General features: G+C 35.8%; 2 protein-coding genes, 1 long non-coding RNA gene and 2 pseudogenes across 8 annotated transcripts in view; 2 read left to right on the forward strand and 3 right to left on the reverse strand.

Moving 5' to 3' along the window:
- Positions 1-19551: 19551 nt before the first annotated feature.
- Positions 19552-33957, reverse strand: LOC147286307 (uncharacterized). The gene is made up of 8 exons (XR_015122083.1): positions 33771-33957; positions 33639-33656; positions 33469-33545; positions 33288-33368; positions 28318-32928; positions 26928-27055; positions 25937-26211; positions 19552-19948 (listed from the first exon to the last, which is right to left on the reverse strand). It is a non-coding gene; the product is annotated as an uncharacterized LOC147286307 (long non-coding RNA).
- LOC147286308 (cell division control protein 48 homolog B pseudogene) lies at positions 22478-23186 on the forward strand (annotated as a pseudogene). The gene is made up of 2 exons (XR_015121660.1): positions 22478-22928; positions 22998-23186. The product of XR_015121660.1 is annotated as a cell division control protein 48 homolog B pseudogene (transcript).
- Positions 33958-37517: 3560 nt separating the features above from the next.
- Positions 37518-40753, forward strand: LOC147286309 (receptor-like protein 7). Its single transcript, XM_086241183.1, has one exon. The coding sequence runs from the start codon at positions 37571-37573 to the stop codon at positions 40541-40543; it is 2973 nt and encodes a 990-aa protein (XP_086097309.1). The 5' UTR covers positions 37518-37570; the 3' UTR covers positions 40544-40753.
- Positions 40754-62676: 21923 nt separating this feature from the next.
- LOC147286310 (sugar transport protein 1 pseudogene) lies at positions 62677-63816 on the reverse strand (annotated as a pseudogene).
- A 4661-nt stretch (positions 63817-68477) lies between these two features.
- The window catches only part of LOC147286311 (uncharacterized), a 5062-nt gene continuing 1450 nt past the window's right edge, over positions 68478-72089 (reverse strand). For 2 of the 5 annotated variants that reach the window (XM_086242745.1, XM_086242742.1), the window contains 2 exons: positions 71840-72089; positions 68478-69042 (listed from right to left, as the gene is read on the reverse strand). The exon at positions 71840-72089 is cut by the window's right edge. In XM_086242745.1, the coding sequence (XP_086098871.1) occupies positions 68964-69042; positions 71840-72089 (329 nt within the window). In that variant the 3' untranslated portion in view covers positions 68478-68963. Of the gene's footprint in view, positions 71125-71839 lie in introns of those variants that run through there. The other 3 variants (XM_086242744.1, XM_086242743.1, XM_086242746.1) reach the window with 3 other exon arrangements.

Below are 72089 nucleotides of genomic sequence, written 5' to 3' on the forward strand. Positions count from 1 at the left end.
ACAATAAACCTATTATGCACTTGGATTACTAAGGGGCTGTTTGTCGTTTTACAAAATAATAAACACACATAATTCACGTTTGGTGAGTTCATTTGTGAAAACACAGAATACAATATTTGGGGAATGGATTCAAAATTGTGTGTTAAATTTGAAAACATTATAAAGACGTTCTCATTGTTTTCAGGAAACGCGGGAAACAAAATTAAAACACGAAAAATCCCTTGCTCTATTTTTTCTTGCCTCTCACTCTCTTCTTCGAGTTCTATTGTTCTATTCTTCGAGTTCTACTATTTAGATATCCAAAATTCGAGATAGATTCCAAATAGGAACCATGATGAAACTTATTTTACAAAACCGGACATTTAAGGAAAGAGTGCAAAAATTCATACATGGGACATTCAAATCCTAACAACCCGACCTTGACAGATTGAATACATGGATCATAAATTATGAAACCATAGGACTTGTTATGAGCACATCATTTTCAATACTTCAACCATGACAAAGTAAGCAATTAGAAGGGAAGTCACATCGATCTACCACTTAATATCAAATTTTCTCCATACTCGAGTAGGGATGGCAAAAAAGAACTAAGGATACAACACACCCATAACCAGAGCAATTAATTAATAAGTTGACGCAACACAAGAAAATATATGAATGCTTCAATCAGAATATAAAACATAAGCCAATTATGTAAGACTTATTGCTGTCTTAAACCATAAAGTGTTGGTCTTCTAATCACATTAGGAATAAAGGGCTGCAGTGTTTGATTAGGAACTTAAACCAGCTAGAGTTTTGGTCTTTGTATGCCATAAATTTTCGGCTGCAATACCAAATATCATAAGGATTCCCATGCATTTGCTTGTGGACTTAGGATTGATTAACTATTAGTATTGCACAAGGACACGCAAGTTTTCCTTGATGGGAATAACTCTTGCTGTGAAGCATATAAATAGAGGTCCCTCTCCAAACGATCAATGCATTCTCAAAAGTAATATTCACCCCATCTAGAATCAGAGACTAAGGGATCGGATTGTGAGAGAAGAGCTTTGTTCTCTATCTTTCATGTTCTTGGTTTTCCTACTACTGCTGCAATTGTTTTCTTGTTCTACTGCATATTTGTGTTTTCTCGGGTTAAGTAAGATGGCAGAGCAAGGTTAGTGTTTATGTGCATATGACTATTAAAGTATTACATGTGGTATCAGAGCCTAAGTTGTATGTTCTTAAACCTAATTAAAGTTGATTTTGTATACTGCCTGCTAGCATGTATAATTAATTATACACTACTTGCTTCTGTATGTCGACAGTGTGTATGTAGTATATGCCTTTTGACTGATTTTATACTATACATATCGATATTACAATTTTTTGCAAAAATAAGAATTTAAAAGGTTATGTATATTGCTTACATGAGTTTTATAAGACTATTTAGTCAATCTCTGTATATTGATACTGCTACATATGTGTATATATCTATTTGATTGCATAAAAGCTGTCTGTTAAGTATGTTCTTGGTATCAAGATTTGACTAGACCATACTTGAAGGTTATAAAACCTAATTACTTGCATGTCGATTAAGTATATATGCTGCCAGCCTGCAAGAATGTTTAATTAAAGATAAAGACCACTTCCATATGAATATCAATATTACAAGTATTCTGCTAAACATGAATTTTATATATGTATGCTGCCTACATATTGGAAATCGTTCATACCTGTATATACATACATACTGTTTGCCTTAATATATATATGCTTGATTAAACATATATTGGCACTACCTTAACTAGAATATCGATATTGCCTTGCTCAAGTTATATAAATACATATAGTGCTTATTTGTTTGATTGAATATATATATATATATATATAGTTATATAGTTATATAGTTATACTGTTATCAATTTTATCTGAACATGCTATATATATATATATGTTCTTTAAAACTCAAATCAATTTTATTACAAGTTTTCTGTTGCATAAATGATATATATGACTGCTTATTTAAGTTCTTGTATAATTGATTAAAGAGTGTGCTCTTGGTATAAAGATCTGACTAGACCACACTCGAAGGTTTAGATCAAGGTCTGTAGAATTTGTTGAATAAATCAAGTGAGCCACAGCAACTTGATTGACTCAAGAATTTTTGCAGATTAATTAAGGCATTGATCCAAATTTGCATCATAGATGAAAATAAGATGAACAACTCTATGTCCACAGATGTGAGTGGTTCATCTTAAATTCATTTATGATGGAATAGTACGGAACATGGACTGCATAAATTAGTAAGAGGTTGCCTTCTGTCCACAGATGTAGGGAACTTCTTTATTCAAGGAATTTATGCAAATTCATGTTCTGGTTCTACAAAACATGTATAATTCTCAGCCCACAGGTGTGAATTAATAATGTTAAAATTCAAGTTATATTCTGGGGATTGTGTTTTTATGAATGATTCTTTAAATTTTTTCGGTTAACACTTCAGTGAACTGTAATACCATCGATACGCTAACTGGTAGCAATTTTAAGTGGAACGAGGTTTGCATCTGTTTTTCGTATGAAAAATTGACAAGGAAAAGCACTTAGGCATCAAACATACATATTGATTAACTTGAAATCTTGATTTGGAAGAGAAGTCTCATTAATTGCTTATGTATGTAAATATGTGTTTTTACTTGATGTACGTGTTGACCTTTGGATAAAAGTTTGGATACATCAACTCAAAGTTTTGGTTATTAGGCTGAATTGTGGTGTCTTCGGTGACCCAATTAATTTTTGTTTGATCTTCTATTGTTTGGAGTTCCATGCAAGGCTAGATTTAATACATCTATCAGGTTTTGCTTAGTGTTTCTTCAATCGAATTCTAATGCATGTAAGACTCATGAATAATATTTGTATAGATCTGTATGCATTGAATGTGGTTGATATATGAATATGAATTGATTTATTTCTTTGAATACATTTATTGGTGTTGACTGAATGTCTGGGCGTAGTTGCCTATTGTTTGGATATGCATGAATTAAGCAATCTAGACCATACACCCTTTCGGTCTATTTTGATTACGAGTGCATATGAGATTCAAACTTGGTATAATGAACTTAATTTTGGTCTAGTTAATTTATGTTAATATACTCTAATGCATATGGGTGCCGTTTTTTAATATATGTGATTTTGAAGTAAGCATTAATGCTAATATGTGGATTTAGATATTCATTGAAGTTGATGTAGATTTTGAATTTTGACTATAAATTAGAATATTGTTTTTGATTAATTTGGGCAATGGAGCACTACTATGGCATGTTTGTTTAAAAAAAAAAAAGAGGAAATTGCTTGATGTAATTATATGTCTATTGCTTTGTATATGAATGTGTTTAGCCTTAACTGATTCAGTACGTGCATGAGCATGACATATACATATAATTAAAGCACTTGTGGTCCCTTATGTGCATTCATTATATATGATTCAGTTTGTAGATGGCTTATATTCATATGAAGAAGTATCATTTTTGTATTTGATCAAGATCGTTTATATGTGTAGAAAGTTTTATATGCACCCACTACTACAATGAAGTTAATAGACAACGGTAAAAAACCGTTGTCTATTCCTCCAAAATTTCGTCGTCTAGGCGTGTGACATCTATAGTCTATTCAGACAACGGTTTTTAACTGTTGTCTGAGTTAGTACATACAACAGTTATAATTTAAAACTGTTGTATAAAGTCCATCAAAAACCTTGATTTTCATCCAAACAGTTGTCTCGCAATAGAATACACAACGTTTATAGATATAAAACTATTATAGTAGCTAATGTCTAACAATAGTTATATACTATAAACGTTGTCCCATGTATCTTTAAACATCATTTTTTTTAAAAACCGTTACATAATTCAGGTTAAATTTAGTAGGAATGTTGTTAGTAGAGGCACTCAACAACAGTCTTGGCTAAAAAATGTTGTTAGTAAAGCATATACATATCTGTTGGTAATCTAAAACCGTTGTGTAATTCATATGCCAACAACAGATTTAACTAAAACATGTTGTTTTAATCACATATACACATCCGTTTATAACCTAAAACCGTTGTGTTATTTCATTATCCACAACTTGTTTTCCTCTTAAACCGTTGTCTAGGTTTGACCAACACAATGGTTATTCAACTAAAATCGTTGTCTAGGTTTGACTAACACAATAGTTTTAAATTGACAAGTGTTGTTTGTTTGATTCAAAATTTAACAGCTCTGCTTGCATCCAATTGAAATTAAATCTCACTAAATCCCTGCTTGCATCCAATTAAATCCACAACTATGGACAGCTCAAAAAGATCCATGAATTCATTAAATTGGAATTGGAGTTTACAAAGTCATAGCAAACTCATTCACACATCCCTTGCTAATATTAACACCCTAAAAATTAATTGAAAGTAGCTTGATAGCTATACATATAAAAAAAGTACTTGTACAATTACACAAACTATAATGTCACTCAAACACTACAAGGAAACTAAAGATAGAAAAAGACAAAGTAAGAAATGATAGATTATTGGTTGCCTGACTTGTTCTTCTTTCCTGCTCATCTTGCATCATAAAATGACTCCATTTTGAAGTGTCCTTGGCAATTCCAAACTAGCACTTCCTCTCCTCCTCATCTGCAATTCAAAATACATACAAGCATGTCTATCATTAATCAAGTTTCTTCCAGATCTTCTATAGCTATATTCAGCATGAAAACCAGATTTTAAACTCAATAAAAGCCATGGCATGGTCTAAGCTAAGTAATCGTGCAAAGTCAGCCATATACATACCAAAATAACTGAATTTGCAAGATTAGTCGATAAATTGCCCCTAGCATATATGTACCAAAAATAATATATGTCTACACAACCTAGTTAGCTTATCACTAGCAGCAAGGCAAATAAGCCACACATCGAGCTATTGAATACAAAGCTTATTTTGCAACCCTTGTACTTCCTCTCCTCCTCATCTACAATTCAAAATACATACAACTTAATTACAATCTAATGGAAGTCAATGTACTTAATCTAAGCTGCAACTTAATTTGCGTACCAAATGAGTAACTCAAGGATAAAAAGATCCTAATAAACTTTAGATGGACCTTAGGGAATGTTTACAAAGATGCAAATTGCTCAACTGATCGAATATGAGAGTTTTTAAAAAATGAAAAGATTAATGAATTGCTGACTGCCAGCAAATAGATTAATCAGAAAATTTCAGATGCAAAGGCAATTAAAACCGTAGAGCGATAAGATAATATTCTATACTATTTATGTTTTGAAGTGTCTGACCTAGAAGAAAGATCACAGATTCTTCTTTGGCCAGCTTGAAGTGTCTGACCTACAAAAACAAATGAGCTTCTTTTTCAGGGAGGCATTATCAAAGAATACTCATTAAGCTCAGGATATTAGTCAAATGGGTCTGAAGATTTAGACTTGAAATATATTAGTCAAGTGATATTAATGAATAGAAAGTGATAGTGATAGCCACAACTTCAGAAAAAAAAAAAAAAAGGCCATCTATAAGCATTTGGTACTTTTATGTTCAGATTACCTCAACTTCTTTTTTCTTGTCTTATTATAAAAGCAAGAATATTTGAGAGAGGTTAAGAAATAGTATCATGTTCCAGCAAAGAAGGCTAAAGGAATCATGAGCTCCTACCCATTAATAACCATGCTGCAAAATTTAATTCATTCAAACAGTGAAGATATTTCTACATTGGAACCACAAAGTACTTTGTTTCTTCCCACATTGGAAGACAGATGAAGAAAACAAACAAGTTCCTCAAGGATGACAGAGTTTTGACACTCTACTCATGAAGCAAAAGCCACTTCAACACAAAAGACATACAACCAAAGCACATTTAAGAAATTAATAATAAAAATAAATAATAAGTTTTTACAATTAAAGCATCCAATAAGGAAGTTATATGCTAATGTCTACTCCCAAGACACTACATACCACAAAATTGCAACGAAGAGTCCTACTTCCCCATTTTTAACCAAACATGAGAAAGTTCATAAACATTAGCATTAATGACATGCAATACATGTGCCCATGCAGCTTTTGAGAATAAGAAGCTTACAGAATGACACTTTTTATATAGAGCTAATGAGGAAAGCATATAATTGGCAGGAGAAGAAGAAATAACTCATGAAAAATGTTTGCAAGGGTACTTAAGGACTTAATTTCTTTTTTATTCTTCATGAGACTTAACTGCAAGATGTATTGCAACTCCAACTTACCCCACTTTGACCTCAGCTAAGCTTAAGGGCAAACACGTACTGGCAAAAACATTCAAAGACCAAGGAGGGATGCAGTTATTTAGATTCAAGCCATGTCATAGCACACATCTGAATATGTACAATAACAGTTTGGATTAGATGAGTTTTGTTTATGCCCTTATTATATATGTAATTAAAAAATGTCTAGAAAATCATTTTCATCTAACAGGTTAGACAAGTGACTGTGGCATAACATTTATAGTAGCTTCAATTCACTTTAAATTATTGTTCTGTTATAGTTTAGCATTAGGAGACCCAATCAAGTGAGTCACCAAACTAGATATCCCTTAAACAAAATTTTGCCCAGTCATCACATTATTTCTTTTTTGTCTTTTTCCTTTTATGGCTTGGCAAGATACAAACATGGACCTAGCCACACAACATTTACTCACATAACCAGCAAATAAACATACCAAAAGCGAAGTCTACAAATAGACCCTCCCAGATTATACTTCAATTGAATATAACACAATAACTTATTGTTATCAATAGAATAGTTAAGACCACCCACACTATTAAAATAGACCCTCCAGATTAAGATTTAAGGAGACTAATCTACTAACACTATCATATAACTAAGTACTGCCAATTTGAATGGAAGCTTCACTTTAAGTAATGGAATTTCATATATTTACCATCTAGTTTCGAAGATATTATTTCTGAACCATTGAAACCGATGAACAGCAACACTTACTCTTCCCTGTAAAAGATTGAGAAATGCATTAATCAAACTTAAACTCAAACTCATATATTTTTGAGCATGCACAGTCCATGTCATTTTTGAGCCCACACTAACTCAAACTCATATATTTGCAACTCAAATTCAAGATACTTTGACCAAACCACATACTTGCATCAAGGTATAAACTTAAAAGTACAAGTTCAGCTAGCATATTAAAGGGTGAATTGTGATATAACTCACATGATGATCATCATTGCTTCACTGGATTGCTCCTGTCATTCACTTATTGACATACCAAAACTGAAGTCCACAAATGATGAGCAATTTAAAGATGATATTGGTAGCGAATCAATATTGCAAAAATGATTTGCACAAATTATTTATATTAATAGTCAATACTTAAAGCTTAATGAGAACTATCAGCTGCCATGCTGATAAATTCACTATCAGCTGCCATGCTAGAAAAAGCAGAAAAGACATACCACACCCTTCAGTACAATATCTGTTTCAGAGTCGCTGCTTTGATGGACAACTCCAAGGCAATCAATCAAGAAGATCCTTTTAGTGAATGCTATACTTTAGTTTCACATGAAATAGGAGCTACCTTGCAAACCTATGGAGAAAGAAACACAAATATATGTCAGCTTTATCAGTACCATAGTTAGAATAGAATGTAATATAAGTAGAACACTATGAACCAGTGGTCCTGTAAAGGCACACAGAACCTTAAACATATAACTACCAGACAGCTAGCAATAAAGCTAACGTTTCAAAGCATAAGAGACAAAATAGTGGCATGTCAATCTAATTTAATCGCAATGAAAGCACTACAACACCAAAAGCAGAAAGGGAAGAAATATTACATTTTTTGTTCGCAATGTGTTGATAACAGATCGGGAAAACAAACAGACAACTGAGACAAGGCAAAAAAGAATTATCACCTTAAGGGAAGCTCCACAAACCAAAAATCCATCCACATCTGGCTGTATTGCCAATTCTTGCAGTTTGCTCCATTTACAGAACCTAAAGAAGATTGCGTGTGTTTAGAACATAACTTTACATGGGGTAACTATATAAATATATATATATTTATATATTTACAACTAGAAAATATATATATATTTATAGCTAGAAAATTGTCAAACCACATCCAGCAAAATCAACAGGAGCTAGGAAGATCAGAAAAACCAAACAGGATCAACATGATGAACATATCTAAAAGTACTTTGATGAAAACCAGCACACAGAGCTTAACAACAAAGAAAATCAGTAGAACCTACAAAGAATAAATAAAGATAGCATATATTATAAACATTAGAATTGATTCTTTACCCAATTTTATATTTCCTCGGCTAGCAGATAAATGCAAGCCCAACTAAAAAATAACATCAAATTAGATAAAGTTAGGGCCACAAATACAGAAAATTACCATAAAATAAGAAACCCCCAAATTTCACGAACTAGTGTATATAAACCCTAGAAAATGGGAATTAAAATTTAGCAAAAGGGGATCGAGGGTAAAGTTGTACAAATTACTTGAGGTCTAACTGGGAGTTGTTTCTTAAAAGAATAATTAAAGAAAATATACAGAGAGAAAGAAAAAGGAGAAAAAGAGTACCTGACATAAATTATAGCATAATGTTGATAAATTTGTTTTCGATTTAGGATATAGAGAGAAAAATAAGTTAGGGTTTGCTGAAATCAAAGAGAAATTTATGAATTCATACATTGATTTACCTAAGAAAGAAATGGGGAGTTACCTCATAACTTTAGAACAAACACGAGAAGGAAGGGTATTAAAACCATATCAGATTCCACAGATCCAGTCGCTTTGGTCTGGTCTTATCCGACCCAACCCAGGAACGAGTGTTTTAGAGTTCTTCAAGTCGAAGTGGATAACATAGATTCTCTACCCCATTTTGAGTTTAAGGTGAAAGGGCGAGGGCGAGGGCGAGGGCGAGGTCGATCGATGGAGGGAGAGGGCGAGGGAGTTTGAGCGGGAGGCTGTGAGAGAGATAGAGAGACTGAGGAGAATAGAAGAGGAAGTTTGATAGTGAGAGAGAGATCGAGAGGGCAGATCGAGAGGGAGAGGGAGAAAGAGAGAGAACAGATCGAGGGAGCTGAGAGAGAAAGAAGGTTTGTATGTGTGATAAAGGAGGATTAATGAAGATACTGTAGCACCGGTTTTTTTCATTTCCTTTCACATACATAACGGTCGCAGCTAGTAAGTGTTGTTTAGGCAATTTCATAAACTCTACTCTGCCAAAAACTATTGGATTTCATGCATTCATACAACGGCTTTTTAAAAACTGTTGTGTGTTAAAATTACACAACAGTTTTTAATAAACTGTTGTGTAGGTAGTGTCGTCTATTAACATTATTGTAGTAGTGACCGTAAAATTCATGTTATGTATATATATGGCCATACACCATAATTTATCGATCTATGATATATTGATACATACATGTACAATGAATTATTAAAGAGAATCATCAATTTGCATGGTTGCTATTTATAATAAGGGCAAGCAATCTTAAGTTTTATATTGCTGGGGGTTAAATATTAATCTTATGTATTTAACTATACGGATCATTGTTATTTGTTAGTCACCAAGTGGCCAAATTATAAAGTTTCATGAATATTAAATTAAGTGTCAATTATTTTACTCATGTTTATGGATGCATATAAATAAACTAAAACCTTGAAAGTTTTAAAGGTTCGAATAACATGGAGTTATTTTGTATAGACATATTGTAATTAAGTCTTAATTTACGGGTTTTCATAATTGTAGATGTACATTAAGTACGTACATGGCTACCATATCTTATACTTTTTTGAGCATTTTATTGATTGTTAATACTGAACGTTTTTGTTTAGGGAATTGATGTTGTGTTGTTTTGATCAATCCTTATAAACCACAATAACTGTTTTTGTGCTAATTACTTTTGCATTAATGAATGGAAAACGTTTATGTGAAATTAATATAATTTGGTAGTTTGTTCAGTGTTAGCACATTAGCAAATTTTATTGCAGCATGTTGAAGGCTCTCCAATCAATTATTTGATTATCATATATGGACGGACTGTTTGTTCTTGCTTTTGCTCTTATAGTAGAAATTGGGGAAGATATGTTCATTAAATTTCTACTTTATAAATGGCTTTGTGAGACCTTTGATCAGTGCGTGGGAGCAAAAAGTTTTGTAAACTTAATGGTTAATGCTCATTGATATATGATTATAAATATAAAGGGGTAATTTGTATGTATCTTATTTAGATTGGTTTTGGTTGTTCAAATATAACAAAACCCTTCTAGCCGTCTTGGACTATAAAATTACCAATAAGAAAAATAAATCATTCCACGAAAGAGACTTGGGTATCTAAGTATATACTATTCTATGACGTATCTTGTATTGTTTGCTTCCTATTAAATATTATTTTCGTGGGACGAAACATTGTTCTAGAAGAAGCACTAGCATTGAATGGTTTGTAATTGACGTGTGATCATATACGTGAGTTGTGTGATTCTTGATTTGGCTTATGTGAATTATTTGGATAGAACATTGTTTACTTACATTAATCGCTTTTGGAGTTCCTGATCTGTAAATCATGGCTTAAGTTTAAATGGTGTTTTAAAGGTTGTCCTCTTACGTTTACATCCATAACTGCCTGAGCGATTACATGTGCATTACAGATTTATGATATATTATTCTTCCATGGTCAGTAACTTGCGATTCAATAATATTATTTCTGGTTATTTGGTCATACATTATATTCTAGAATAACCTTTTGCAGCAACTAGAATAATAAAGAAAAATAAGGAATCATCACTCATGAAATATGTATGATTTTTGAATCATCATCCGGTCAAAAGGAATTTTAGGACTAATAAGGATAATTGAAGTTATTCTCGCAAATTGTTTTGGTGTGCTCTTCTACTATAAATTATGCTTTCATTGAGATAGGATTCTTATTTGGTTGTTTGGTACTATGTTTTGCTTGTACCTATAAGGAAATTTTTGGAATACAATATCCATTAAAGAGATTACTCATATGCATTGATATTATAAAGGTATTTTTGTTAGGACAAGGCTTATGTAATTGCACATTGCTTGTTTAATTATCAAAACATCATTCTTAAAGAGTTCTTAAAGTGATGCATGAAGTAAATTTTATTATTTGAAAGGGTCCCTAGATTTGATAGTTGACCCACCCATTGAATAAAGCTATTCAGCTAATTCAGTTTTCCAGAAGCATGTCACCAATATGGGGTATTATGCAGTTTTTAAGATGCCTCAAGTTAGTGGGAGTTGTAATTTACTGACAGATAAGTTTTGGGTTTAACCAGTTTATGGTAAAGATGTTTCGATGGATAATGGTGTTATTTTTCTACAATTTTAATTCAAATTGGCGTGATTTTGTATTTTATTTTGTTACATTTTGGCAAATGAATAAAGTAAGGTGTGTCTATGCAGCATAGCTAGCAAAATAAGGTAGCTGCAGCACATATGGATTCATGAAAGAGCCAATTTTCATTTTCATTTTCATTTTCTAACTGAAGGAGATCTTAGTAATCTCTCAAGAGGACTTATGAATGTTTGTTTTGATTCTGTGATCCTGGTCTTGACGGATGCCACATGTGATTTTGAAAATGGATATGTGTGATTATAAAGACCTTGAATGATAATGCTCAATGTGCCTTGATGGTTCCATATCTAATCTTCAATCTTGACAGTGGCTTGACAGAGGAATGTAGTTGGGTTAAGTTTCAACATGGCCATTAAAGTAATCAACACAAAGCCTCAGTGATTATTTGACCAAGTAGGAGAATGTAAGACTTATTGATGTCTTAAACCATAAAGTGTTGGTCTTCTAATCACATTAGGAATAAAGGGCTGCAGTGTTTGATTAGGAACTTAAACTAGCTAGAGTTTTGGTCTTTGTATGCCATAAATTTTCGGCTACAATACCAAATATCATAAGGATTCCCATTTGCTTGTAGACTTAGGATTGATTAACTATTAGTATTGCATAAGGACACGCAAGTTTTCCTTGATGGGAATAACTCTTGCTATGAAGCATATAAATAGAGGTCCCTCTCCAAACGATCAATGCATTCTTAAAAGTAATATTCACCCCATCTAGAATCAGAGACTAAGGGATCGGATCGATTGTGAGAGAAGAGCTATGTTCTCTACCTTTCATGTTCTTGGTTTTCCTACTACTGCTGCAATTGTTTTCTTGTTCTACTGCATATTTGTGTTTTCTCGGGTTAAGTAAGATGGCAGAGCAAGGTTAGTGTTTATGGGCATATGACTATTAAAGTATTACAAATTAGGGACCTTCTATCATGACTGGAGGCATACAATGCCTCCACATCAAAAAAAAAAAAATAAATAGATAACCTGCTGAATTGGTAAACAAGTTTTACCATTTTTTTGATGCATCCCTCAAGATAATGGTAACTCTTTATCAAGATGTGGTAACTTACCATATTCTTGATCGAAGTTACCATTTTCTTGAACCGAACATCAAGAAAATGGTAACCAAAACCTTGCCTCAAACCAAGTTATCACTTTTTTGATCGTTCGATCAAAAAAATGGTAACTTGGTTCAAAAATGTGGTAACCAAGCCCAATCATGACCAAAATTACCATTTTTTTGATTTTTTTCCTCAAGAAATGGTAAGTTACCATTTTCTTGAACCAAACATCAAGAAAATGGTAACAAATCAGTGGGGCAAAAAATGTTACCACTTTCTTGATCGTTCGATCAAGAAAATGGTAACTTGGTTCAAGAATGTGGTAACCAAGCCCAATCTTGACCAAAGTTACCATTTTGTTGATTTTTTTCCTCAGGAAATGGTAACTTTTTCTCAAGAAATGGTAAGTTACCATTTTCTTGATCCAAGTTACCATTTTCTTGAACCAATCCCCAAGAAAATGGTAACCAAATCAGTGGGGCAAAAAACGTTACCACTTTCTTGATCGTTCGATCAAGAAAATGGTAACTTGGTTCAAGAATGTGGTAACCAAGCCCAATCTTGACCAAAGTTACCATTTTGTTGATTTTTTTCCTCAGGAAATGGAACTTTTTCTCAAGAAATGGTAAGTTACCATTTTCTTGATCCAAGTTACCATTTTCTTGAACCAATCCCCAAGAAAATGGTAACCAAATCAGTGGGGCAAAAAACGTTACCACTTTCTTGATCATTCGATCAAGAAAATGGTATCTTGGTTCAAGAATGTGGTAACCAAGCCCAATCTTGACCAAAGTTACCATTTTCTTGAATTTTTTCCTCAAAAAATGGTAACTTTTTCTCAAGAAATGGTAAGTTACCATTTTCTTGATCCAAGTTACCATTTTCTTAAACCAATCCTCAAGAAAATGGTAACCAAATCAGTGGGGCCGGGCAAAAAACGTTACCATTTTTTTAATCGTTCGATCAAGAAAATGGTAACTTGGTTCAAGAACGTGGTAACCAATCTCAACCTTGACCAAAGTTACCATTTTCTTGATTTTTTCTCTCAAGAAATGGTAACTTTTTCTCAAGAAATGGTAAGTTACCATTTTCTTGATTTTTTTCCTCAAGAAAATAGTAACTAAATCAGCCAAGCAAAAAACGTTACCACTTTCTTGATCGTTCGATCAAGAAAATGGTAACTTCGATCAAGAAAGTGGTAACTAAGCCCAACCTTGACCAAAGTTACCATTTGCTTGATTTTTTTTCTCAAGAAATGGTAACTTTTTCTCAAGAAATGGTAAGTTACTATTTTCTTGATCCAAGTTACCATTTTCTTGAACCAAACATCAAGAAAATGGTAACCAAATCCGTGGGGCAAAAAATGTTACCACTTTCTTGATCGTTCGATTAAGAAAATAGTAACTTGGTTCAAGAATGTGGTAACCAAACCCAATCGTGACCAAACTTACCATTTTCTTGATTTTTTTCCTCAAGAAATGGTAAACTATCATTTTCTTGATTCAAGTTACCATTTTCTTGAACCAAACCTCAAGAAAATGGTAACCAAATCAATGGGGCAAAAAAACGTTACCACGTTCGATCAAGAAAATGGTAACCTTAGTCAAGAATGTGGTAACCAAGCCAAATCTTGACCAAAGTTACCATTTTCTTGAATTTTTTTTTTTTCTCAAGAAATGAGAACTTTTTCTCAAGAAATGGTAAGTTACCATTTTCTTGACCCAAGTTACCATTTTCTTGAACCAATCCGTAAGAAACTGGTAAACAAATCAGTGGGGCAAAAAACGTTACCACTTTCTTGATCGTTCGATCAAGAAAATGGTAACTTCGATCAAGAAAGTGGTAACCAAGCCCAAAGTTGACCAAAGTTACCATTTTCTTGATTTTTTTTCTCAAGAAATGGTAACTTTTTGTCAAAAATTGGTAAGTTACCATTTTTTTGATCTAAGTTACCATTTTCTTGAACCAAACATCAAGATAATGGTAACTTCATCACTGGGCCAAAAATCGTTTCGCACTGCAACTGTGTATAGACGAAAGGCAATTGCATTCTCAGACTACTAAATACAAGCTCCTGTTTGACAATCAAGTTTTGACATGCAATCCAAAACTCTGAACAAAATTGCTTCTATAGTTATATACCAAGTTACCAACTATGAATTATAGTCTTAAGGTATAGGGTATTGGGTAAGTTATAGGATTTAAAAATTTTAAAAAACACAATAGGATTTAGGATATAGAATATAGGGTTTAAGTTTAAGTTTCTAATTTGACGAAAACTCAAACCACACATATTTATACATTTAGACAGTAACTGTGGTTCCTACTAATATATTTTGGCAGAAGCCTTTTAGCTCATTTCTCTTACAATTTGATTCCCTACATGTACTTAACTTTTTCGTGGAGATGTGAGTTTGTCTAGTTTCATAATGACTATAAATTTAATTGATCCCCTTGTAATAGTTTTGACTTAATAAACAAGCAATGCTAGAATCAAGCATTTACATGTTGCTGAATATCAAGTACCAAAAAGTGTCAACACATATTTTGACAACATATCCACATTTACACATAAAGTACCAAAAAGTGCCAATACAGAGTTTGCCAATACACATGCTTGTATTTTGATGCCAGCTGCAATAATATCCCTTTATGTATTAACCAAACCAAAGTCAGCAACCTTGGCCCTCATATCATCCCCAAGAAGTATGTTTGAGGGATTTAAATCTCTGTGAATGAAACTTTGTTGAGCTAAGTTGTGCAAATATTTGACCCCTCTTGCCACATCGAATGCTATTGTCACTCTCTGCTTCCAAGTAAAAGGAGGTACCCCATTCTCGCGCCAATCAAACAAGTGTTGTATCAATGTCCCTTGTGGCACGTACTCGTATACCAGAAGCCTCTCATTGCCATTGATGCAGGATCCTAAAAGAGCAACTAGATGTCTATGCCTTAGTGAGGACTGCAATTTCTGCCGGAAACTCATTCAATCCTTTAGTTCCTACTGCCACAGATTCCATCCTTTTAACAGCAATGTTAGTCCCATCATGCAATTCACCTTTGCAACAATTTTAGTCCCATCATTTAAACATGAAGCTCACTACGGTCACCACTGCTCAGGCTATGCAGATCACTTGCAAACGAGTGTAGAAGATTTTGCCACAATAAAGAATATCTAGCACCTGAAATTGAAAAAATAAATGAAATTTCTTCAATTATTCTTCTATAATCTTTTCTATGATTTCCTATAGACATCCACATAACGCACAATCAAAATTTTGCCAAGACCATTCAGAAAAACCAAAGAAAAAGATGCAGCTGAATATCTAGTGTTACCCGTTCTTGATCGAAGTTACCATTTTCTTGAACCAAACATCAAGAAATGGTAACCAAATCAGCCAAGCAAAACACGTTACCACTTTCTTGATCGTTCGATCAAGAAAATGGTAACTTGGTTCAAGAGTGTGATAACCAACCCCAATCTTGACCAAACTTAACATTTTTTTGATTTTTTTTTCTCAAGAAATGGTAATTTTTTCTCAAGAGATTGTTCAAATAAAGCAAGCGGTTAGAAAGCAACAGCAATCCCTACCTACCCCACCCCAAGTCCATCCCGGATAACGACCATTTAAGCACCTCTGGAAGCAGACATAAAGAGATGGCAGAGTCGGCGCCTGTGGATTCAGACTCTGAAGGGGGGGAGGAGGGGATACATTATTGAAGCTAACACTTCCTTAAGGAAAGACATAACCTTACGGTAGCTACGTAGCTCTGCTTTCTCTCTCCCTTTCATAGCTGTAGTAGAGGCAGTTCAGTAGCAGTGGTAGGGCATAGCTGTTGTCTCTCAGGTAGGGCACAACACAGTAGTTGCTGTTGTCGTATAGGTAGGTAAAGAACGAGGGGGTCTTCGAGACTATGAATCTTTCATCTTTTCCCCTCCCGCGATAAGGATGTTACTTTGAACGGGCGTGCTTCTTTCTATGGAGGCGCGCATCACTTTGGACGTGCTTTACTGGCAGATGCATGAGTCAAAACGTAATAGCTAGGAACGTCGTGGGAGGAGAATAAGAAAAATTTGTTGCATAATCCAAGTAAGAGTCAACATCTCGTTAATCAAAATCATCATCACGAGCAGTAGCTGAAACTGCTAGTCAATCTATCGGATCAACTTCTGCCTACCCTCATCGGGAGTGTTTTTTCTTCAACGGGAGGCTGGCCTATTATCCCACCCACGTCTATCCATAAGTAGTGAGAGCGAGCTTGGTTCTTAGGCACTTGACTGTTTCCCCCTTCCGGTTCCCCCGGCTGGGCCAAGCTAATAAGATCCGGGCTCAGCCAATTTTTAGTAAATGCAGCTTAAACACTATCACTATTCCAAAACATTGATTTTTCAATGAAACAAAACCCATACTAGTTATTCCCACCCGGGGCACTTGATTGATCAGAAGAAACGTCCACTTCTTCCCCCTTATGCTATGGGGGTCGTTAGCGCTACCAGTGCATCTGTTCCTTTGCCGCTACCCTTAATAATGCCTTCTGTCAGTATGAGTGAGCATGTTTCCCAGCTCCCGGTCTTTCTAAACAACAACGGGTTCTAATAAATTCAGCCTTGTCATGGGGTTAGAATTCATAAAGGTGGATAGATATGGCTACAGTAGATTCTTCCGGCCGAGTCCCAGTGGCAGAGTCTTGAGGCACGGATCCAACGTCAAGTTCAATTACTCCAACAGTCTGGCGGACGAAATTTTCGAATGCTCGGACCGTCATCGTCTTTCTCTTCATATCTCCATGCCCTAGCCCCAGGGCCTTTACACTACTCAACGTGCAAACATTCAAACTACTCTCATTATCAATCAACACTGCAGGTACTATCTGGGCCGACAAGACACCAAAATAGAAAGCGGGTGCGTGTGGGTTCTCCGGGATCTCATCATCGGAGAAGGTAATCACCAAGTTACCATTTTCTTGATCCAAGTTACCATTTCCTTGAACCAATCCTCAAGAAAATGGTAACTTCATCACTGGGCCAAAAAACGTTTCGCACTGCAACTGTGTATACACGAAAGGGCAATTGCATTCTCAGACTACTAAATACAAGCTCCTGTTTGACAATCAGGTTTTGACATGCAATCCAAAATTACACAGTTTGACTAGTCTGGAAACGCGTCAGAGGCAGCATCTGTTGAAGAATCTGCCTCTTTTTGGACACATGGAACTCTGCATGGGATTGAATGATAGGTCTACTGCATCCTCGTGCACAACTGGGGTTCCTATAAGGCATATTATTACAGAGGCAATCCCCTGCCCATGACATTATGTTTTTCAGTGATATATTCTTAAATGAATGTATTTGTCTAGTCTAACATACCCAATTATCCTCTGCTAGTTTAAATTGGAGTGCCTGAATATTTACTAACGAACATGAACTTATTAACGTCTCAATAACTTAACTGTCATAATTTTCAGGATGCACACCAATACGTCATTTATTTACCAAACAATGCAGCCACATATTCATATATACACAGTCACATTACTCACATCGATCCATAAACAACATAACGAACAAAATGCATAAAATAAAATGGCCAAGCATACACTTCATCCATAGTACTTAGAATGAGTCTTAGTACAACAATAACCAAGCTGATACCCAAGAAGCAATTCTCACAACATGAAAACTGCAAAATTAATCAAGAGTAACAGCAATCTTCCTGATTGTAGCCTGCCAAGTTTGGTGACGTTACAACCAGTTTTGCACATTATAATTACATTTGTTATTACGGGGAGTAAATGTCATCAGGATTAGGTGACCACAATGAGTCAGATGGCCACCATGGACACCAATTGGTAGGGGTGCAGTCTGGCAATGACTATGAATGATAGTCGTTCCCAGGGTCTTCATCCACCAAATCCAGGGGTCTGGACTATTGAGATAAATCAGGGGCAGCTGACCCTTGTGATGAATCCGCAACATTTGACACTCCGGTATCTTTGGGTGGTTGTGATGCCGAAACATTGGTGAATCCACAGTTCTTGTACTCATCTACCCATATCCAGCCATGGCAGTCAGCCTTACCCTAATACAAAACACATGCATTATGACATTTCAATGTTTTGGTTGCACAAATGGTTGGCCAAACTTAACCAAAACGTTCACTTACATTAGTCCCTTCGCATCCCCAGGCTGGGCGTTGATTATAAAAAACACTACTACAATGAAGTTAATAGACAACGGTAAAAAACCGTTGTCTATTTGCCCAAAATTTCGTCATCTAGGCGAGTGACATCTATAGCATATTTAGACAATGGTAAAAACCTGTTGTCTGAATGGATTAATACAACAGTTATAATTTAAAACTGTTGTCTAGTATCCACCAAAATGCATGATTTTCATCTTAAACGGTTGTGTTGAAACACAATACACAACGTTTACAGATACAAAACTATTGTATTAGTAATGATTTGACAATACTTATTTACTATAAATGTTGTCCAAAGTATTGTTAAACATCCGTTTTAAGAAACACCGTTGCATAATTAAGTATAAAACTGGCATGAATGTTGGTACATAAGAAACTCAACAACAGTTTTTACTAAAACATGTTATTTTAATTACTTATACATATCATTTTATACCCTAAAACCGTTGGGTAATCATATTCTCCACAACTTCTTTTAACTATATATGATGTTAAGATATGCGTATGACAAGTAATTTTTTTTCAAAAATGTTGTATAGATAGATGATACACATCAATTTTTTGGTAAACCCTAAACCGTAAAAGTTTTAACTGTTGTTAGTAGGTGTGTTATACAATGGTTATTTAACTAAAACCGTTGTCTAAGATTAATTAACACAATTTTTTTAAATTGAAAACTGTTATTTGTTTGATTCACATTTTAATATCCCTGCTTGCATCCAATTGAATCCCCATTAATTCCCTGCTTGCATATCCAATTGGAATTAAATCCCACTGAATCCCAACTTGTTGCATCCAAAGTAATCCACAAATTTGATAACTCAAAAAGATCCATGAATTTATTAAATTGGAATTGGAGTTTACAAAGTCGATCATGATAACAAACCCATGCACACATCCCTTGCCAATTAATGTATAGCCCAAAAAATTATAAGTAACTTGATAACTACAAAAAGTACTTGTTGATTACAAAAACTATAAAGCTAGGGATGGCATGGTCTAACCTAAGTAATCGTGCAAAGTCAGCCATATACATACCAAAATATCTGACTTTGCAAGATTAGCTAGTCAATGAACTGCTCCCATCATAATATTGCATGTCTACACAGCCTAGCCAGTTAACTATATAAAATATTTACCAAAAAATGCTTGTTAAACCTAGCCAGCGGACTTAGGGAAGTGAGGAGTACGTATTGGATCTACATATAGCGCACCAGAATGCCCGCCCATTCAGTGCGTACTTCATCAATTTGGTCCTGTGAATAGGTGTTGTCCTTTCTCCTTTCCCACTGAAATTAACCATGGAGTAACAAAGGGATTAACATAAGAGAATACACCAATAAAAAATTCAACATTTTTGTTTAATTAACCTTTTTTTTTTTTTAGTAATTGAATGAATCAATAAAAAAAAAAGAGCAAGGGAAACCCCTGAACCAAAGAACAAACATACAAAGCAAGAACAAACCATCAAAATAATGATCTAAGTGACTTAAAAAACAATTAACCTTCCATAACCATCAAGTTAATCATCAACCATCAAATTAATGATCTAATTGACTTAAAAAACAATTAACCTGTCATAACCATCAAGTTAATCCATCATCATCATAATTAACAAGGGTTTTCCACAATTGATCCAAAGCACATTTTAAACAAAATGAAACATGTCCCAAGTGTAATGAGGTTGCAGCCAAACCATCATGTTATCATGACACCATGAAACATGCACACTGTAACACATGCAGTATACCAACATTCAACATTCAAACCTGGGCAAAGTTTAGTAGACAGCAGGAAATCGTTCAAAGGTCTATTTTGATTTGGTAAGATTGAAATAATTCTAGCATGCAAGCTTAATTAGATGAAAGAGCTTAATTCCACTTATGATGATTACACAAAAAAAGTGAACCCAAAATCTGTTTAGAAGTTACAAAAATTCAGGAAATTTGCTGGCCAATTACTCAATTTCATCAAAGTGCAAGTCACCAATCAATTGGTCAACATGACAAAACAAACAGGCTAAATCTAAGCATAGATCCAAGAAAAGAGTTGCATGACCCAAAGAAAGGTGGGATTTTCAAAAATAAACTATCAAAGGTGCACAACAACACAGCAAATGATAAGCATATGTAAAATGAGTAACCTAAATACACCCAAGGGTTTAAATTTCGAAAATTTCGGCGAAATTTCACCGAAATTTTCGATTTTGGGAGGGATCGAAATCGAAATCAAGTTTTGTTAAATTTTCGGTATAATTTCGGTGAAATTTTGAAAATTTCGCCGAAATTCTCGAAATTTCGCCGGTGAACTGGTTTTGGAATTTTGGGTTTTAGAGAGGAGGCTGGGTAGGAGAGGAGGCTGGGTTGGAGAGAAAAAGATGGTTTTGGGAGAAAAATGGGGCGGTGGCAGGGGGCGCGGCAGGGGCGAGATCGGGGGAGAAAGAAGAGAGGCAGCGGCAGGGGGTGGCCGGGGGGCGCGGCAGGAGGGAGATCAAGGGAGAAAGAGGAGGGGGCGCGGCAGGGGAGGCGCGGCAGGGGGCGCGGCAGGGGGGCGCGGCAGGGGGCCGCGGTAGGGGGCGCGGCAGAGGAGGCGTGGCAGGGGGGAGAAGGTGGTGAGGGTGAGGTGGGTTGGTGATGGATTGGGGAGAGAGAGAGAGAGAGAGAGAGAGAGAGAGAGAGAGAGAGAGAGAGAGAGAGAGAGAGAGAGAGAGAGAGAAGAAAACACAGTGGAACTGTGGAAGGTTTGCTGGAGACTCGGGGGGAAAGGAAAGAAAAGGGAAAGAAGGAAAGAAAAGGGAAGGAAGGAAAGAAAAGAAGAAAAAAAAAAAAGAAAGGAAAAAAAGAAAAAGAAGGAAAGAAAAAGAAGAAGAAAAAAAGAAAAGAAAAAAAGAAAAAGAAGGAAAGAAAAAGAAGAAAAAAAAAAGAAAAAAAAAATTAAAAGGTCTAGGGTTGATTGGGGTTTGGTGTCTTTGGGCAACTGTAAAGAAAAAAAAATAGTTTGGGTTTTTATTTGGCCTTTTTGGAGTTTCATTTAGTTGTTTTTAAACTTTAAATTTGTAAACTCTAATATATTTCTATATAAAAAATAATTTAAAATACTCTAAAGAGCCTAAACCCTAATATCATATACCATATCCTAGTTTGAGGTTTTTAGGCAATTGAAAAAAAAAAATGATTTGAGATTTCGTTTGGCCGTTTTGGGATTTCGTTTAATTGTTTTTAAACTCTAAACTAATAAACTATAAAGTAAATGATTATAAAGCCCAAAATTGGGCTTTCACTACTTTTAAGACCCAGGTCTTTTTTTGGTATTTGAAAGAAGCCCAATTTATACCAACCCGGTCCTCACTTCCGTCTCCATCATTCTCTCTCCGTCTCCTTCTTTTCTCTCCGTTTATCTCCATCTCGATCCCTCTCTTTCTCTGTCTGCAAGCTTTGCCGCTGCTCCCTTCTCCGGTGACTCACCATTGTTGCCGTCTTTGATCGGACAATCGTTGCCCCTGCTTGGATCGATCTCGGTGCCTTTCTTCGGCAAACCACCACGAAGATGATCCTCCCTTCGCTTTGAGAAAGAGGTAGCAGAAGCCGCAGCTCCAGATCGACCTCCTTCCTCACTCCCCACCTCACAAGTATGTCTCTCTCTTCCTATCTCTATATCTCTTTTCTCTCTCAGCTTAGCTTGGAAACATGGCCTACGCTACCACTGAATTGGGGTTTCTGATTTTGGGACTCCAATTTCAGGTTTAGGACTCCAATTTCAGGTTTAGGACTCCAATTTCAGATTTTGGCACTCCAATTTCAGATTTTGGGGTTTCTCTCTCCACTGATTGGTTTGTATGCTAAGCAATGAAAGTAATGGATTATTAAATGATGTTGAGGAATTGATTCATAATTTCGTTTCTTGTTTTTCTTCCAATGAAATTAATTTTTCATTCTTGTTGAGATATGGGTGTTAGATATAATTATAACTTTGCTAGTGATTGTTCAGCTCTACACAAGAAAGGTTCCTATGGATCCCAATGTTGACCTGCAAGCCATAGCTACATCTTGCAATGGATTTGTTGGGGCTGACCTGGAAGCTTTATGTCGTGAGGCTGCCTTGTCTGCAATGAAAAGGTATTCAGATGCCAATAAAGATGGTGCGTTTAGCTTATCAATAGAAGACTGGAAGCATGCAAGGTCTGTGGTTAGCCCAAGTATAACAAGAGGTGTCACTGTGGAAATCCCCAAGGTGACTTGGGAAGATATAGGAGGATTAAAAGACTTGAAGGTGTGTAAATTTTTGTATTCATTCAGGTTTGGAGTCTGATGGTACTAATTATACCTTTCTCATTTACAGAAAAAGCTCCAGCAAGCTGTTGAGTGGCCTATTAAATATTCTACTGTGTTTTCAAGGCTGGGAATATCACCCATGCGGGGAATTCTCCTCTATGGTCCTCCAGGATGCTCAAAAACCACCCTTGCTAAAGCTGCTGCACATTCTGCCCAAGCTTCTTTTTTTTCCTTGAGGTTTGAACTTCTTTTGTAGTCTTCAAGAGGGATATATTAACAGGAGAATCTTAACATGATTGACTTATTCATGGTACCGATTTAGAATACTGTATTGGGTTGCTTAAATACCTTTTATTTTGTTTGGGCTGAAGCCCATTTCTTAGGATATATTTCTCTTAGAAATTATTCAAGGCTGACGATCATAAAGTTAGGTGCCTTTTTTCCAGATCAAAGGGGTAGGTGAAACAAAATGTGCAATCTCAAAAGTAAAATTTAGTGTTAGGCTGATTTGCTGAAACAAAATGTCACCTTTAATTATTCATTGGAAGGAAGCTGCTCACCTTAAAGGGAACAGAAGAACTGGTGACTAATATATCGATTTTGTTATTAATTAGTGTACGTAATTGTGGTATATATATAACTATATATATATACACGGGTGGTGCAGGATATTGGTTTGTGTAACTACTTGTATATTAGTGTTTCATTATCATTATTGAGTAATTCATTGTTTGTGTTTCAATGGCAGGGGAGGTTTGTTTCTCTTGACTTTTTCTTGACTAGAATTTTGGGGTCATGCCTATATTTGTTTAGGTGGCAATTCAAGTAGGAATCAAAGATGTACTACTGAAAATTTTATATATTGTTCAAATCATTTATAGTTATGTCGTGCATCTTAGTTATGTTAGTAGAATATGTCATATTCATTTTATAGCCAATATGTAAGTGGAGTTGCGATTGTTACTGCTTGTCAGTAGCAATATGTAAGTAAGTTATACAGTAATGTGATTGTTATTTAAAATGTTATTTTATAGCCAATATGTAAGTGGAGTTACGATTGTTACTGTTTGTCAGTAGCAATATGTAAGTGGGGTTACGATTGACTTTTCCTTAAAAATGTTTGTTGATGCTTAGTTGCTGCGTTAAAAAGTGGTGTTTGTAGACATAATTTTGAGTGGATGAATTGCAGGTAACATTGGACAATATCTGATTATTACTTCCAGGCAGTAGCAATAGGTGATTGTTAGCAATACCTGATTGTTAGCAATACCTGATTGCCACTGGCAGGTAGTAGCAATTCCTAATTGTCATTGCCAGACAATAGTAATAGGTGATTGTTATTGCCAGACAGTAGCAATATGTGATTGTTATTAGCAGTAGGTGAATATTACTGTCAGGCAGTGACAATATGTGATTATTACTGTCAGACAGTAGCAATAGGTGATTGTTACTATTCGATAGTAACAATTATATTTATTATTAAAACACAAAAGATTACTGTGTGACAGTAGCAATCAAGTGATTGTTACTCTCTGAATTTTGTAATTTTCTATGGTTTGAATTTTGGTGATTGTTATTGTATGACGATAACAAGATATATTAGTTATCTTCAACAGGTGATTGTTACTGTAAGACAGTATCAATAGGTGATTGTTACTACCAAATAATAACAATTTCTGATTGTTACTGTCAGACAGTAGCAATAAGTGATTGTTATTATCAAACAATGATAATACTTGATTGCCACTGCCCGGCACTAGCAATACATGATTGTTACTATTCGATAGTAACAATTATATTTACTATTAAAACGTAAAAGATTATGGATGCCTCATCTTGATTTTTTGTATTTTATATTGGTTATTATTTAAGATGTTTTATGACATGAAAATACATAAATTATTATTTGGTTTTTTTGGGTAGTTTATGTACCAATTGGTACTGAAATGAAAAAAAAAAAAAAAAAAAAAAAAAGGGGGGGAAAATGGCATTTTAAAAACACTGTAGCGCGCTACAGTAACGGCGTCACTGTAGCGCTGTTACTGTAGCACCGGTTTTTTAAAAAGTGGGCCGCTACAGTATTTTACTGTAGCGCTTGGGCCGGATGAATAGTGAATTTTAAAAAATGGACTTTAAAAAAAAAAACCCTAAACTATAATACCTTTTTATATAAAAAATAATTAAAAATATCCTAAAGGGTCTAAACCATAATATCTTATACGATATCTTAAATAATATAGAGTATAAATTATAAAGTATATATTAATTTTATTGTATATATTATAGAGTATAAAGAATATATTAATTTTATTTATTCATTATACTAATTTTATTTCACAGTATTTACCTTCAGCGCGCATTATATTCATCTTATATCACATGAAACTTACTATATAATTTGGTTTTTTCAATGTTTTTTATCAATGTAGTAGATAATATGTTAAATAAACATATAGTAAAGTTTCATTCAAAATTTTCGTATTTTGATAGTAATTTCCATCGTTTCCGTTTAATTTCTGTCGAAATTTAAAAATCTTCGAAATTTCCGTCGAAATTTCCATCGAAATTTCCTCGAAACCCAAAATTTTATTCCTTGAATACACCAAAGAAAAAAAATCAAAAATAAAAGAGAACAAGGGACTTGGAAACTAGCAGGGCATCAAGTTGCAGAAGCTCAATTAAACCCTCCAACAAAAAGTTAAAACTAAAAGTCATTGAAGAGAAAGAGAGACAACAATTACAAAGAACAGATAATATTCTTTTATACCTAAATTAATAACTTCTTTGTTTTCATAATGCTACTATGAACACATGCAAATGTGCGTAAGACTTAAAATCTGTCCCAATTAAGTCTGGGCCAAATGCTACCTAGGACTTAAAATCTGCCCCACATGCAATTAACCTTTCAGCTTATTAAATTTCAAACTTCTCATGATATATATATCCTAGTATATATACATTCCAAACAGTATAAAATTAAGTTTAAATTTCAAGTTCAGTTTGTACCTTGGTAGCAAAGCTTAATCCTTCATCTTTAACTATCTCTTTCATAAACCGCATAACAAAATAGCCACACTCCTTGTGGGTTGGTTGTTGAGGAATGCCCTAAATAGTATATATCCTAGTATATATACATTCCAAACAGTATAAAATTAAGTCTAAATTTCAAGTTCAGTTTGTACCTTGGTAGCAAAGCTTAATCCTTCATCTTTAACTATCTCTTTCTTAAACCGCATAACAAAATAGCCACACTCCTTGTGGGTTGGTTGTTGAGGAATGCCCTAAATAGTATAAGCAATAGAATTAGGACCAAAATTCATAATCTTAAGTATTATATCTAAATCACTATGAACTTGAGTAGAAAAGCAAATAAATTAAGTCAAAGCATGTCAAGAACCAACTAAAGGAGTCATTTACATGCAAAAAAACATATTAATCTAGCTAGTACGCAATATGACAATTACATATTCTGACACACTTGGCTAGGAAGAGTTCCATACAGACTATTGTTTCCAAGAAATCTGGCTAAAAAAACCAAAAGGAACAAGAAAAAAGTCAGATGAATGACTAAGTCTCTGAACAAAATCTAAAGGCATTAGTCTGAATGTTCAATCAAAGTATGGAATGTGCCCATACACCTTGGATTTAGCTGGTAAAGGGCAGGTTGGTCTGGGGAAGCTTATAGATTTGATAACTATAATTATGCTAAGGCAAGAAAAAAATATAACAACGAAGAAGTTCAGTAGAGCATTGTAAACATAAATCAAATCTCCATTAGAACCTATATGCAGATTATGACTATGCAGATGCAAGCTTTACACAATAAAGTACTTTTGATTTAAGCCACCTTTCACTAGATAGGAAGACTAGCAAAGGCTGTTAGGAAAGTAGCCTATGTGATTTAGGAGCTCAAGGTCTCCTCCGTCGAATGAGATTTACTCTTTCCAATATGTTACACACCGCCCACCCCAAATCAAAGAAAAAAGACAATTACTACCTGAATAAGGTGCCTTAGAAGACAATGCAATATAGTTTGAGCTAGCAGAGTTAGCTCAATATTAACTTAGTAGCCTCCTTTGGTTGCTCTTTTGTGATAGGAACCTCAACTTCTTCCTCTTCCAAAAGCTACAATAAATGCCAAGAAAAACAAATCAGCATTAAAAAAATAAAAAAATCAACCAAAGACAGTTCAAACTCAGAAGCACAGGATGCTTTAACAAACTTACAGTTGCTGACTCCACAGACACAATCCCATACAGATTCAAATGAGCTTTAACCTTTAGTAAAAGCACAAAAAAAGACAACTGAAATAGGTAACAGAGCTTTACCTCTATTAGTTTCCAATCACTAAAAAAAAAAAGTAAAATAAGTCAAGTATGGCAATGAAAAGGGACTAGCTTAACTAAAATAAAAAATAAAAGATAAACTATACAATACATGAAAATGTATGGTAATTCCTACAATCAGTCATCAATGGTGACAATGTGGAGCTCAAAGAACCAAATTTGATCCCTCCAGACATTTAAAATCATTACCCACTTAAAACCAAAACACCCAAGAGTAAAAAACAGAGAAATAACTTAAAATACAAACTCTATGAAAAGAGAAACTTAATTAAGATCCAGACTTTAATTCTTATCTTCTTTTTCATCATCTTCTTGTTCTAGCATGCATACAATACAAGCTAGAACAAATACCAAAGCCCACTTCCGAGAATCACCATTCACCAATACAAACAGAGACAAAGTACTATTACAAAAAATATTAGATTTTGCTTTCTTACATCTGAATCAGCTTTTGATTTTGAAGGAACAAGAAGAAAGATAAGGGAAGTACCTTGAAACGCTCTATGCTAAATAAAGATCACTTAAAATATTCAGCTGTATCACAATCTGAGTAAGAATGCACATCATCTTTATTTTGATCATAACCAGACAACAACAAGAAACATGACACACTACAAAACTGGGATCTTGTGCAGTTCATCTCCTATCTAAATTTAGAAATTGACAGCCCCATCTAGAGTTCATCAATCATAACCTTCACAAAAACAAAGTACTAAAAAAACCAATATGAGCCTCATTGACCAAGCTATTAATAACAATTTTTTTTTTCTATCGATATATCTTCAATCAAACACAGCAAATCCCAAAAGGAAAAAAACATACAAATAATTATCAAAAGCTCCTAACTATCCAAACTCACATACACAACCTTCTAAAACATCAACCAAGTTAATTCTAATTCCACAAATTAAACCACCTAGGCAGCATGACAAACAAAATTCACATACAATGCTCATAAAATAAAAGGAGTAAAACATAAATTAGCTTCCACACTAAGATTAAACACAAGCAGACTAATCAAAACCCAAAAATCAAACTTGCCTGTAGAGTTCGATTTGCCCACACCAGAGTCTCTGATCAACACGATCTTGAACAGATAGTCGTACTCGTGCTCCACTCTACTTGCCATACAGCCTCTCCTCTCCAATTTCAGAAATCACAAAATCACAACTTAGCCCTAAAAATGAAAATCAAAAGCCCTAGAAAACGAAAATAAAAAAACATAAAGAACCTAACCTTGAATCAATAAACGAAATAGAGAGACATAGAGAGAAAGAGAGGAAGGAGTATTTAACGACGCTCTTGACCTTGGTTCATCACCGGATCTAAAAGAAACCTAGAAAGAACAGAAGATCCAAGCATAGAAAAATGGTGGGCAAACGGACCCTTATTATTAGACTACAAAACCCTCACTGACCATTTATCACCACAAGTGTAATCAAAGAGAAAAAGCAGAATGAAAAGAGATTACCTGTGACTAGAATTTGTTTTGCTCAGACCCATTAAACTAGAGGGCGAGGTGAGAGGCAGCTTTTGGGTTTCGATGGAGGACGATCGAGACTGAGAAAGAAAAGAGGGCGATGGCGAGGGCGAGGGCGAGGGTGAGGTCGGAGGGCGAGGGTGAGGTTAGAGGGCGAGGGCGAGGTCGATTGAGGGGAGGGTGTGAGAGAGATAGAGAGTAGGAGAATATGTAACGACCCGACCCAAATTTCACTAGAAATTTAAATTTTTATTTAACTATGGTTTTTAAGAGGTTGTTAAAGGATGTGGAATTGTATTTTAAAGATTTGAGATTTATTTGGAAAATAAAAAGGGTTTGGATTTAAAAGTTTTTTTTATTATTTTTGTTTTTGTTTTAATTTGGGGCTTGACCCAAAGTTGACTTTTAAAATAAATGGGCTTTCGATTTTGACTTTGGGCTCGTTGGATAGGTTTCGAGCCCATGAGTTCATAGACACGTAGCACGCATCATTTCGAGTTACGGTTAGAGAGATATAGGCGTTTGAAGCGAGGGGCAATTTTGTAAAATTGACAAATTGGGTTTTAAAAATTTCAAAATCAGATTTTTGTTAAGGATCTCTCTCTCTCTCTAGAACATTCTCTCTCCCCTTTTTATTTCTCTCTCCCCGACTCTCTCCCTCGGCCTTCTCTTCCCTCTGCGCACGTCCAGCTCCGGTGAGAACTCACCATCGCCGGCCAACCCACGACAGCCGAAGGCCACTGACGTGACCCCTAGCCGCTGGCCATCCTCCCTCGCGTCTCCCTTGCACCGGCGAGCCCTTCGACGCGCAGGAACAGTCGAGAGAAAACATAGCTCACCGCCGCCGATCTCATTTTTCCGGCGACGACGGGACATCGGACCCACTGGGTCTTGATCCTCTCGCCATGGCGAGTTCAGTCATGGTGCTCCCATGCTCCGATGATGCCCCATGACGGAGCAATGAGCTCGAGAAGCCCAACGCAGCCGCCGGCTTCCGCCGTCGATTCCGGCATTTCCGGCGAGATTTGGCCATCGACCCAGTTACGAAAATTGACCCTCTAGGTACGGGCTATTTTTCCCCTAAGGTGTGTTTTCCCAATTTTGAGAAATTGAAAATTTGATTTTAGGGTGTTTGTTATATTTCGAATTTCTTGAAATTGGACTTGAATTTGAATTGTTTTTGTGCAATTGAAGGTTTTATTGTGCAAATTAGAATTATTTGGAGTTGAATTTGGGTATTCCTAGGTTTGTGCCGCTGCTGCCACCGTTGGCGGCGGGTTGGATGATTTCTCGTATTTTTTCCACTTCCTTAGGGTTCTAGTAGCTTAATTCTAGGTTCTGTGACTATCTGGGGTTATTTTTGTGTGTTGTTTATGGCCGGGCAGCCACCGTGTGTGGTGGTTGGCCGCTCGTTTCGGTTGTTTAACAGCTAGTTAAATAATCTATTGTATATTGTTGGTTGTCTGGTCTTAACAGGTACATGGGCTCGGGAAATCTCATTCCCGATGCCGTTATGCTGCCGGATTTGGTATCCGAGCAATGGCACCGTGAAGGGTATTTCGCCCTTTTATGTAGTTAAATTGTGAGTGAAACGTATCGGACTTTTAATGTAGAGTACCGTTAAATAATTGTCGGTTTTGTGTGATTTGATGCTTTATGTTAGAGGAAGCTAAGTATAGGATTTAGACCATGGGAAGGATTTGACGAGGATTGAGACTAAAGGATTAAGCGAGGATTAAGCAATTATTATACAATAGACTGTGAGTAGGAATGACAAACAAGTAAGGGGTCGTGAGTAGGAATCAATTTCGGAAAGGTTTCGGTATAGTTCAGAGCAGACAGTGAGTGGACTTGGTTTCTTGAACGTTTTTATTTATTTCATGGATTTGTTCATATTTTATATCTTGAGTAATTGATTTATGAGTAGTGAGTTAGATTTTGTTTTCTTTGAAATGATTTCTCACGAACTTTGAGATTTAAGTCATGATTATTATAATGAGTTTTATCCAAATATGATGATTTGTGAGTTTGATCTTGATTTTAAATTGATTATGGGTTTTATGTGGTTATTTGCCTAATTAATCATTTGAAAATCAAATATGAGATTTTATCTAGTTTCTTGTTTTATATATATACGCACGGATTATTGCATATTTTTATTTATGGTCAAACGTTTTGATTTGGTTTTATGTATTGGAACGTAATTTATTGAGTACTATTTTACTAGTTGTGTTTATATATTTTGGTTTGAGGATTAAAAGTTCTGAGAATGCTATAAAGTTATTTTCTATTGGTGGAAAAAGAGATTTTGTTTGGTTATGAGAAATAGTTTTAAAACCACCTTTTCAGTACCCTCCAGGTTATCAGATAAATAGGTCTTTGGGACCCATCACGGCACACATATAAGCTTTGGGCCGTGTGTCGAGATGCTTCGCCCTTTGGGGGCCGCTCTGCGTGCACGTAAGACAGAAATTATGGCTCTGCATGCGTATGACAGATCCTCAGCTCTGCGCATGTAAGACATAAATTTTGGCTCTGCATGCGTATGACAGATTCTCGGCTCTGCGCATGTATGACAGAATATATGGCTCTGCATGTGTATGACAGATTCTCGGCTCTGCGCATGTATGACAGATTCTCCGGGTAACTGACTGGTGTGTGTTTTCAGTTGTTAAGTATTGAGTTTAGGGCAGCAAAGGTTTTTAAGTAAGACGGTTTCAGTTGAACAGTTTTATTGATTTTCAGTATATTGAGAATGTTTGAGAAGAAAGTTTTCAGCTCAAGTTATTTATTTATAATTGACAGAATCGATTTCAGTTTGAGAACTTGGATTTTCAAAGTTTGATTTTCAGCTTCAAATTTTATTATTTTACTGGGAAATGGTTTTAAAAACTGGGAGATTTCAAAGGACATCGTAAGGTTTTAGAGTTAAACATGTGTAAAAGGGTTTTTCTGAAAAGATATTTAATCTTTGATTTCCATTTCCGTTTAACTGTCCACTCACTGAGCCTATCTCACCGTTTTCTTGTTTTGTCTTAAATTGTTTTCCCCAGGTAGTAGCTTTGGTGGAGGTCGAGCCAAACATGTCGAGGCATAGCATCTATTTTCCATTCCCGGATCTTGTAGGCATCTTTTCCATTTTGTGGAAATTTATATAATAGGAGTAGTAGCTCTGATAACCATACTTAAATTATAAGGTTATTTTATATTGTTGGGTCTGAGACCCTTTTTGGTTGTGGTAGAGGTGGTTGCTGTCTTAGAAGTGTTTTTTTTTAACAGGTTTTGAAATTCTGGGTTAGTCCATTTTCAGGGGAGGTTCTGCCGAATTTTCGGTAGGATTTTCCTTGATTTCCGCAGGACCTTTCCGGGTTTCAGGGTGGAATCCGGGGGCGGTCCTGTCAGAATAGAAGAGAAAGTCTGATAGTGAGAGAGGGAGCATATCAAGAGGGTTTGAGAGAGAGAGAAGGTTTGTATGTGTAAGTGATAGGGGAGGACACAGATCGAGAGGATTAATGAAAATACTGTAGCACCGGTTTTTTTCATTTTGTTTCACATACACAACGGTCACGACTAATAAGTGTTGTCTAGGCAAGTTCATAAAATCTATCTCAAAAAAAAAAAGACTGTATTTCATGCATAAATACAACAGTTTTTCTAAAAACTGTTATGCTTTAAAACTACACAACAGTTTTAAAACAACCGTTGTGTAGGTAGTGTCGTCTATTTATATTATTGTAGTAGTGTTACCTTCAAAATTGGCAATATATTGCATCGAACCATAGTTGTCACAGTACAAAAACATGACTTTAATTTCTGAACTTGAGCTATTTAGACATCAATGCATTAGTAGATTTATTTCCTATTACAGTGAAATTGAAAAACAACAACAAAAAATACCAAGACGTTAATTTCTCTTACCTTCACAACTTTTAACACCATCACCTTTAAACCCAGCAGGACACTTGTATTTGACCTCTCCATCATCATGTTTAGAGAAATAATAGGAATTAAAAATAAATTTATTTTCCAAGAGCAGAATGTTTTGTTTTTTTTTTCAAAAAACAAAGGGAACACATAAAGATCACTTACCGTACAAGCAGAATATGCATGTCCATCTTGAGCTTCATGCCAACCACCTCCATTATTTACCTTGCACCTCCCAGGCCCACTCGCTGGAAGCCAATGGTAATATTAATCTATTGAAATACAATGTGCAACAAAAGGAAAACTTTTGCAAAGTGGAAGTATCCTAGCTATAATTTGATTAACATGAAGAAGAATATAAGAACTTAAATTTCAGTGCAGATTTCCATTGATCTGTAACCCATACATATTTATTTTTAGAACTAAGTCTGCAATATCTAGATATAAACAACTAGGATCATTAAATCTTGATCAAACCTTTTGAGCAACTTGAATGCAAAACCAGGATCATTATAAAAATCCATAATTTTTTTTAACCACACTTTTGCCTTCTCTATTTAATTTTCATGTCTTTTTTGAGAAAAAATATATAGTTTTTTCGTTTTACCTTCACAGCTAGTGTAACCATCTCCTTTGAACTGCACACCATCAACTAGGGGGCACTCACATACCCTCCCACGAATCTATCCTGAGTGTGCAAGCCGAAGTCCCAAAGAACAGGAGTTAAAATACACGATTTTCTGATTTGTCAAAAAGCATGTGATGAGCTAGTAAGTTATGATCTATACCTTGCAGGCTGTGAGGTTGGCTGCTTTATTTTGCCAGCAACCACCATTGTTATCCAAGCACTCATTCGTCTCAACATCTACCATGAATAAATAGTGAACACAACATTCAAGCCCAGAATGAAAAAATAACAAACAGATAATAAAACACCATACTAACAAGAGGGGCTTACCAGTACTCAAACAAACAGCTGGCTCAGTTGTCACAGTACAAAAGCAGCAATAAAAGTTATCAATTTTTCCTTCTTATGATGACATTTACATAGAAAACAAATTAAACAAAATAGATAAGAAAGTAAACATACCAGTATTCTCATCCTCAAATGCTCCTTCAACTGCAGAGTATGTTAATCAAAATATCAGTTGACACATCTAGGGTCCCTGTCATAGTTACATTAACAAAGGTGACATAACCACCTCTGCTGTCCTAAAGTAAACTGCATGTGTTTATATCCTTGTATTGATTTCTGTCCATCTGTTTTTTCAGGTAGGTAGGCACTATATTGTAGATGCCACTTCAGAAGAGGAATCCCAAATGAGCTCAGCTGTTTCTATTTCCGTTAATAGGCAAGGGCACATATGTGGGTTGACCAAACGGGGTGGTGCTGGCCTAGATACAAGCGTAATTCTTGACATGATATCTGTGGCAAAAAGTGTAAGTGAGCAGCTGATAAACACATTGGATTCCCAGATTGCTGCTGCAGAAGCTGGTGAAGATGAGTCATGACAATAGTTCGAACCCCTGACATATTTAAGTAGGTGGGTTCAAACAGGTCCTAGTTATATGAAAATTGTAATCTGATAACTTACATAAAGCTGATGAAAATATTTGAAATTTGTTGTAAGCGTATTTGGCACCCTTTAACCAAAATTAGTATTGGTATGTTGTTAAAGTTATTATTATGAAATCTTTAACAGTTCAGGTCTCTATTGGCTGATATTATGAAAGATGGGATTTTAGCAAATGGGAAATACATTTTCAGGAAAGATGTGAAACTAGGTTGGTATGAACTATGAAGTGTTTAATTAAACAAAACTAATCATCAACTTGCAGGATTTAGCAAGAGATCCAGAATATTAGTCCCACTCACATCAACACAGATAGTGGTCAACCAGAGATATATTAGACGCTGGTTCCATGGTTTTTCCAAGAATCCAAATATTTTAAAAGGGAATCATGACCAACTTACAATTCATTCCATCTGGAGATGGAATTAGAATGTCTCCGAGCATGTAATTTGGGTATTGCAAATGTTTGACTTACTCTTACTTAATTGTTGTGCCACTTCGAGCAGAAACTCCAGAATGGGGTCAAAACAGAAGAACTTGATCCAGACTTTTAGAGCAACAAACGAAGGAATGATCTGAACTTGTAGTTGAACAATCGCATCAATTTAACTTATAATCTAACCCAATTACGTCTCATATGGAACCATATTTAAAGGTTTGTGTAGCCAAAAACAAGGCAGAAGTGTTTACATGAATTTATCTTGAATACGTACAAGTGAATGTCTCAAGAGAAACGGAGTTGAATAAAAGTATAAAACCAATTAACAAAGGCCTCTCACAACTCAAATCATGCAAAAGCATAAAACTTGCATGTTTTTACTCTAAAGCAATAATCCGCATCCAAAAAACTACGAAGAACCATTTCTTTGAAAGGTACAAGGAAAGCAATGTATACAACTTTACATGTTATCTTCAAATCTTCACTTCTCATTCTCTGCTCCAGAGTAGACAATTTTTGACAAGTCAAAACCGTAAGGCATAAGGCGTCTAGCTTCCATCCACTGCATAATGATTTTACCAATCCTTTTTTCCCTCCTAGACAAAAATCAGATAAGATGCCTGAATCAAGCACACTAGGATCTCTCAAACATTTCTTTCAAGAATTGGACTGCTCCATCAAAATCCCTATTATTGCAGAAGGCGGATATCAACATCTCTAAAGTATGCTCATCAGGATGATAACCACTCATTATCATGCTTTGATACAACTGAAAGGCACGATCTGAGTTCTTACTAACACACTGCCCGTCAATAAGGGCAGAAAAGGTTGAGGCATTTGGGACTAACTTCCTTTTATCAAGTTCTTTAACCAGATATACAGCTTTCTTTGTCTTACCCTCCTTGCACAGTCCCAAAATCAAGGCATTATAAGTCAGGATATTAACATTAACTTGAATCCTTGACATCTCCTCAAAAGCCTATTGCCCATCTCACTATTACCCACTCGACTGTACCCATTAATCAAAGTACTTTTGCCACCAATCAATCCAACCAATCCTATTGCCCATTCCAACCAATCCTATTCCCTGTAAGTGCATTTGGGCTTCCATTTAGTTGATTTTCTTAGGAAAAGTTTAAAACATAGTCCCTTTTAGTTTGCTTTTATGACTTGTAGGCTTGTACCAAAATCTCTTATTGAATATTTTGTGCTTAATAGATCACATGTATTTTAGCTACAGTGATGAGATGGCTAATGGATGGAGCTAAGTTAAATTCCTCTAAGAAACCGAAAAAATAAATAAATGAATCTTCAATAGATCAAATGTACACAAATATGCTTGAAATGATGTGTAATTTAACCAAATTTTGCTAAACTTTATGAAGATTTTTTTTAAAAAAAGTGGCTTAGATAAAATGTTAGAAATTAATTAAAATTTGACCTTGGAACGTAAGGAAAATAAGAAAAAGTTGGGCCTACAATTTGCAAAAGAATCCAAGAAAAAGTTGGAAGAAATGAAAAGAGTTCTATTAACATCTTTCTATACAGCAAATAATAGTTGTTCAGATCCAATTTATAAATTAAAAAAATATCTGTGTGCTATACTGCTATTATACTTTATGAAGAATCGAAAATTGGATCGAATTTTCAAAAGGTGGTCGGTCTCTCACTTTTTACTCAGCTAAGTTACCTTGACCTTTCTTTCTTTATCGACCGTACTCATAATTACTTCAACAGTTCAACAAACAACAATATTTTCAGTGGCCAGGTTTCTTGGTTTGGAAAGCTAACCAACTCTACCACTTGGGGCTTGGGTATACGGTATACGAACTTAAGAGGTCCATTCCCATATTTTGTGGCTAACCTCACACAACTTGCTGAACTAGACTTGGGATTTAATCAAATAACCAGTCAACTTGCTGAACTAGACTTGTCATAGTAATGAAATGATAGCTAAGTTTGTGGAACAAAAAGTTTTAGCAAAAGGCTAAGTTTGTTCTGTCGTCTTCATCACTGTGGTCCTCATCATTTCCTTATTTATGGCGTAAACATATATATATATATATAGATACAGTTAAATTTGTAATAAGTTCTCTGATAATGGGGGGAATTTTCTAAATGGGTTAGCTTTGCAAGACTCGGACCACTGGGTCTCTCACTTTTTAACGGTTAGCTAGACAAGAATGTTTGTGGTAACGATGAATGGCATGTATTATGGTTCAAGGCTAAATGGGACAAAGCAAGATTGGAATCTGGAGGGAGAAAATTAAAGAGACTTCTATTAAGTCACGAAACAATCCAGCGTGAAGGATTCTGCAGACGAATTGAGTTGAGTTGATTTTTCAACTCTAATTTATCACCACTCATCTTTTAATTTTGTAATTTAACATCCCCGGTAATTGAAAGAAGTAACTCGAATATATAGCTCTCAAGGCTTAAATTTCCAAAAATCTAAACGAATGGCTAAAAGACTTTAATTGAGACCAATTTTGGTTAGTTTCTCAAATTTTTATTTTCTTCAAACCTAAAAAGAAGCATGATTATATTTACCAAAAAGAGAAGAAGCAAGATTACATTAATGAATGAGATGAGTTAAATCTCCTTACAAGGAAAAACAAATAAAAGGTTAATTTTAAACTATGGTGGCAAAAGTCTAAAGTCTTTGGTTAAGTATCTCACTTGTGACAGCTAGCAATTACCTTTAACAAATCTAGGTTGTCGTACTGATGATAGCTAAGTTTGTGGTAGAGAAAGTGTTAAAGGTAATTGTGCATGAGTATTGAGTCATGTCTATAAAAGGAGTATCATTTGTCTTCTTAAGTCACAGACTCATAAACAGACATACTCAGAAAACTAAACAAAATTGTCGTGAGATTCATGGGAATGGGATCCTCCTGGTGTAACCATTTTTGTGTGCTCGTTTTACTATTACTTAATGCCACCCACTGTTTCTCATTTGTGCAGACACAGACACTTTGCCATGATGATGAACGCTCTGCCTTGTTGCAATTCAAGCAAAGCTTCACTATAAACAAGTCTGCTTCTGGGGATCCTTCTGCTTATCCAAAGGTTGCATCTTGGAGTAGGCAAGAAGGAGATCATGAGAGGAGTAATTGCTGCTCATGGGATGGTGTTAAGTGCGATGAAGGCTCTGGCCATGTCATTGGCCTTGACCTCCACAGCAGCTGTCTTTATGGTTCTATCAACTCCACCACCACCCTCTTCCAACTTGTTCACTTGCAGAGACTTGACCTCTCTGATAATCACTTCAATTGGTCTGAAATACCATCAAGGTTAGGCCATGATCTTACCAGTCTAACATATCTCAACCTTTCACTATCCACATTTTCCGGCCAAATTCCATCAGAAATTTCAAAGCTATCCAAGTTGTCTACCCTTGATCTGTCTTTCAATTCTGATGTCAACTTGACGGAGGCCAACTTGAGAAGCCTAGTTCAGAATTTAACAAACATAAAACAACTTCATCTTAGTGAGGTATCCATACCCTCCACGGTGCCTGATATCTTGGCCAATGCATCTTCTCTCATATCTCTCCGTCTTCAAGACTGTGCGTTGCTTGGGGAATTCCCAGTAGGCATTTTCCACATGCCAAACTTAGAGGTCCTTGATCTGATGGGTAACATAGACCTAACCGGTTATTTTCCTGAAAACCTGAACAGGAGCAGTCCCTTGAAGGAATTGAATGTTGCGAACACAGATTTCTCTGGTCATGTACCAGCTTCAATTGGAGATCTTCATTCCTTAAATTTGTTGGATATCTCCTACTGTGATTTTTATTCCGATCTTCCATCTTCACTCGGCAACCTTACCCAGCTAAGTTACCTTGACCTTTCTTTCTTTCAAGACAAAGCTCATAATAGCTTGTACTCTTCAAGAAACATCAATATTTTCAGTGGCCAAGTTTCTTGGGTTGGAAAACTAACCAAACTCTACCACTTGGGGCTTGGGTTTACCAACTTAAGCGGTCCAACCCCATATTTTTTTGCTAACCTCACACAACTTTCTGAACTAGACTTGGCATATAATCAAATAACCAGTCCACTCCCATCTTGGCTTATGAAGCAGACCCAATTAACTAAGTTATCCCTTCGGTCTAACAATTTGAAAGGAGCAATTCCTAGGTCACTCTTCCACCTTCAAAATCTTGAATACCTTGACCTTTCCGAAAATAACTTGAGTGGATTAGTTGAGTTTGATGAGTTTTCCAAGCTCAAAAATTTATGGTTACTTCGGTTATCGTCCAATAAGTTATCTCTGCATATCACAACCAGTTTCAGTGCTACTGCTCCACAGTTTGAAGTTCTGAAGTTGGGTTCATGCAACTTAACAGAGTTTCCACAATTTTTGAAAAATCAATACAAATTGCACGTGCTAGACCTATCTGACAACCAAATTCATAGCCAAATACCATTTTGGATGTGGAACGCAACTAGAGAAACTTTGAGATATCTCAACCTCGCTGACAACTTTTTAACAGGATTTGAACAGAATCCAGCTGGCACTCTTCCATGGCCGAATCTAGGCTATTTAAACCTCGGGTTCAACAGGTTCCAAGGTACACTGCCAAGTCCACCGACATCAATGGTAGTTTACTCTGTACCAAACAATGAGTATACTGGAGAAATCCCACCATCATTCTGCAACTCCAGTGTTCTGTTCCATCTTGATTTGTCCAACAACAAGCTGAGTGGCATGCTTCCACAATGTTTTGGGAACTTCAGTTATCTTAAAATATTGAAACTGCACAGCAACTCTTTTCATGGCCATATTCCTCAAATATGTTCAAGCACAAGCATAAATACTTGGTTAGGGATGATTGATTTAAGTTATAATCAGTTTCAGGGGAAGCTTCCAAGATCAATGACCAATTGCAGTCATTTAAGGTTTCTTAATGTTGAAAACAATCTCATCAGTGACATCTTCCCATCTTGGTTAGGGGCACTTCCATTTCTAAGGGTTCTCATCTTGCGGTCTAATGGATTTCATGGCATAATTGGGAAGCCTGCAACTAACCAGGAATTCCTAAATTTGTGTATCATTGATTTATCTAACAATGGATTTTCAAGTGTGTTGCCGTCTAACTACTTTGCAAACTGGAATTGCATGAAGTCTGTTGAAAAAGAGGAAAAATATATCAAGACCAGATTATGGTACGGCAGATGGAAAAATCAAGAAGCCCAAGATATTTATTATCCAATGACTATATTTGGCAAAGGCGTTGAGTTGAAATATTCGAAGACTCCTTATCTTCTCAGATTCATAGATCTCTCTAGTAATAGATTTGAAGGAGAGATTCCAGCACGTACCATTGGGAATCTAAGAGGCCTTCATTTTCTTGACCTTTCCAACAACACTCTCACCGGTCCCATCCCCTCATCTTTAGGGAACTTGACTTTTCTTGAATCATTGGATCTCTCTCAAAACCAACTCTCAGGAAAGATTCCTAGTAATTTAGCACTACTCAATTTCCTTGCGTATTTTAATGTATCCCATAACCATCTTTGGGGTCCTATCCCACACGGCCAACAATTCGATACATTCCTAGAGGATTCGTACCAAGGAAACTCAGGTTTGTGCGGAAAGCTTTTGCCAAACAAATGTGAAGATTCTGAGCCGCCGCCACCTTCAAAATTTGAAGAAGATGAAGACTCAGGGTTCCAAATTGAATTTGATTGGTACGTGGTTCTGCCAGGAGTTGTGAGTGGGCTAGTGGTTGGAGTGGTTACTGGGAACATTTTCGCAACCAAGAATCATGCATGGTTTGTGAAGACATTTAGCAGGAGGAGGCAGCCAAGAGGCACAAGGGTGAGGAGGGGACACAGAACTTAGTCGTTTTAATTCAGATGCTGCTTCATATGTGTGGCTGTTGGGGAAGTCTTTGGGCCTTGAAGGCCAATTTCATGTTGTTCTAGTGTGCATTCTGTTTTCTGGTCTGTGAGTGTTTATCTATTTTGTGATGTTTGTATTCAGGCCTTCAAGGCCAATATCATGTTATCTTATGTTGAATATATAGGGGGCAGACTTAATACTTGTTGAATATTTTCAAAATAGAAAATAGGCCACCAAGCAGTGGCTTTGCAGTTGAAAATAAGTTTTGTGCCTTTTGGCATGAAGCAGTGTATCCTTTGGTGTTTAAACATCCGAAATCTTTGGCAAAAGTTGCAATCTGTTCATATATAAATGTATGACTTTAGAGTCACAATCTTTCATAGAAAGATATGATTTTTATGAAGAGATATCTCTTGATTAAAAGGTATAAACCATTTGAATTAATGGCTACCATACCAATTCATAAAGGACACTTGATGCTCTATAAATAGAGGAACTTTATGCAAAGAATTTTCACTGATTATCCAACATTCTTATCCTCTATTAACTTCCTACAAACTAAAGAATTGAGAACTAATTTCTGCAGTTTTAGTTCTTAATTAATCTTGAGCTTTTTCTTGTTTATCTCTTAGGGTGTTTGGTTTGTTTTGGTTGTGCAAGACATCAACAAACACATAGTGTGTACACTAGGCTTCATTGTATCCACAAGACTTATTTGCATATCCCCTTTGCACACTAATTGTGGGGGCAAATAAAGTCTGAAAGAAAGCGTAGTCACTATGTGCCTTGAAGCATTCTTTTATCGTTCTACAACCATTTTTCACAGATCAATTATATCAACAATACTCTGGTCCTCTAATAAGTTCTCTGTCTTCAGTTTTTGTTCTATATGTCCTATCAAAATCAGATAATTGAGATGCCTGAATCAAGAACAATAGATCTAAACATTTCTTTTAAGACTTGGAACTGAAAATTATAAATTATTTCAGAAAATTGAAATGAATAGGAACTGGGTCTTGATTAAACCCGTTGTAGCGAAGAACATGGAAATGAAGACCCACTAACCGTCATTTAGGCAGAGGATGAAGAAAACGGTGCACAATGAGTTCCAACTCTGCTTGACTGAGGTATTTGGAGGTTGCATGGTCTTGAAACAACACATCTTTCTATACAGCAAATAATAGTTGTTCAGATCCAATTTATAAATTAAAAAAATATCTGTGTGCTATACTGCTATTATACTTTATGAAGAATCGAAAATTGGATCGAATTTTCAAAAGGTGGTCGGTCTCTCACTTTTTACTCAGCTAAGTTACCTTGACCTTTCTTTCTTTATCGACCGTACTCATAATTACTTCAACAGTTCAACAAACAACAATATTTTCAGTGGCCAGGTTTCTTGGTTTGGAAAGCTAACCAACTCTACCACTTGGGGCTTGGGTATACGGTATGCCAACTTAAGAGGTCCATTCCCATATTTTGTGGCTAACCTCACACAACTTGCTGAACTAGACTTGGGATTTAATCAAATAACCAGTCAACTTGCTGAACTAGACTTGTCGTAGTAATGAAATGATAGCTAAGTTTGTGGAACAAAAAGTTTTAGCAAAAGGCTAAGTTTGTTCTGTCGTCTTCATCACTGTGGTCCTCATCATTTCCTTATTTATGGCGTAAACATATATATATATATAGATACAGTTAAATTTGTAATAAGTTCTCTGATAATGGGGGGAATTTTCTAAATGGGTTAGCTTTGCAAGACTCGGACCACTGGGTCTCTCACTTTTTAACGGTTAGCTAGACACGAATGTTTGTGGTAACGATGAATGGCATGTATTATGGTTCAAGGCTAAATGGGACAAAGCAAGATTGGAATCTGGAGGGAGAAAATTAAAGAGACTTCTATTAAGTCACGAAACAATCCAGCGTGAAGGATTACACAAAGGAATTGAGTTGAGTTGATTTTTCAACTCTAATTTATCACCACTCATCTTTTAATTTTGTAATTTAACATCCCCGGTAATTGAAAGAAGTAACTCGAATATATAGTTCTCAAGGCTTAAATTTCCAAAAATCTAAACGAATGGCTAAAAGACTTTAATTGAGACCAATTTTGGTTAGTTTCTCAAATTTTTATTTTCTTCAAACCTAAAAAGAAGCATGATTATATTTACCAAAAAAAGAAGAAGCAAGATTACATTAATGAATGAGATGAGTTAAATCTCCTTACAAGGAAAAACAAATAAAAGGTTAATTTTAAACTATGGTGGCAAAAGTCTAAAGTCTTTGGTTAAGTATCTCACTTGTGACAGCTAGCAATTACCTTTAACAAATCTAGGTTGTCGTACTGATGATAGCTAAGTTTGTGGTAGAGAAAGTGTTAAAGGTAATTGTGCATGAGTATTGAGTCATGTCTATAAAAGGAGTATCATTTGTCTTCTTAAGTCACAGACTCATAAACAGACATACTCAGAAAACTAAACAGAATTGTCATAAGATTCATGGGAATGGGATCCTCCTGGTGTAACCATTTTTGTGTGCTCGTTTTACTATTACTTAATGCCACCCACTGTTTCTCATTTGTGCAGACACAGACACTTTGCCATGATGATGAACGCTCTGCCTTGTTGCAATTCAAGCAAAGCTTCACTATAAACAAGTCTGCTTCCCGAAAACAACACATCGATGTTAGGTTGATTCATTGACTTCTCCTCGTAAAGCCTATTGGCCCAATACAAGAAGAGGCAACTATAAATCCCAAAACACATAACAAATAACAAAACAAAAGCACAGCCCAATACAGAAAGAAAAAGCCCACTGAAAACAAGAAGGCGAGAGCGTATATGGATGATGGTACCTTCTTTTGTTTTTCCTTAGCAGCGTAATAGAAACGAAATTAGATATTTTTATTGTAATTAATTGGTGAGAAATATAACAGATGGACCCATAGAAAATAAAATATAAACTTAATAAAAAAGATTAATATATTGCTCATTACATGATTAATCACCATTTTTATTTTCCATCATTAACATCCCTTGCAGCTTTTAGTGAAAGAAGCTAATGTATCCCATACTCATCTTTGGGGGCCTATACACATGGGAAACAATTTGATACTCTTTCCAAAACGACTTGTACAAAGAAAACTCATCTTTGTGTGGAATGCCTTTGTCAAAAAATATGTGAGGGTTCTGAGACCTCAATGCAGCTGCCACCTTTGGGCCTTCAAGGCCAATCTCTAATTTACATCTAATAAGTTCTATTTATTCTTTCAAAAACCTTGAGCATGAAGTGTCTGGCTTCCATCACACGGTAACATTCCTACCATACCAGTAAGAATAGATCACTGCATAACATTCCTATCAAGTGATGAGATGGCTAGCTAAAGGATGGAACCCAAGTTAAATTCTCCTTACAAACCAAAAATAAAAAATGTTTAATCGATCAAATGTGCTTGAAATTATTTGTAGTTAAACCAAGTTTTGCTATACTTTATGAAGATTTTATAGCAAAAATAGTTGTTTTGATCAAATGTTAGAAATTAAAAATAGTTTTTTGTTATTATACTTTACGAAGAATCGAAAATGGAGTGAATTTTCAAAAAACGGTCAGTCTCCATCTGGGTGAAAGGTGCATTCACTTACATCTATCATCCAATAGTTAAAAAAACTTATTACCCAACTAATTAAGAAATAGAGGAAATTACAGATTTGGTTCACTTATTTTATACCTAGTTCAATTTTGGTCCACGATTTTTTTAAGTTCTGTTTTGGTCCACTAATTGTTTCACTTATTCAATAAAAGTCCAGATTTGTGACTTTAAATCCTTTGGGTTGTGTTTTCTTCAATTATAATTGAAGTATAAGTTATATTTCATCATTTCTTAGTCATAGAAACAAATTTGGAGTATTAGAATCTAAGAGAATTGAGATTGGGTGAAGTTTGAAAAATTGACAGTTTCGGGTACCCTACTTTGGGGTCAATTATTTTGAGTTTTAGAACTTCAATTTGAATAATCTTTATATAGTTATAAAGAAGAAATGCATAGCTTTAAAACAAGTATATGTTTGCTAAATTTGGGTGAGATTTGATAGGGGAAAAGGCAGACCAAATTTGAGAAAACAAATTTTGATCTTTATTGAACAAATGAAACAATTAGTGAACCAAAACAGAACTTAAAAAAGATTGTGGACCAAAATTGAACTATGTATAAAATAACTGAACTAAATCTGTAATTTCCTCTTAAGAAATAATATTGTACCCTTAGAATCCATCCAAGGGGTAAAAAAAATGAATGTATAACATATATCACATGCAATGTACGTATGTAGCAAAGAATCTTCCTGCAACGTGATACATATCTGCATGAAATAGAAAATAGAACACAATCGTACAATCATGTAGACGATCGACTTCATGACTTGACTTGACTTAAAGTCTTCTTTTGTGTTTTTTTGTTTGTTTTTTTTTTTTAAGTTTTTTTTTTTTAATATTTAACTTGACTTAAAGTCTTCATGTGCGACACTAATTAATTGTTGTTATTCCACATGATCTCTCTCCAGAATAGCTTGAAAATTGAGAAATTACTGCATAGGGGACATGGCAACCACTAACCAGTTGTGTATATGAAAGCTACTCATCTATTTCTACATGCACACAGAAGCTCCCAAATTGCTTTACTTGATAGCACACATCCTGTACCATATTTACAGGCAATTTCCAAGTAAACATATGTATGAAAGGGCAAAGCAATTTCTTCCTTCCTATTCAAATTCTGACACCTACAAATTAACTACACGCTCCAGCCTTCATGAAGACATCAAGACACAGCTTTAGATGCATACAAAACCATAATTGTACAAGGATAGATAGCATACACTCATAGGTGTTATATACTCACACACAATAATTCTTCATACAAGTGAGACTCGTGTTGATAAAAAAATAAAATGAGACTTCCATTCAGGTCCTTTAATTTTATATGAGACTTATGATGTACTTTACAAAAATTATTTGTAATTCAACCAAGTTTTCCTATACTTTTGTTGAACCATAAAAAAATTCAAAAAATAAGAATAGAGCCCCACGTCACATAGGCGGCTGGTGCCAAGTTGGATAAAGGAAAAACTGTGCATCAGCTTCACATTTTGAAATGCATGAAATTGATAAATATGAGACTTCTATGATAAAGGATAATTGAGAGATAATTATCAATTTTGAACTGAAGATTATCAATCCCTGATAAGATCAGTTTGATTTCAAATGAGTTATCTCATCACATCCTCATCTCTTAGCGTCCAATGTTGTCTATAAAATGAGGTGAGCAACATTGGTGAATCCACAACTATTGTACTCATCTACCCATATCCAGCCATGGCAGTCAGCCTTACCCTAATACAAAACACATGCATTTTGACATTTCAATGTTTTGGTTGCACAAATGGTCGGCCAAACTTAACAAAAACGTTCACTTACATTAGTCCCTTCGCATCCCCATGCTGGACGTTGATTACCTTCAAAAGTAGCAATATATTGCATTGAACCATTGCAAACAAAGCACCGTGGACCTAAGTCCTTGGCCATATGTTCCTACTTGCACAAAAACACATTGTCTTTATTCTTTGCAAACATATTATGCAAAAATATCTAACAATGTGAAATTTTGATCCATAACACACCATTTAGGCAATTTCCAATATTCAACTGCAGCAAGATAATAATGCTTTTGAAGGAAAAATTATAGTCTTGTCAAGAAGCTTTTTCTTCTTGTTTTCACGAAACATTTTGCAAACTCCTTCCTAAAATGGGAGAACCTAAAATGGATATCTGTCTTCCCAAGACTAAATAACTAGACATCCGCGTGTATGACAGTAGAAAAAAAACTGCCCACATGCACAAAAAAAATAAAAACAAACTCCAAACAAACAAATTACAAACATACCCAACCTTTACAGCAAAAACAAATACAAGGGCATGGAGATGATCAAAAAGAGAAAAAATCCCACGTTTTGCTTATTTTGAGTAACTTCCATACTAGATTGAAGAGGGGCAGCCACCGCAGCCCCTTTTGGGACTACTTCAGCTCTACAACTCTCATCAATTGTTGACATTAACAATAAATTTTAAAAATTCCTAATCAATAACAGGCAGCAAGCAAGAATAGCAACCAATAACAGTTTAGTTTACTAAATTACTCACAAGTTAGCAACCAGGTATCAACCTGGCAGAAATGAAATCCATAAAATTAAGCAACCAATCTCACAACTTAGTTTACTAAATTCGTTTAGAAAATACTAGCTTTCTAATACGCTTATGTAAGTGAATTTTTTAGTATTTGTTTTTTAAATCCCAAAAACAAATATAAGCATATCTGCATATATGATATATCGAAATCTTACCTTGCTCCTGTTCTGAAACCAAACTTCAACGTGTCTTGGCTTCAATGTAAATTGCTGCAAGTGCCTGTTTCTGAGCCTGAATAAATTAGTTCAAAATCCAAATATTAAGTTCATGAAAGAGATAGAGAGTTTGACATATGAATAAAACTACAAAAACAAATGTAAACAAATCAAAGCCTAAACCTGGATGAGCGAGACAGAGTCTGAGTTTTATGGTTTCTGAGAGATCGAAACTCGGTGAGAGAGAGAGTCAGAGTGAGTTTTCTGGGTTTCTAGGTTTCGAAACTCAGTGAGAGAGGGTCTAAGTTTTCTGGGATGATGGGCGATGGATGTGGTAAGATGGGTTTCTGAGTTTTCTACGATTTTGGTGAAAGGATGGCTAGACAAGGTGGCGACAGGGTGAGGATTCAACGAGAGGGCGAGGACGGCGATAGAGAGTCTGATCTTTCTGGGATGGGTTTCTGAATTTTCGGTGAGAGGATGGCGAGATCGATGGTGCGAGTTTTCGGTGAGATGATGGCGAGATCGAGGGTGGCGAGAGGGCGAGGATTCAGTGAGAGACTGAGAGACTGAGAGGGCGAGGATTCAGTGAGAAAGTGAGAGACTGAGAGCGCGAGGGCGGCAAGAGAGAGTCTGGGTGAGGCTAGCTTATTTATTTTGAATGGAGAGTGAGCTGAGCGGAAATTCTGTGTGATTTGGGTTTTACCATTTTTTTGATGCATCTCTCAAGAAAGTGGTAACTCAAAAAAGTGGTAACTTCACAAAACTGCCTAAAACCCAAGTTACCACTTTATTGATCTTATATTCAAGAAAATGATAACTTCACATCAAGAATGTGGTAACCACGTACGCAGGCAACTGTATTCAGACAATCATGCAATTGCATTCTCCGAGTATTAAATACAAGCTCCTGTTTGCCAATCAGGTTTGGACATGCGATCACAAAATTACATCTTGACTAAACTTACCATTTTTTTTATTTTGTTTTCAAGAATTGGTAACTTAATCTCAAGAAATGGTAAGTTACTATTTTCTTGATCTAAGTTACCATTTTCATGAACCAAACATCAAGAAAATGGTAAGCAAATCAGTGGGGCAAAAAACGTTACCACTTTCTTGATCGTTCGATCAAGAAAATGGTAACCTTAGTCAAGAATGTGGTAACCAAGCCAAATCTTGTCCAAAGTTACCATTTTCTTGATTTTTTTTCTCAAGAAATGGTAACATTTTCTCAATAAGTGGTAAGTTACCACATTCTTGATCGAAGTTACCATTTTCTTGATCCAAACATCAAGAAAATGGTAACCAAATCAGCCAAGTAAAACACGTTACCACTTTCTTGATCAATCGATCAAGAAAATGGTAACTTGGTTCAAGAATGTGGTAACCCAGCCCAAGCTTGACCAAACTTACCATTTTCTTGATTTTTTTTTTCTCAAGAAATTGTAAGTTACCATTTTCACTATATGCAAGTTACCATTTTCTTGAACCAAATCTCAAGAAAATGGTAACCAAATCACTGGGCCAAAAAACGTTTCGCACTGCAATTGTGTATAGACAAAAGGGCAATTACATTCACAGACTAATAAATACAAGCTCCTGTTTGACAATCAGTTTTTGACATGCAATTCAAAATTACAGTATTTGACAAGTCTGGAAACGCGCCAGAGGTTCATTTTTTTTTTTTTTTTTCAACTTGGGTGGGTTAATTTTGATATTTTGGGCGACGATGGAATTTTGGTTTCAATTTCAGTATTTTGTGTTTTAATTTTTTACTTTAGTGATTTTCAGTTTTAGTTTTTTGAATTTTAAATTTTGTAGGGGGTTTTTTTGTTTTTTTAAGAAGCAATTTTTTAGGGTATTAAGTATTAACAAGTTTAATGAAAAACCTTATACTTAACGTCTAAAACTATATACATTACACATTTACATATGTTTTAAATTTTTAATTGATATATGTTTTATAATTTATATAAAACATATAATTTAATAGATAATTAGATATATACCCTAAATCCTAAACCCTAAACCCTAGACCCTAAATCCTATACCCTATACCATATACCCTATACCCTATACCCTATATCGTATACTGTAAACCATAGACCAATTAATGATTGTTAACTCATTGCTATTTGTCTTATACTTATATTGTCTTTTTCTAAATAATTGCTAAATGATTGTTGTTTCAGCTTTTTTAATTTTTATTAGAAAAACCACGATTGTTGAAATGGGCCTAACTTCCACATCTTCGATTGCGTCCATTTTTTGCAGGGATGATCTTTAAGTGGGATTTCGATTTTTTTTATTACATTTATTGATTTAGATATGTTTTACAATTTATATAAAACATATGTTTTGTGGTTTTGATTTTTTTTATTACATTTATATATGTTTTGGGATTTGGCCAGATTTAGCCACTGGGTGATTGGGGTTTGACCAATTGGGTTTGCCCAGAAGTAGGTAGAAGTTTCTGAAAATGTTGGCTTGAGCCACATTTTTCAGACCTTTTGTCTTATGCATAAATCAACTTAGACATTAACTTCAACAACTACGTGGTAATTCATAAATTAAAGTCCGACTGCCAAGGCTATACAAGCTAAGCAAAAATAAATGACATGATAACAATGTTTTTTTTTTTTTTCCAACTTGGGTGGGTTAATTTTAATAATTTTGGGCGGGGAAGCAATTTTGGTTTGAATTTCAATATTTTGGGCGGGGAATGAATTTTAGTTTCATAAAAACACATTTTTTGGGAGGGGAAGCAATTTTGGTTTCAATTTTAAGTTTTTGGGCGGGGAATGATAATTTTGATTTCCATTTCAACTTTGTAAGGTGAAAATTGGTAATTTTTATTGCAAGCCTCCAATAAATGCACAAAGCACTTCCGATCATCCCACTACATACTATATCAAGTAAATTGATCAAAATTAACTCAGACAATATATTAGAGGTCAATATCGGTACTCAAAAATCCTTTTAGATTGACAAGAAAACATCTTATGTTTTGTAAACCACAATATATGTATTCTAAAAGTTTTAAAATATAAATTGATTGCATGTCCAAATGTGAGCGTCAAACAGGGGTGTCAAACTGCCAATTTGATATAGCATTTGCACATCGGGCTGCAATGGATTGACATTGCAATAATATTTATTCCAAATGTTCATGTATCACATTATGCTAATAAGGGCATATCACTGAAGAAAACATCTGCGTGTATCACCAATAATATTTACCAAAGTGTCAATACATATTTTTGCAACATATCCACATTTACACATCAAAGTACCAAAAAGTGCCAATACAGAGTTTGCCAATACACATGCTTGTATTTTGATGCCAGCTGCAATAATACCCCTTTATGTATTAACCAAACCAAAGTCAACAACCTTGGCCCTCATGTCTTCCCCAAGAAGTATGTTTGAGGGCTTTAAATCTCTTGTGCTGGGGTATTCTTCTCTTCATTGCTTTGTGGGACAGGGGGTTGTGGTTCTTGCTGGCTGCCTTCTGTGAGGGGCTTGTTTTGTGCTTGGGTGTAAATTTTGAAAAATAAGAATGAACTTCATGTAAAGGGACATGAGATTTCTAACCAATTTAAAGCAGCTGTAAGATAAGAATGAACTTCATTTCATAATTTGATACCAATGCAAGGAAATAAAGTTAAAAAAAAAAAGTAAATTTTCAACCAATGCATAATAATCTGTATGAAGCCTATAAAATGTGCAAATGTGCAGCTAATGTATAAAATTTGGAGCAAGTGTATGAAATTAGGAGCCTACCAAAGCTTTATGTAATTGAGGTTCCAAGCAGCCAAACCAATCCTAATTGTACGTACCTTTTTTTTTTTTTTTTTTTTAATGTTTTTGATTTGAATTTGCAAGTTAAAATGTTATTATAATTGGTAACGTATACTAATTAATAGATTAAGCATAAAGATCAGCAGTCAAAAGCAATTTCGCACAGTAGTACAAATTAACTGATTTGTACAAATGTATTCAAATGCAAATTAAGAGAACAAACGAAGAACCTCTAACTTACTGAGCAATACAGAAGTATGATCTACTAATTCAAATTATCATAATATTTTAATCAAACTGTTTGATTAATCAGAGTGTTTTAATCATGAATCGATACCTACTAAAATCATAATATATATACGAAGGCAAAAAAGTGGAACCACTTTTCCACAACACCCCTCAACAAAGGAAAAACGAAAACCAGAAAGCCTAATCTCTATTTTAAGAGACTTAAATCCATAGCCCAAATGACTGCATGTCCATTTTACGTTGGACAATTGAATTGAGAAACCTAATGAATTAGCTTTCAAAGTCAATTAACCGACGTCTGTATTTTGCTAAGTAGCTATATCTATACATAGACAATATTCACCATTAAACCATCTTATTCTTGGGCATGTGATCAACTATTTAAGAAACCTGAAGATAAAATAAATGATTTCACAACATGTTTATGTGTTTATTAACATTATTGTTTAGGTAGAAACTTGCCAAAAGCAGACATAATATGCAATGGGTTTATAAAATTTTGGGGTCCTAAATATTTGACGGCCTGAGATATATAGTTGTCTCATTCATTTGCCTACTTTCAAGACCAGCCTTAGACATAACCAACCTTTCAAGGGTTGCAAACCAAATGAAATCAAGTCCATAACGAAAATCAAAGACTGCCATCTTTGCCAACATAAAGGGAAAAAATTAGCAAGCTTAAATTCACATGCATTAAGTGGAGGGAATTTGATAACAATGCCACCCCCAAAACAAACTCACAGGCTCGACGACCTAGCTTGCAGGTCAATGCAGACGACCAAGCAAACCAAACCCAGAAAGAAAAACAGAAGGCAAGCAAGCAAACGCAAAGAAAAGGCAAACAAAAAATATTTGATGCCGCGGACAAATATTCTAATGGATGAAAAGGTAAAATGTTATAATATTGTAATTAGATGAAAATGATGACCATAAAATAGGCTGTGATTAAAATTAAAAAAATTAAACGAGAAAGTTAAAGTATTGAAACATTATATCTAAAATATTATTTGGGATGCTTCAATAAAGATGACTTTGTTATCAAATTGCATACAATAAAAAACTGCATTTATGAATCACTTTTTTCATATCATTAAGAAAAGAACATGGTTGAGATTTGAATATATGCATAAATGAAATTTGAAATTTGAAATGGAAGAAAAGAATATATCAATTATTTTCTTAATCCAGAAACATAATTGCAACAATACCTTGTCTTGCAGATCAAACACCTTCAGATTTACTTCTTTAAATGTGAATGTTGGTTTGCTTAACCCAGGAGTCCTTCATGAAAAAAAAAAAAAAAAAAAATTGGGTCAAGCAAATGGGGAGCAGAGTCATAAACTTGTGGGCATACTTTTCATGAATTAATTAAGGAGACCAGGGTAAAAATGAGTGGGTAGCCAAATATAATTAGCAGCAAATCAAGAACTGAGTGAAATTATGCACTTAAGCTACTGCTGACTTGAGGTTTCGTAATGGAAATATTTCAAGAATACCTTATAGCTCGAAAGCAGCCCATAGTTTCACCTTTGAGAGAAAATATAAAAAACATTCATTTTCACCATTAGCATCCCTGTTTCTTTTTTCCATAACTTGTACAAAATTGAAGTCATGGTAAGTTTCAAAAAATTTTAGAGAACAAAAAAAAAAGAGAGAAAAATATACTAAGCTATAATCCTCTAGCTACAACCTTTACATTGAATATACATTCACATCCAAAAGAAAAAAGGTGGATCATCAAAAGAACAACTGAAGGCTTACTGCATCATGAATGAATGTAATTGCACAACATATGGATAGCTACAAATTTCTGCCTGTAGTATCCATTGTTTGAACATAACAGAAAATAAAGAATACACCTGCTCCTCCTCAACATATAAAACACTCATACAAAAATTATAAATAAATAAAAGAAAAAAGCAACATTACCTCTGGGTGGGGAATCAAGAAATAAACAACCAAAACCCACTTATTACAAACTCTAAAAAATAACAGAAAACTACAATGAGAGAAACTGAAAGTATATTGAAAGTAAATTAGAATGACCTGTAGGCTTCTATGCCAAGTAAATTAACAATGAAGGGTACTTTCTTCTTTAAGAAAAGTTCAGACTATATTCTTCTTGTTGAATTGTTGAATCCTTGTTTTCTTTCTTTAATAACTCTTTTCTAGAGGGGAGGGGTAAACTGATAATGGATTTCCAAGATTGCTTTAAGACATGTAGTTGCATTGATAATGGATTCATGATTGTGTTAAGACATCTAGATGCTCCTTGCAACAAAAATTTTCGTTTTTTATCTCCAACATTCTGATACTAGTGATAATGAAGCAAAATGAATCAATTATCACCATTCGGATTGCATAAAACGCATACAGTAAGGCTTGATAAAATTGCCCTTCACTTACGCCATCCCTGATCAGAAATATTTGCCATTCAAATAAGAACAAAGCAACCTAGTTGAAGGGTAACCCAAGTATTTTTTACAAACATGCAGTGCCAATGTCAAATTTTGTTGCACAGACTGACCTAGGAATACAAACATGTACCTATACAATATAATCCTTAGTGGCTTCTGCCCTGTTACCTTCCTACACGAAACCAGAAGATCCCTGGACAAAAGAGAATATGATATTGAGATAGAATATTAACACCTTACAAAAAGATAAAATGGCAACAATTTCCATCATGGAGTAGCATTATATGCAAGCAGAATATCGAAGGAACAAATTGAAGGGTCTGTATGAGTTTAGACTTTGGGGAATATTGGTGTGCTTGCCTATGGGCAAGAGAAGGTTGGTACAAGCAAATGGGAGTTAACCAATGAAGTACTGCAGCTTGAGAAAGTTCAAAAGAAGTGATTCTAGAGTTCTCATACCTGATCATGCCACCACTGACTATGCCACGAACAGGGTCTTGCCATGTTTTATATAAATCTTGAATGAGTTCCTGTCTCTGAGCTTCAGCACAAACTAATCCAACATATTTGGTCACTTCAGGCCAATCCTGGGAAGCTACTACCTACAATAGTACAAACATCCATTAGCAACAATGTCTCAACTTACATTGCGGAAAGAAGTTCCTGGTGGTAAAGAATTTTACAGCAGCAATGGAGGGGCTGAAAGCTTCTCCATTCTCAGGGTGAGTCAAATCTGCTCCGATGGGACCTGGGGGACGAGTGTGCTGTTTTTCAAAACAAGAAAAAGCTAACCTGTGTAACAGAGGTTTAGAGGTTAACAGCTAAATATCTAAAAAAAAAAGACATGTGCAACGCACATGTGACAGCAGGCAACCCTTTGGCTTAGCTTATAAGCTTCCTCTGTCTTTCTCTCTCCCTTATCTTTCAATTTATGAAGTTTTCAAACAACTTCAACGTACCACAGACACTCTCTTCGCGCGCACTCTCCCTCCCACTCTCTCTTCACGCGCACTTTCTCTTCAGCTTCCTCCTTTGTTGTTGTCGTCTTCTCAGCGCCCAAAGTTTGCAGGCATCTTCACCCACACTGAAGCGTACCTCATCCCTCGCCCTCCTTTGCCGTCGTCGTGGTCATCCTCTGTTCTGCCTTCTGCAATCAACATTTCAAGGTAATGGTCTTGTGCTATTCGCTGATTGTCTTGTGGGCTTGTGGTATTGGTTGATTGTCTTGTGGTCTTGTGGTATTGCTTGATTGTCTTGTGGGATCACTTATGCACATACATGAAACCCTGTGAATATCATTTTTGTTGGGTTAGCTCATTTGCGATGGTGTTGTGTGAAGTCTTGATTGAAGGTTACAATTTTGTTAGGATAGAAATGCAATTGCAATATTAAAATGGCAGAAAGGACCTACTGTTTGACAATTACGAATGAACTGCCAACTGTGAAGTTAAATTTTGCAAAACCTATTTTGTTCAACTGTTATGCTCATTAATTTTCCTAGAAGGCATGTGTCTTGCCAACTGATTTTTTTTTTTTTTCACGTGAACATAAAGCCACATAGAACTTTATATGACCTTAAATGCCATTGTTTCCATGGTCATGTGTGAAATTATTTGTTCACTAATGATATTCGCATATAGCTAGCTAGACTAAGCATGCACTTCAATTACTAATAAATTATTGTTTTCGAATTTTTGGTTGTAATAGTGTCCTTATCTGATTTGAAGGCACGCATCTACAATTTGATGTCCAACGAAATACCAATCCCCTCAAATCAAATCCCCGTACTAAAGGGAGACAAGGACACCACCATGCCATCGGTTGCGCATTGTGCCTTTTTCCGATATCTGTATGTCCTCATGTATTTTTCATTTTAAATGACATTTGAAATACAGTATGAATGGTAAATGATTGTTGTTTCATTGGTCAATGGTTTAGGCAAGTCCAGTTGGAGAGACTTAAACAAGCTGGCAAGCTGTTCAAGAACGACAAAAAGGTTGTTTTATTTAATTTTTGGTTGAGTTTATGGCCTATTGAATTTAAATGAACTACCTATTTTCTATTATATTTTATGACTTAGCACTCAATTTTGATAGTGGAAGCAAAAGATGTCCACTCAATGGAAGGCATTGGATGCGAAGACCAAGGCAGAGTATTGTCTGAAGCCGAAGTTTAGTGAGGTTGTTGGGGAAGCGAGCAGCGGCACAATCAAGACTAGATGCGCTCCAGATCGGTTTGCCCAAGTTGTGGGTGGGTTTAATAATGATAAAATCACAGCTGTAAATGAGATGGAGTTCAGTGTGCTTGCCCGGATGAAGTGTCGTAGCTTGCGTCGCCGTCTATGTCGGTTGCTTGTGGATCGCTTTCAACCAGACACATGTTCTATTGAGATACATGGCAAGACTTCCATCATCACGCCTCAAGATTTCATGGTCTTAATGGGTGTTCCAGAGGGTGGAATGGAAATTTCGACTACGGACTCCGTGAACAAGACCGAAGTCCAGACGTTGGCCAGTATCCATTGCACCAATGATGGGAAGATCAAGATTGGTGACTTACAAAAAAGGCTTGGTGAGGCAGATATAATTGATGACAACTTTCGAGTGAGTTTTATGTTGTTCGCCTTGGGCACTATTCTTTGCCCAACTTTTAGCTTACTAGTAAGTAGAAAATTTTTGGAAGCACTCAAAGAACCGAATACCATACGACTTGGTAAATAGGCAAGTTATTCCCTAAAGCATCCGGTGGATGGAATCAAGGCCTTCAAGTCTAACGAAGGAAGCTACCTATGCGGCTGTGTTTTGTTCTTACAATTGTACTATATGGATGCTCTTCAACATGGCAGAACAATGGTAGACCGTTCTTTGCCAGCCGTGGTTTCATTGCATGAGCAAAAGATTAGTAGGCTGCTCAAATGGGTGAAAGAGAGAGGGGGATTTGTAAGCACATAAATTGAACTAGGCGATCGTTGTTTCCCAGTTCACCAACATACGGATGTGACTTGCTTGAAGGGAAGGTGGCCACATTGTCCCATACTGTGTATGTCCTCCAGAAGTCTGTGGCTGATGCTTGCTCATCAATTTTTGCCCTCCAGAAATCCCAAGTTGAAATGAATGTAAATGTTTCTGCTATCCAGAAATCCATCGCCGACGGCAATGAAGTAATGTCGCACAAATTTATGCAATTTCAAGAAGAATTTTTTAACAAAGTGGGCGGAAAAATTGCTAGTATGGTGGCAGTTTCGCAAAATGCACATGTCCATAATGTGCCTAAGGAAGGTGAAACAACTCGTAATCGATTACCTCCAATTAATGAAGTGCAACCCCCGCCACGAATTGAACCCATAATAACCCGGCAAAAATCTTTGTCTTTGGAGGAGCTACCCCGGAAAGAGGTATGAAGGAGCTTTGAATAACGAGTATTGACCATATTTCATGAGTGTTCAAGTATAATTAATGTTTAATGTAGAACAAATTGTCTAGATTTGGAATATTGAATAATAAGTGTTTCCCATGGATTTTGAAACAAGTATAGGTACCATTAAAATGTAATGGTTGATTGGTTGGCTTTAATTTGCATGTGTTGTTGTTTCTAATCTTGAATAGCAAGTATTCATGTGTTGATTGGCTTTTGTGCATCTTGTTTTTTGGGTCGGAATATTGAATTAGCAAGTATTGATGTGTTGTTTCGTTTTTTTTCATGCATGTTATGTTCGTTTTGGTTGATTGATTTATTATTCAAAGCACAATGAGTCCACCAGCATGACCACCACCAGCAATGTGGCCATGGGTCTTAAGAGACTATTTGTTCCTGATAAAGTGATGAAATCCTCTATATTGGAAAAAAAAAACTTAAAAAGATCTCTGAGAGGCAAGGATGCAGACCTTTCAAGGGTCCTCTTCCCGGCCATCTATCCCATGATGATATCTCAATGTGTACCTTCATTTTTATGGAGGATAGGTTTGACAGGTAAGATTGTTACTTAATAAAAGTTTATGAATGTACACTACATAATCAATGTTCCAGAGTTACTTATATGGCATCCCCTCAAATCAAGTGCACCTGACGTGACTCTCTGACAGATAAGACATTCCAGCTCACAGCCATGACTATTGGGGCATTCCACCTGATCTTCCATCCTTGCATTCAATGCAGCATTGAATGCAAAGGAGGTGAGTAGCTGTGCATGCTACTAGTTATGACCGAACGCGTGGATCTCTCTCAGCCACTCAATCACATGCAGGTAACTTACTCTCCACACCTTCCCTTGTCTATATAAACCAACTTATATGCACAAAGCCAGGATCCCCACCCATCCAGCCATCACAAAGCAAACACTTGCACAAACTTTGGCTTACCAAAAACACACTTGGACTTGCTGAGAATAAACCCAGAACATTTGCCTTGTTCTTCCCATTCTCCCAAGTTCATCACATGTTCTTCCTCACTTCCATTCAAACACCATCAAACACACATCACTGACTTCATCATCGGAGCGTGTTTGGCTGGTACCACACCGGTCCATCTCCTTTGATCTTGTGTTTGTCTACAGGAAGATCACATCATCATCATCCAGCAGGACTTTGGATCAGCCAGGTCACTACCCCTAAGTTGTTGTAACTTTCTTACGAAAATTTGCATCAACATTTAGGTCTACAAAATACTATTCTGCAATAAGTAATTGCAAAACAACTAATTATTTTGAACTAATGTGGTATAATAAACTAATACATGATCTTGCAAGTTTATTTATGTTGGTTCCATTTTAGAGACAATATAGTTGAATTCTTCTTTCTTGATCTTCTAAAAAGTAAGAACAATCTATTAAAACTAAAAATACCCTTATCATTTTAATCATAATCTCATCATTTAGTGAAATTGAGGTTGAAACTATTATTTGATTAAATGGTATTTGCAAAAGCCAAGTTTTACCAAATTCAAATTGTAGGATCTGAAGACATGTCTACTATCATCTTACATATTAGGATGCTGATAGCATAATCACTGGAAACTGATATAATACTGATGATGAGAAAAGAACAGAATCCAGAACATGAGTAGAAAAACAACTTACGGAATTTGAGAACTCTGTGCTTGCCCAGCCATGTATTGCAAGGGACCTACACAATCAAATCAAAATCTCATTGAATGAAAAGGATAAGATTGTTATGACTAGACATGTTTTAATGGTTCAGCAATTTCTTTATAGCATCTAATATGATGCTTCAAGCACCATTGGATTAACAAATATACCGCTCTGGAACAAGTGGCAGGAAAAGGCAAAAAACAAAACCAAAAGAAAATAATGTAGCTTCAGCTGGGACTAAAAACCTTACTTTCTGCTGAAGCTGGAATATAAGGCATCACAGTCACCGGATTTTGGGGAAACCATGGCTGAGATACACCACCCATGAATGAGGATTGCAATTGGGCATTTCGGAGAGAAGTTTGTAAGGAGCTCATGTCCAAAAACTGAAATAGATAACACAGACAATTAGAAACGATAAACCTAAAAAGTGTACATGTTTATGTTTTTGGACTCAAAGTTGCTGTCAGTATTCCTGAAATTATGGAAGAAGAGCGGGGGAATAAAAACATACTCTTGGTGTTCTTAATCATTGAGAAAATGAACAAAGGAGTTTTAGCTTCATGGCACCATTAGGTTTGAGAAACTTCATGTTAAATTGTAGACCAATTATATATGCCAAGGATGATTGAACTATAATAGTATATATATGTAAATTGGTCCTTGTACAGTCCAAACCTTCTTTAATTTGACTAATCCCCATTTACAGTCCAAGCATGACATGGTATACATTGATTAAAACCAATATGTTACAGTCTATAAATCACATCACTTGCAGACTTGCTCAGGAGATTATAACCACAACAATGAAATAACAAGCAATTGAACAATGGCAATCTCTATCTTTACGTCTTTCATTTTTCTTTCTTGTTTGTCACTCTGTTTTCTTAGAAAGCCTTTTCTATGATTGATCGCAACACAAAATCAATTTCTATCATACAGTACAAATCAGCATAACAGAGGCAACCTTACGAAGTTACCAATGGCACGCCCAAAACCACATGGAACTGCTGCAGCATCGACATCCCAATACACATGAGTCGTGGCCATCAGTTCTCACCCTGAAAGAGAAAAATTGAACTGCCTTAATAAGAGGCTCAGCAAGGGAAAAAGCCATAAATTGCAAATATGGCTAGATACTTCATCAGAAGTGGGGAAAATCAAGGCTGAAAAAATGGTGCTTTTAAAGATTTTTTTTTTTTTTGTGTGGTAAGAATGGTTTTTTTAAAGAATTGAGTAACAATTCTCTGCAGTTATATTGACGGTAGTGATTACGAAACCATAAAAAATGAATACACAGAGCATAAAGTTCATGAAAGACAATGAGATATCTTATATAGGCAAGGTAGACTCCACACACCTAATTAAAAATCAAAACCTTAGAAGTTGTATTGTGTTTTATCTTAGAAGATACAAACTGATGTCCCACAGTTCCACTTAACACTGGCCAATGCCTCTAAAGAAAGCATGCCTCTCAACCCCAGTAGAAACCAAAGAGTTTTAAAATATAAATTGATTGCATGTCGAACTGAGATTGTAAAACAGGAGAGTCAAACTGCCACTTTGATATCGCAATTGCACATTGGGCTGGAATGGATTGCCATTGCAGTAATATATACTCCAAATATTCATGTATCACCATATGTAACACATACTCATACAAATCCATATTGAAAAATAATGAGAAATAAACAAAATGAACGCACACATACATCATCATTTAAATAACTCCCGAGTACCACCAAGAAACCAATTAATTCAATTAATCCAATTTCAAAGAGAGCAGCAAACCAATCCACCAACAAACCAATCTAATTAATCAAATTAAACCAATTTGAAAGACATGTACACAAGAGACAAGACATACCTAACCAATTTGCAATGGAGCATCACCTGCCCTTGATTCTATTGCTTCGTCTTACAGCTGGTCTTACGTCGGGGACAGTTATTTCCTTCCGCTTCTTCGAAACAGTCGATGCAGCAGGGCAGGTGGGAATGGGATGTGATTGTTCTTGCGCGTCCTCGTGGTCATCATCCACTGCCTCTTCATCGCTCTCTTCCTCGTGATCGTCCTCCCCTCTTTGGTCATTGTTAGGACTGTCAGGTTCGTCCGCTTCCTCATCGTCAGCCATGTGATCATCTGGCCCCTCCCCATCCTCATCTTCCTCCTCTTCATTTGCCTCTTCCTCTTCTTCATCATCTGCGTCCTCTTCATCTGCCTCCTCCTCATGCTCCTCTTCCTCCCCCGAATCCGCTTCATCGTCGTTTTCATCATCGTCATCTTCCTGGGTATTTGATGCTAACCTAGAAGTCCCCACGTTAGTTCCGCTGCCATGCACCTTGGCTTCTAGTCCCCTCTGCATGAGTGAATGATAGGTCAAAATATCAAAAACAATTTTAACTTTCAAGTGAAACCAAAATTCATCAAAAAATGCAATACTCACTATCTGCAACTGTAACGTGTGCACAAGCCGGTCAGATATACCCTTGGAAGTTTCCAGCTCGACAATCTTCCTCTGAGCTGTCGCAAGTTCCCGGAAAGCCTTGCTCAACGAATGGCACTTAGCAAATAGCAAGGATGTTACCCCCGCATGCATATCAAGAAGCTCCGCCACCGTTTCAGCACTCACCTGCAATGTTTGCATTCATTAGTCGACCATATTTACAAAGTATAATTGTTCGAACATACAACATGCACCATATAGCATTTCCCTAAGCATACTTGATCGTACACTATACATTAACCATTAAGACAACACACTTACACTTTTGCAATCACTGGGAAGCGGAAGGCATGCAGTGTGTTTGCCCCGAGGAATGACAAGCTTCTCACAGTCTCCTTCTTCTCCCACACCTGGAATTGTGATGGACCTACTTGGCATCGGGATTTGACTGCTGACACCCTTGTCTGCCCAAGGTTGAGTACTTGGCATCACACCATCCCCCTCGTCCGTAGACGGCCGGGAGGTATGTTTGTACACCAAGTACTCCCTCTGAAACGTGTTGTAGTCAGGGCTGTCCGGATGCAGTAAGTCTTTTGCATCCTTGCTTATCAATCCCTCTAGTTTTTCCTCCACCGTCAAACACACGTCGTCCAACATGGTGGGCGGAGGACTGTGGGAACACATGGCTCCGGGGTCCCCAAGCTTTGCACACTCACTCTCTCGCCCAAGAACCAGGCAAACCCAGCAGGCCCTTCTAGAAGTATTCGCAGCCTGGTGACCGGAAAACTGGCAGAGACATAGCTTGGTAGATCGGAGGCATTGCTTCCCCAAGGATGCCATTCAACCTAAAAATGAGAAGAGAAGGGAAATCAAACCAAGTTCACATGTTGTTCTAATTAGCAGTTATAAAATTGAGGACAGAAACGGAAACACAAACCAAAAGTCATACAACGTACAACGGGTGAAAGGAATTGAACAAGTTTGTTAATTTTTCCATTCTTCCTACTCATACACCTTACATGGTTTAATCACACATGGTTCCGAGGGTACCTGATCAGCCGTTAGGTTTGCGAGGGACTCAATCAGTCCAGCTGTGTCATGTGAGTTGGCTCGCACCCCCGGTGTAGCCAACCACCTCAAGCCTCGAGGCCATGTGTCCTTTGGCTTGGGATCACGTAAAGACACGGGCATCAAGTATTCGCACGCCCATATCTATCAAACAGTAACAAATAGCGGGAGTTAGTGTATATAAAAAAAACACAGCCAACATGGTGCAAACTTTCAAAATGAATTTAACAGTTACGTTACCTCCCATGCGCGCCAAAAGCCTCTAATGGTCCTATTCTATCCTTGAGATGGCGCGCGTCCATGTTCCGATACAAGCAGGAAAGAGATGGTGCGCCCCAATTGTATAAACCAATGTCTTCAACCTTCTCAAGACTTGGTACATACCACAGCCACACAAACTTGCTCTTGTCGTTGAGCAGGGTGGCGCCAAGTAGATGGAGGATGAAAAGTCTGACCATCCGATCTTCTAACTCGGGGGTACCGGTTTCGAACCGCCCATACTTGGTATACATGTCCTCGCACACCATCTTCTTATCCGCAGCCCGAGCAAACTCTTTACCAAATAACCTTGTAAGTCTCTTCTTATCTTTGTGGGCGTCCTCTTCATACTTCATCGGATGCCCACTAAACCTTATTCCGGTGACTGCGGCAAAGTCCAGCGGGGTCATGGTCAGCTCCCCAACTGTGTCAAAATGAAAGGTGTGGGTCGTGTCCCACCACCGAGTTGCCAGGGCAACGAGCAACCTTCTATCCCGCTGGCCTTTTGAAGTTGCCATTTGGACAATGCCCCCAAAGCCCGCTGCATTAACCTTCTCCTTTGAACTCCATCCCCAACCACCTTTGAACTCCATCCCCAACCACCTTTGAACTCAGAGAAGAAATAGTTCATTATACCAGCAGCAAGGATTCCAATAGTGATTGACAATTGGAACATCATGTTGAGAGCACCACAATATTTATAAGGAGCCATCTCAGAGAGATAGATTGGCACAGACTGCATACATATAAAGAATGAAAAAGCTTACCAAAATGATTGATAAACCAAAAGATCGAAGAAGAAGATATATTTAATTATGTGTCTAGCTACCTACCTGATTGGCAAATCCAATACCAAAACCAAGCAAAATACGACCAACGATGAGCATCCAAACTGATACAGCCAAGGCATTGAGGAGTGCACCACATAAGAAGAGAAATCCACCAAAGAACATTGTAATCTTCCTACCCAACTGTCTGGTTATAGATGATGCAACGACGCATGAAATCAGAGCAGCCACATATAGCGACGACGTGAAGAGCGTCAGTATCTGGCTGTCGAATGTGCAGTACTGATCATCCGAAGGTGAGATTGAGGACTCTTTCTTGTAAACAGATGGGAAGAACTGTTTCAAGAATGAGTCCATTGATGTCACTCCACCTACATACATAAGAAAAACCCCAAAATTAAACAACCTATACTTTGTAAGCATCATTCTAGCATGATAAATATTCCAAAATATTGAAAAGGGAACATAAGAACTATATGTACGTGTATTTTTTTTTTTTTTTTTTGGAGCTCGGGAGGGAGATTGAACTTGGATGCATTGTGGATAATTTTACGACTTTTCCAACTGAACTACCTAACAATAGCAACTTGAACTATATGTATAAAAGATATATATATATATATATATATACCTGAAACCCCAAGATCGTAGCCAAAGATTAAACCCCCAGTAGCAGCAATCATACACGTGATCAAAACCCTAGGAGTGAGTTTACCAGGATATTCTTTCACACCACTCGATGAAACGAAACCACCCCCAGCCATTGTTCCCTTCTTTCACTCTCTCACTCTAAAACCAATAAAGAAAACAAATTAAACCGGAAGAATAGAAGCGTAGAATGCTGCTAAAAGATGAATGGAAGTGTTAGACGAGAAGATATTAATTTATAGAGGAAACCTCTAGCTTGTACCTGCGAGGAATACTTGTACAATTTGGAAATCAGAAATCAGACAAAAGAGGGAGAGCATAGCACAAGAACTTAATCTTATCCAAATCTCATCCCCACATTAATTCCTATAAATATATAATTTATGGTTTTATATATAGCTTGTTTAGTTCTTGGCAAAATAGGTCACAAAACTCACTGATAATCGCGTAGTTCTTGCCTCATGTAAACTTCAATATTCTTTGTATTTTATTCAGTCTTATACTTGTAATAGAATTAGTCTTCTACTTGTAATAGGATTGTATCTATTATAGTTTCTTTAACTCTAAAACCATCTTTCTTTTTGTTTTGAAGTAAATTATGTATCAAACAATAGGACTCGTATCTGCCGTGGGTGGTCATGATAATATGTATATATATATATATATATACCGAATGTGGTTGTAAACATCAGATTGTACTATGTGTGTTAATTAGGGAACCTTTATTTGTTGCCTAGTTTACTTTTATTGTTGGATTGTCGATCTACAACAATACATGGACTGGTTTTCTTTTAGGGTCTTTTTCAATTTTGGTACCTGAACTTTGGGTCTTGTCTCAACTAGGTACCTAAACTATTATTTGTCTTAATTTCATACTTAAACTTTTATTTTGTCTCAATTTAGTATATAATATGACTTTTATCAATTAAGGCATCAAAATTAAGGGCATTTTAGTCAACCTAAGATCGTGAATAAACCAAATTGACCTTGGGTATAAGACATGTGCAACATATATGACCAAATTTTGTTAGTATTTTTTTTTTTTTACAAAAGTCACATTATATACCAATTTAGGACAAAATAAAAATTTAGATATGAAATTAACGGGACAAGGCCAAAAATTCAGATATCAAAAGTGAAAAAACCCTTTTTTTTTATATAAAAAGCTAGAGTAGCCCAAGATAGGGATAACAATTATATATAACATAGCTTGAGTGGCTCCGATGTACGTTTCTTCTATGTGATCATGGGTGCAATTTTATGTTGCATGGCTGTGTTTTGTTCAGTATGCCAGAGTATTGGTTTTCAAGAATTGCAAGGGGAAAATCTGCCACGACAGACCGTGGAGATAGACCAAGTATAAACTGGTCAACAATGATTCTTCATCCAACGCTGCCACGTCCTCCCTTGTTTCTTCATCCAAAGTGGGGTAGAGATCTGCTGTCCCCAAAATCTCTGTCCCTTCCCTGTCACCTAGCTAATAAGCGAGGCTTGGATAGACATGATTTTTTTTTTTTTTAATTAATGTAAATGCTCTTATATTTTATTTAGGTGTCTCATTAGGTAGAAGAGAGGGTGCTCATATGAGAAAGATTGTTCCCATAAATGGTATGATATACAAATTGGATGCTATTCTGCTAGATTGATGTGTACAGAATTGTAGATTGTGGACTTCTATACAATGCAGATAAGTAAAACAAGCAATCATATAACAGTAAATGGTAAATTCAGAGGGATGCTCCCTTGACAACACCAACAAAAAATCTTCACTGATGGTCTTAATAACACCGATAAAAGGCAATTATAGGATTTACACAATCTAAGAAAACAGAGAGAGAAAGAGAGTCATATAAGGATTTTCTCTGGAGAAGATGTCCGCATTTTACAAAATTTGCGGATGTGGACCATCCGATAGACAGCCTCAAATTTTGGTCTGGTCGACAGATGATGTAGCAAGTTTGGTCACCAGAGTACTCTAGCGGATGTCTACCGAATGACGATCGGATAGTCCACATCCGCATATTTTGTAAAATGCGGACATCTTCTCAAGTGAAGGACTATATATATATATATATATATATATATAATTACAAGAACTAATATTATTAGAACATGTGGAACAATTCCATACGAGAAAATAAATCATATTCTTTCATCGAATGGGGGAATATACCACATAGTAACTAAGGATGACAATTCAACAATGCAAATGCCATATAGCTCCTGATTGATCCTCATAAATTGTCAATGAAATCCAACCCAACCTAGCTAGTCCTAAATAAGTTATGTCTTGCACTATGGAAGAGGCATCAGCCTAGTTTCAGGATATATGGGCATGCATGGCTTCCAAGCAACCTCTTCTGGATTTGATACTAGAAGAGTTTATACCAATCAATATGCAATTATTTTCTTCATCTTGCAACCGCATGTCAGACCATACATCTTGTTACAAATGAGGTTCGTTAAATATGCAATCATTTTCTTCATCTTGCAATTTGTGGTAACAGAACCGCAATAAGAGATCAATGATGAAGGTGGCATCCATTAGAACGATTCTAGCAAATTCATCATTGCTAAGCTCAATGTCATCTGCATAACAACTGCGCAGTCTTACTTGTTGGTCCTTCTTTTTCAATTTTGGTACTTGAATTTTGGGACTTGTTGAAACTAGGTATCTAAACTATTATTTGTCTTAATTTCATACCAAAATTTTTATTTTGTCCTAATTTGGTACATAATATGACTTTTTTTCAAACAACACATCAAAATTAGCACATTTTAGTCAACTTAGGCTCGTGAATAGACCAAATTGACCTTAGGTATAAGATATATGCAACACACATGACCAAATTTTATTAGTATTTTTTAACAAAAGTCACATTATTTACCAATTTGGGACAAAATAAAAATTTAGATATAAAATTATGACAAATAATAATTTAGGTACCTAGTTGAGACAATACCCAAAATTCAGATACCAAAATTAAAAAAAACCCTTTATTTTATTTATATAATCGTAGTCCAAGCTTACTTCGTTGGATGTAGAAAAATCTAGTAAGTACCTATTTTTGAGCTCTTCCATGGCCTATAAGCCTTCTTTTCCATGATGAAGTGGGCCACTAGAGACAACTTAATTGAAGTGGGCCACTAGCTAAGTTATGATCTAAGAGACCTAATGTAATCTTTGAATCTCGCTTTCACTAAGAAAAAATTCCTGCCAGTCAAAGGGTTCAATGGAATATGCAATATGATCAATCTTTAACCCCAATAATCTTTAGGCTTATTTGCACATTTGCTCCCTGACTTTTAGATTTTTTTCTCACTTTGTCCCCTCATATTTATTTGTATCATATAACCCTTTGAACTTTTATGTCGTGTCTCACATTGCCCGATTCCGTTAACTCCGTCTTAACTTCTGTTACAAATGCTGACATGGCAAGATACTCTCGTCTTTTCACCCACAGAAAACCAGCATTTGCCATGTTTGTGCCATGTTGTAGATTTGTGGGACCCAACACTCCATGTTGGCAATCCTTCCACATTTTAAATAATAAAAATGAAGTTAAAAAATTATTAACAAAAAATAAATAAAAAAATAAACAAAAAATCATCAAAACACATCCACCCCTGTCTTGCTTCCCTTCGACCACCGATAGCAACCCACCACCACCATCTTCACCCTCCCTCCCTCATTAGCCAGACCACCATCCTCGTCAGCCGCGCACCTCCACCCATTTCTTTCCTTCTCTCTCTCTCTCTCTCTCTCTCTCTCTCTCTCTCTCTCTCTCTCTCTCTCTCTCTCTCTCTCTCTCTCTCTCTCTCTCTCTCTCTCTCTCTCTCTCTCTCTCTCTCTCTCTCTCTCCTCATCCTTCCCTAGCTTGTTCTCATCTCAATTTCTGCATCATGATGATTCAAATCACCAAATGCTCACTAGTTAATGAGCATTTTTTTGTTCTTTTTCTGGGTTATCATGCTCAAATCACCAAAACCACCAATCCACCTAAACCCCAATCAAATCACCAAAACCCCAATCAAAATTACAGCTCCAAAATCACCATAGAACCAAAATTCAACCACTAAATAGAATCCATCAATTTGATCGCAATTGAAAAATAAAAACTTAAAATTTAAACAAAAAATCAAAAGTAAAATACAAAATAGAGAGATGCGAGGGTGCAGGGTGTGAAACCCAGTCGACATGCAAAGCCAGAATACCATGGCTGCCATCGTGCCACACCAAATCAAGGTCCAACCCGACCCGATTCCATCAAGGCCATGGCTGCAAAGAGAGAGAAACAGATAGGGAGGAGAGGGACAGATAGGAAAAAAAAAAAAAAGGGAGAGAGAATGAGAGGGGCTGGGGTGAGGGGAGAGGTGGATCGAGGCTGGGGCTGTGTTGGAGGGGAAAAGGATGGGCTGGGTGGGGGAGGGTGTGGGGGAAGGGTTTGGTCGGTATATGCAGTGGGTGAAGGGTTTGGTCGGTATATGCAGTGGGTGAAGGGAGGGCATTGAGGTTTTTTTATTATTATTTATATTTAATTAAATTTTAAGATTTTATATTTAAAATAATATTCTAATTTTAAGTTTTATTATTTTATTAATTTAAATATAATTTTAACTATATTTTATTGGCTGAAAAGACGATATTACCCCGCCACATCAGCATTTGTAACGTAAGTTAAGACGGAATTGACAGAATCGGACAATATGAGACACGACATAAAAGTTCAGGAAGTTATATGATACAAATAAATGTGAGGGGGCAAAGTAAGAAAAACCTAAAAATCAGGGGACAAATGTGCTAATAAGCCTAATCTTTATGCATGAATGATAATCATCTATGGACAAAATATCAACATGCCCTTTGTTTCTTTCACAAGACTAAAAGCATGAACTTAACATGATAATCTTTTATCAAACCCTTATCATCTGTGGACAGAAAAGAGATTGATATTCATATAAGTTAATTTAATATATTGTTCCATCATAAGTTACATCCAATGTAGGATTCACAATGAGCAACTAGTAGGAACCACTAGCGATGGCAAACATGCTGGTCACCGCATTGAAATCTGGTGTGTTGGTGTTTTGATTGGGGTAGTACCAATCCTTGCTCAGAATAAACTTGTGATGCTTTCACTGTTCATTCAGCTTCATCTCCACCACATAACGAATTCTATATGCCAAAGCCTTTGTCTTGTTCTCACTCCACTCAATTGTTGCTTGTAATTGCAACAATTTATGTTTTAGAAAGTACCAAATATCAGACAACAAATGTGTGGGCAGTGTAAAGTAAAATCTGGAGATTGCTATTGTTATAAACAGTTGCAGCTGGTAACATTCTGTATCAGACCAGCAAGACCAATAGATCCTATTCACAAGACTAATCCACAAATGGCAGTACAATGAAAGAGCGTGGATAATTACATCAAATACAATATGTACGAGTCACAATTGAAGTCACAACTGTTTTACTATAGGCACTTCGCAAATTCAACCTCTAAGTACATTTGTGCATCAACCAAGCTGTAGTTCAAGCACATGCGATAGGTGCCAACTAGTTAAATTTGAGGTTCAAACTATTAAATCAATCAACAAGCATCAAAATTCTATTTTCTATTCTTGATTACTTAAAAACCTTAGCCTGTTAACCTCCGCTACTTAACAGACACAAGTGATTGATAGTTTGTAATATAACAATGTATCAAGTGCCAATACAAACCACGAATTTACCGTTTGCTTCCCAAAATTCTAGTAAGTACTTCCTAATTAATTTGTGTCATTCATCTGTTCAGTGCAATTAAATTTCTTGCTGCAGAATATATGGAGTCCAGGTTTATAAGGTATCCAGCTCAAGTTTAGGATGTTCAACAATCTCTTAGAGATATTCCTTTCCTCTACCCTTTAGCCATTCATGTGCATATATTATTTATAATCAGATTGGTTTTCTAAGTAAAAGACAGATGCTCACTAAGACCATATAACTGCATTGTATATGCACATATAAAAACATAAATATGTCTGTAATATTTTTACTTCCTTTCTTCTTCATTTATGTACTAGATTACATTTATTAACTATTAACTAATTTTGGTTTTACTATTTTTATTGGATAATAAAATTAAAAAGGACAAATGAGATTTGCAACTGAGGTTCTACCTGTTTCTAAGAAAAACCTTGTACTACCAGCTATTTCTATATAGCAGCCAAACAACCAACAGTTGGGTCTGTTCACTTGACTGACCTAATTCAATTTGCAATGTTCATAGATCCTACTCAGTAAAGTTGGCACTGAAAGCAAATTTTATGAACCCGATTCAACTAAGTTTTCTCAAGTTTAGAATTACAACTTTAGTCTTTTCTTGCTTTTCTTCATTTTCGCTAGGAGTGATTTATGGTGTAATGGCATTGATTTGTGACTTCAGATTTATTATTGATTTGTTCTTCATTACTTTTATGCTTGAATTGAAGGAAGCAGTTAATCCTATAAACTAAATGCAAAAGTATTTTAAGAAAAGAAAGAGTTAATTAACATCTTAAAGACAATGAAATTCAGCTTTGCATTCTTTTTATTTTTCCATTCCACGCAATGAATTATACAAGTCAAGTAGTTAGTATCATATAACCCCTTCCTTGCCTAGGCAAATTTTGAGAGTAGCAAAATATAGAAATCTGACTCATTTCTCACCTCAGCATTCTCACTATTGATATCTTAGTTTGGCTGAATGGGTCTACCGTAAACTAAGTGGCTGGCCAGTTCCCAGCAATTAGTCAATTAAGCACGCACATTAATTAGGAGGTATAACAGAGCAAGTTTTAAATTTTAATCTGCAGGTATGATAACGGAAAGAGACAACTAAGAGGATGGTAAAGTGTTTGGTCTAGCTAAGAATCACATCTTGAAGTTGAATAATCGTTACCAGTAGATATCATTCACTTGTTGTTATTGATGTTCGTAATGAAAAGAATCACATCTTGAAGTTGTATCTTTAGCAGTACATATAATTTATTCGTTGATCAAAATTGATATTCAATCTTGCTGCAGATAGTATATAGAGTCCTGGTTTAATTATAAGGTATCTGCTTAAGTTTAAAATGTTGGAAAATCTATTAGATGAGGCTGAAAAAGTTAGCGTTGCCTTGACTATGTATGCTATAGTTAGAAATTAAGCAGCGTGTATTGTAATTATTAGGCATACATGCACTAAAATATGAATATAAATATATAATCAGAAATGGATTTGAAATTTGAATATGAGGAGACTATATTTGTAAAATAACAAGAATACAAGTTTCAAATAATTCTATGAATTAAAAGTTAAAAGTCTTGGTTTGGTTTGGTTAATGGTTCATGGGAGGGTCAACACCTGCGATCAGCTTCAAAATAGAAGGCCTTATGTCCGCTTTTCTCCACACTGGTGTATCTTGTGCAAGGCGAGGGCAGAGAGTTCAAAAAAGAAGGCCTTATTGTTGTCAGTTGGACAGTATGAGAATTGAAATTAGCATAGTCCATACATATAAGAGTGAAGAACCCATTAAACAGTTTGTTCAGAGGTTTAGATATACAGCAGGGGGTCTAAAAGGAATAGCAATGCTAGCTAGAAGTAGAAGAATAACTACCTAATGACCAAGTAGGGGAGTAAATTTTCTGTGATTGTTTATAGTTTACATATTCAGTCATAAGTATTCTTGCAAGGTCGGTTACATTTGTGAGCTTAACCAACTCAAAAATTGTTGGTTATTAAAAAGATGATAGATGTGTTTTGTTTTGTAAATGTACTTTTGCTAAGATTTTGTTATTTGCTTCTCCTCATATGCATCTTACCTAATTGTAATTGGACATCAGTGATGCTTCTTGTGTCCTCCAAGGGATTAAAGGAAGTTACATATTGATTCTACATTGAAATTTGATTATGTTGTTTATTCTTTTCACCCTATCTTTCATTACCTTTCTCAATCTTTATGTTTTATTTTTTGGTGTTACAGTCATTGTTTATGAACTGGACATGAAGCTTGCCACAAAATTAAAAACAGAAATTAAATATGGAAGGGATATGTAGTGTAGGCATGAAGGAAAAGTAAATTAAAGAAATTTAATCACTCAGGCAAGGCAAATAATAATTAATCAACAGAACTTACAGCACAAAGCCGCCAAGCACATCTGCAAAAGTAGTATCAGGAGACTCTTCCGAACGCCTGGTATTGTATTCAAAAATGCGAGTACCCAGGGATTGGGTGGTGATTGAATAGGAACCGGATTTCATTTTTGTAAGTGCATATTCAAATGTCAAAACAAGAACACACATCTTCTCAAACTCATCTGGAAATTCAAAATCGAATGGCCCCCTGAGTCTGGTCAAAACAAGGCAGACTTTTCGACCTTCTAGAT

This window comes from Dryas octopetala, chromosome 4, assembly GCF_963921425.1.
Source record: "Dryas octopetala chromosome 4, drDryOcto1.1, whole genome shotgun sequence".
Taxonomy (NCBI): Eukaryota; Viridiplantae; Streptophyta; class Magnoliopsida; order Rosales; family Rosaceae; genus Dryas; species Dryas octopetala.

Coding starts and splice junctions, on each gene's coding strand:
- LOC147286309 (XM_086241183.1), top strand. CDS start 37,571: ATGGGAATGGGATCCTCCTGGTGTAACCATTTTTGTGTGCTCGTTTTA.